Source organism: Astatotilapia calliptera, chromosome 15 (genome assembly GCF_900246225.1).
Source record: "Astatotilapia calliptera chromosome 15, fAstCal1.2, whole genome shotgun sequence".
NCBI lineage: Eukaryota > Metazoa > Chordata > Actinopteri > Cichliformes > Cichlidae > Astatotilapia > Astatotilapia calliptera.
Window position 1 is genome coordinate 35073438 of NC_039316.1, and position 60948 is coordinate 35134385.

Here is a 60948-nt window from a genome sequence, read left to right on the forward strand (position 1 = left end):
TTTCATTTGTTTTCACAGAGTTGTTCATCCACATTGAAATGGCCGAAAATGCTTACGTTCCAGTATTGCACAAGACGATTCGACCTGCCTCATTTCTGTCTGCCATTTATTTACTTTCCGGCTCTTTGAAACGTCGTGGCAAAATGTCAAGGACAAAAAAACGCGTTTTTTAAATGGACTGACAATGAGGTGGAGTTGTTGCTGCGAGTAACACAAAAGTGCAAAGCTGCAAAAGCAAGTGAGCGTTAAAGAATTTGAAGAAAAGCTATCTGGAGCATGTACAGGCTGATATTAATCTTTAATAGGACTGTCAAAATCGAGCGCAAACAAAACAACTGACCTCTGTTTTCAACCTGCTCCACTCTCAGCATCCTTTTTCGTCACACCGCGAAGGACTGAGACAGGTAACTGAAAAGACAGGAAAAAGTAATGAAGAACAACTTTTACGAAATCTGCACGCCACAGTGTAGATCATGACATATATGAGTGTGAAACCATTAGATTAGAGCTTAAAGCGCATGAATATTGCTATACAATTGCTATTTCATTACGTGGTTGTGGATACAGCCATCTTACAGACCTTCATCAGCATTTCTTTTAAATCAGCCAAACGTTGTAGCTCTGGAATCAACCTTTGACATGCCAGATGGTGCACAGGAAGTGACGTTCATGTTTCTGAACATCAGCAGTGTTTTTTGTTTGAAAATGACAGAAGAAAATGGGAAGTTCTGTAGGACCAAAGCTCTGGAGTGCTATAGCCACCTATAGAATGGCATCAACAGAGTCCAAGGAAAATACATTACAGCACAGGCCACAATATTTGACTGGCAGGTGAACTCTGGTAAGTGCTGAGCCGGACTGCTACAGCAATGAATTGTTCACACCAAAGGTGCTGCCAGAACGTCAGAAATAATGATCTTGGGGTTTATCGCTTGAACTTTAAACCAGCTGAGCATAAAGAGATTGCCAAAAGGAAGTGTATTTCTAACAGGATTTTGAATCATCACTGCTACCATAACCATGCGCTCATGAAAGCAGAGTTTAACTCCACAGTTTAGGTTTACACACATATGGTAGCATTTAAGCTCATACCAGTCGGGGTAGCCTCTTGTGGCTAGAACTTGTGGTAGTCACACCAGTTTCACTGAAGTCATAATGCCAAGTATGGTTAGTGTCACTGCGAATGATTTGAACCTAACGGAGCCATCTCTTTGCAGAACGAGCGCTGAAGCCATCTGGTAAGCTGTATGGTTATGTGCTGGATGATGGTGAAGTCGGATTAGTCTAATATAATTGTCTGAGTAACAGTTTCCAAAGATGTTGAGCGCAGTTTGATGAGCTTTTTCCTGCTGTCGATATTCCTGTCTAAAGGCTGTGGTTCACCGAGGAGGGTGGGCCCCGAGAGTTCGATTTCTTTGCGACAGGCACTGAGTCAAGTGAAGTGATGCAGACTGGTGTATTCATCCAAGAGTGCGGTGGCTAACTACGTGATGATTTGCAGAGGCACACTAACATTTCCTTTCCTAATAGTCCCTTCTCAAATAAGACATTTATAGACTTTCTTTTCCAATAAGTTTTAAACCATTTTCAAAATAAAAATACCCATCCGCAGTGTTTCTAAAGACCCATAAAGTGGTAGAAAAGACCATCCACTCCCACATTTCATATGGAGTAGAAAAGTGATGGCCATACACTGTGATGTGAAAGATTTCACCAGTGTAAGAATCTGTGTAAATACAAGTTGAAAAGGCATCTAAAACAGAGAAACATCCGTAGCTTTTGTGGTTCTCACAGAAATAAAACTTTTTTTATTTGCTCCAATCAACGTCAAAAGATAAAAGTTTGTTGAACCTCTATATACACAAATCAAGTTAACCTGCACAGAGCCATTTCTAGTAAACACAGCTTTGCTTTTGTGGGTCACATGCACATATAAAGTTTGGGAATCACAACCATAAACTGCAGAAAAACAATGATATCACACATATGTGATATCACACAAACATGAGGGGCTTTTGTGAAGACCTGACGGTGTTTTACAAACTTTTCACCATGATGGTGAAATGTTTCACCCCAAAAAATCCAAAGTTGTGCAAGAAGTGTGGATGAGCCTTGATGACCGCAATTAAAACCGTCTGGGATGGCAAATTTTTTACAAGCTGGTTCCACACTTTTCAGTGCTGGTGTTTCTGAAATGTGGCCTGATATCAGTGAGTACGTCTAGTACATGCAGTGGCAATTGCTTATTGTTTCAGGAGGTGGTTTGACTAATTGGATGACTACCATTTCTATGTACTATAACCAATGGTGACACCTTAGAAACTCAAAATTGCCTAAAATTAACAAACTACCAGAATGTAGAATGTATCTTATAAACAGATGGTGTCACTCTCATTAAAGACAACCAGATTTACAGTAATCCTTTTTAAAACAGCAGGGGCCCAGAGTCAGGGTGCTTAACTAAAGGCCACATTAACACCAACGGTAAAGACTTCCTGGCAGTGTTGTTAGTTTCAATAAGACACACCTCGCAAATTCTTAAAGAAAAAAGGAATGGAAAGAGCAAAACAGAATTAAAGGTAATTAAACTCAACGGACAACAACACAAATGGCCGCAAGGGAAGTGGCTTGCTTTGAACGTGGAGTTTTGTTTGTACTTGGTTATTATTTTGTTATATACATTGTTTTTCTCTCCGTGAACCTCCTTTCCTCTCTCTCTCTCTGACAGAGGCACACAGTCTAGCTATAGCTTGTTTTTTGCTTTGACTGTTTTTAATCTTTCTACCAAGCTCTTGCTCATACGGACTCACTAGATTTCTCCCAGTAATTATTGTCACGAGGCACCATAGGATGAGTGTTGTTGTAAATAAATGTGAATGAAATCGAGAGTTGTCATGTTTCTTGAATCCGAGGCCCTTGCCTCAAACCTCCAAATGCTCTCAGCTGCTAAACACAAAGTTTGTTTTGATGCCGTGTAGTGTTAATAGTTGACTCATGTGCCAACGTCTCAGCTGCAAAAAATGCTGCAGAGCCCTCGAACTCCCATTCGTTTAATTTTGTTTGTGTGGAAAGTCTTGGTGTCTCAAATTTCCACTTTCACATTCAAAGAACAAATGAGAAAATTTGTTCCAATATTAGATGGGCCCCATCTGAACTCTTTTATCGTCTTCTGCTTTTCATTCACACTTACGCTTGACTAAAAATGAAAAAGTCAGATAATGTGCTTGAGCATTGTTTAAGGATACAGTGCTACTTTCAAGGTCTCTTTTTGTTTTTTATTGTAAAGATATACAAGAATATGGATATAGTTACAAAAGTTACAAATGTTTCTCCACCCAAGAGAAGCACCTTATTTAGAAGATGGAGGAGTCGGTAAAATTCCATTAACTGTTTTGGTTAAGATGGGTGAGATTAATATAATGACTCTTCTTTGGCAAAAACATATTGGAAACAAAAGAGTGGCATCAGTGCACATGGACTTGCCGGCTTGAGCTGATTCGATTTTGGTCGCACCAAATGCAAAAATCAGTAAAACTGTTATATTACCCAGAACTTTCTATGGATTGTCTTCAAACTTCACAACAATGCACGAGGCCTTGGTGGGCATGAACACCTGAGTCAGCTGAGTGTTTTTTATTCACCACCACTATTTGCGCCCAAGGTCAAAGTTGAGCTTGAAAAAAAGATTTAAGAAACTGTATTGAGTAATCTATGAAAGGTCATGGGCATTTTTCCAGGACGACGCCCTATGTCACAATGAAGTTTTGCATAATCACACTACATGAATATATCTTAAAATGTCAAGTTTTTACAGCTTATAGAAGCCAAAGTTTTAGTATGGGAGGTCCTAGGTCAAAGGTCATGGACACACGAATTAGGTAAAAGCTTTTTTTATGTTGACATCAGCATAAAACGCCAAAGCTTTAATGTAGAGGTCTGCATTCCCGCTGCTGTCCCGCGGGAGCCGCGGGACCCGACCAGATTTCTTGCGGCGCGGGAATAAATTTCCAAATAAAATGCGGTAGCGGTCGGTAACTCTGGTGTAATTTGAACGGGAGCGGGCGGTCTGAAAATATAGCGTGCCCGACATTTTTTCGGAACAGCATATCTGTGATTTCCTCATTCTAATTGAGCACTGGTACAGCCAGTGCTCACGCCTGTTACACGCACTGAGCGCATGGATCAGTGCTTTTTGCAGTAGGCCACAATGCTGTATTCGTTTTTATTTATTTTATTTTTGCAACACGTTTTCCATGTTAAAAGATAAATGTTGCATGTTGACAGATAAATGCATCTTGTTTAAGAAAAATAAATACAATCATTGCACAACCTGCAGTTTTATCTGTTATCTCTATTTTTTGGTGGTACCCCATTTAAATGTGAGATTTTGGAAACCAGATCTAAATTTAGCGGGAACGGTCGGGTCGGGTAGAAAATTATTCTAAGCGGGCAGCGGGTGAACAAAGACTGAATATACAGCGGGAGCGGTCGGGTGCGGTACAAAACCTTGCGGGAGCGGGCGGGAGCGGGACTAAAAAAACATTCCCGCGCAGACCTCTACTTTAATGCTCTTGTTTGTAATTTTATAGTTAATATTTCTCTTTGTTTTCAGATGACAAAGTGTAAATAAACTTATTAAAGTCTCATTTCTTTGTCATTCATTTGTTTTATTTTCAAAGCGACCATATGTCCATCATCTCGTGCTTTCATAAATTCAAGTGTACCATCTTTTTCATTTGTTTGTTGCCAATAAATGAATAATTCGGTCATTTCATCTTCCACAGCAAGTTTTTTTCTCTTTTTTCTTTTTTCTCTTTACTAATGCCCTTCAAAATGGGTGTTGATGAAGAATAGTCCAGAAACCCATTATCACTCTTAATTTGACAAAGCCTTTTATTCATTCCTATACTGCAGAAGCCTTTTGGGTGTTTCTCCCAACTCGAGGCACCACTATTGGGTTTCAAGCCCTTTATTTAGTTCAAATCAACATCCACACCCAGAACAAATGGTCTACCTCAGATGACTTTGAAAACAGATTACACAGGATGAGCCTCGGACTCCAACCGTGTCGCCTATAATCTTTGATAACGCTCCAAGTAGCCTCTTCATATCGTACGTAACAGCAGATCAAAAGTTTTCTTTTCATTTAGCTTTTCTTTTTTTCTTCTTTTTTAGCTGTAGGTCTCCTGTCCAGTCATCTTAGCAAATGAAATGAAAATAGAAATATAAAATGTATTAATGTGGTACTATAGGGGGGTTTACAATCGAGATTTTAAGTGAATACAAGACATATGACCTCTAATTTTTAGAAGAGCTAGTAATATCAAATGCATGAGTTAGCTAGTTAATTAGAGGCTCAGGTTTTTTGTTAAGCATTTCTCTCTAGATGCCAGTGCACTTCTTTGGCTTACACACTTTGTGTAGACTTAACTTTATATTAAAAGGCTTGTATTGTGTACTTGTATCTGAACAATGGTGATTGTGCAAAAGTGTGCCGCTCCAAGGGGCTGTCAGTCAGACACAGAGAGAGAAGAGGAGGAACGCGGAGGAGGTGAAGAATCACCCTCAGGGAGGATACAGCGCGGCAGGAGACAACATGGTAAAGGCAGCAGGAACACTCCAAAAACGTGGTCGACTGCCAGGAGAAGTTTAGCGGCTCTCGGCTGACACAGCACTTTACTGTTACGGCCACACAAGCACACAAGCTCTCTCTGGTTGCGGCTTACACGGCTTTGCACTGAAATAGGCTCTTCCAGCCTTGTGCCTGTGCACTGCGCACACACATCAAGATCAGATGCAGTCAGACTTGAGACTATCCTTAAAAAAACCAATATGTGCGCACTTGAACTGTCTAAATAGAGCTTGTCAGGTACTATGCAAACAGCCAGTGTTAGACAGACAACACAAAAACCCTTATATGAATGTGTTGCATTCATTTAAACATCCTCTTCCTTCTTAAGAGTCCATATATTGGATTGCAATTACCTGCCACACAAGTTCAAGCATATATGTATATGGCTCAACTCACTATGATTCTTTTGGTTTGTTTCAAAGTGTCATACCTTATACTAATACCTTGTATGTCATTTCTTCTGAGAGACATAAAAGGTTGAAGCAAAAACAACAGCTTAGATAGCCTAAGTCGACATTCAACAGGCCAACCCCATGAAATGGTTTATGAGTTGCCAGGGTATGGTTGGATGGAAATTGCATGTATAGTATGAATTGTTTGTAGACTGTGATTGATTGATGATCTGGCAACTTTGGTAACAAAACTTTGATTAAGAAAGCAAAGAAAACTTAGGAATGGATAAAGATTACTGAAGAGTTCAAGGAGAAGTAGCAAAAGAAGAAGGGACCAGAAGATAACCTTAAATTACATCATTTCCTTAGGGATTATTAAAGTATTTTGATTCTGATTTTGATTAAAATTGATCAAAAACTGTAGTGTTGGCACATATGCAGGTTATCACAATGATTTATTTTTGTTTTTTCATATATAATGCAGTGAGTGACATCTGGAACACGTGGAGCTAGAAGCTGTCTGCTGATTCTGTGATTAGCATGTTGACCCCAGCAACTCCTGTTAGCATTGTCCTATCACAGCAAGAGCGCTTTGGTCTTTTTCCTGCACTGGATTTCCTCCCACAGTCCAAAAACATGCATGCTAGCTTACCTGGTGATTCAGCAGGTGTGGAGCCAAGTGTGCAGTTTCTTTGTTAGTCTTTTGAAGGACTGTTGACGTGTCCATAGTGTACCCTGCCTTTTGCCCAATGGCAGGTGGGATCACTTCCAGCACCCTTGCCACCCAAAGATAGTTAAGTGATTATGAAAATGAATGGATGGAGTGATTACAGACACTTAACGCACTCAAATTTTGTAGAGTTGTTTTAAGACAACTCTAAAGTAAATACTAGCTTTCCAAGTAATTTATCACCAATCTGACAATGCTGACAAGAGTTTTAAATGAGCCGTCAAAAATACATTCGACGTTTCCTAATACATTTTCCCTGGCTGCCTGAAGATCATATTTTCATTACCTTTTTTCAAATCATAATTGCAACATTAATAGCTTAAGGGTGAAAGCCCCTGCTTCTTAGCAGGAGCTTTCAGAGGATTTGGATGACTACACAGAAATTGTCAGTTTTTAAGCTCTGACTACAAAAGTTCAAAAGAATCACTTTTACCAAAGACCAGCATCGACAACATCAAAACATACAGCACTGTGCAAAAGTCTTAAACCACCTTTGATTTCTTTATGTTAGAAAATAGTTGTAGTGATTTATTGAAATGTGCAAACGTAGATGGAAATACACTATGTAAGGCAAAAACAGTTTGTGCAATTAGCTTGAGATTCACTATTTGGTTTGACTACCTTTATCCTTCTACAAGCTTTAATGCAAGCTCCTGTCAATTCTTTAATCGGTCCTCAGAAATAGTTCCACAGGCTTCTTCTCTCCAGGACATTCAAAGCTCTTCATTGGATGTTGGCTGCTTTTACTTCACTTCTCTCCCTCTCGAGATTTTCCCACACTGCTTTAATAATACTGAGGTCCGGGCACTGGGGAGGCCAATCCATGACGGTGTTTAATTGTATGTTTTTCTATCCAGGTGTGATTTTACTGCACTGGCAGTGGGTTTATGATCACTATGATTCTGAAAAATGAAGTTGCTAATCAAAGACTTTCCAGGTGATATTGCATGGTGGCTCAAAATCTGATGGCATGTTCTGTGTTCATAAGTCTATTAATTTTGACAAACAATGACACTGCACTGTGTTTTAGACATTCACTGTTGTATCTCTCCCGACCTTTGACATGGCTATTGATGATGATTTGCTTTTTCAATTCAGTCCTTGTGTAATTTGGCATACCTCAGCCTGTTTCCCTTAATTAAGAATGGCTTCTTGACATATTTCTACTGAGAGCATTTTTAATGAGGTTGCAGTGAACAATGCATGAATTGACAGAAAGAGCCCAAAGAATCTCTCAGGTTCTGTATCAAGTCTTTGCTGAATTTGTTAATTTGTTACAATTTCTTACAGACATGACTTTCACATGCTGTTCATCTACTGTGCATAGTTTTTTTTTACACCCGCCACTTTTTTCTTTTTTCCTCCACTTGTCGAGTTTCCTCCATTTGTTTTAAGATCACTGTACATTACACACAGTGCTGACATGCACTGAGTTTTTCCCTAGTAGATCTCTGGGAATCACCTCGTTGGTGCCAAAAAAAACAATTTAATACCTGCCAAAATCTGTTATCTGTTCATGTATTTAACTGAAGAAAAGCAAACAAATTATGTGTTTTGGAAGTGGGTGCTAATAACAAAATGCCTAAAAATTTAATTTAAAATTTGTTCTTTGCCAAGTTGTCTAATATGTGCGCACTGGTTTAACCCTCGAGTTAGAAAATTAGATGAATGTTAAGTAGCTTAAAAGACCATTTTTTAAAAAGCCCTTTCTCTGGTAAATAGTTGAGGACTGGACTGAAAATGAGTGAAAAAGCAGCGAATGTCCAAAGAAAAAAAGAGCAAGAGAGTCTGGTTCCTTGGAAACAGAATATAAAGAAATGAGGGGTGGCTCAAGACTTTTTCACAGTACTTCATTAGTTACTTCATATTTATTTTTGATGGAAATTGTCCACAGTGGCAAGTTAGTGTATAGAGGACGAATAGAAGTGTCCTACTAGCCTATAACTTTAGAGTTCACGTAACCAAAGTTGCTGCAGACTAACATCATTCTAAAGTGAACTCAGTCAAAGGTGATATGGTTTTCTTGCCAGTGAGGTAACGTAAGCTAATATTAGCTTGGAGAGACAAAGGAGAAATACTGTCACATAACTGGCTGATTACACGCCAAAGAAACCTGACTTCCACAGTGCTTAGAACTACCATCCGGTGATGTACTGTTTTAGGAAAGTCTACTTCCAGTGCTCCCTGCCAGCTGCTGGTACAGGGACAATAATTTTAGGGAAAGTGTCTCACAAATGTGAGGGCAGCTTCAGGTCATATCAAGAAAAGAGGTCTTGCTTTTACAATCACACATTCAGCATCGACTAAAATGTTTCCCTTCCGCTCCACTAGTATAATACTTATTTGCAGAACCTAATAATGATGATTCAGGGCGACAGGGTGATCTTGTGGTTACAGTGACCCGCACATCATGTAAAGGACAAGGGTTCAATTGCACTAACAGCTGTACATCCTGGCCGAAAGCCCTCTGGTAAGATGGTGAAACTGCTCACTCAGTCACTGAAAGTCACTCTTAATATGACTGCTTGACACATGCTAGCGTGTCCTGAATTAAGTGTGGGCTTTTTAGCATTCTTACAGAAAATCTAAAATGTTGGTCCCTAAAGAAACATTGGGAATCACAGAGCTAAAAGAAATGCTGATAGAATTTATCACAACGCATTTGTTCACTAGTTGTAAATAGCACATCTCATTAGTGAGAATGGTACATTTTATACAATTGCTTACCGGTAGTTAAGAAGTAGGTGAAGGGTGATGTGAAAGAAACTGGGATGGAGGGTGATGATGTCTCGGTGATAGGCCACACAGCTGAAGGTCGCAGTGGAGCATAATGAAACCAGACATGGTCTTGCCTGACATTTAATGTAAATGCTTTCACCTTTGTTTCTGAATAAGATGATGAATCCAATTAAAATCAGTATAATCAAACAATCACTTCTGGCTAGAATTGCAGTGTAGTTTACAATGTACCAAATAATGAAAAGAAAGTCCTGGAGCTACTTTGCAGATGTTAGGATTCATGCTCGAGCCATAAAGTTTTATTTTTACGACGATAAGTAGGATGTCCAAGTGGTCTGGCTGTTCTAATCTCCTGCAAGGCGCATGGTATGTAACTGCGGATGGGTATGTGTCTTGTCTAGTTATTAGTTCTGATAAAATGCGATGTGATAAATAACGTATCTCTAATATTATATCCTGTGTTTGTTGTCATTTACCCCTATGACATCTATAGGCTCCAGCTCCCTGCAACCCTGAACTGAAGAGAATGAATGGGTGAATTGTTATGTGATGTTTCCTGGTCAAAGCGTCTTCTGCTTTAGATGAGGCTCTTTCTAAAGTGTCACAGTGATTCACCCTTCTGTGTTCATTTTAGGTTCTTCTTCATAAGCAAGTTAACAGATATTTTATATACAGCCTGTCATTTTAACAAAATATTCTGTGCCCTCTGGCCAAGAGTTTGTGATCTTTACCTTTTCACCATTAATCCAAATACAGGAGCAACATATGTTGCGAGGGATCGTGTCAGAAATTCTTGTTTTCTTGTATTTTCTTTGTCTCTGTTGCTCAGGAACAATCAGTGTTACAGCAAATATTTAAGCCTCATTTTACCGGTGCTAATTAGCGATAGCTTTGTAGCTAACTACAAGGTAACAGATAGTTATCTGGACACTAGGCCAGCTTCATTAACCTTACAAACATCACGGGTATTTAGTTCTCTGTCTCTGTATATCAAAAGCTAAAGAAGTGCTGCATGTTTTTTGTTTCTTTATTTTTTTTCTTAAAAATAAATACAGTCAGTACAGTCAGTATTTGTCCCCTTTCAGATTTGTTAATTTTCACATATTTGTCACACAAATGTTTCAGGTGTTTCAGTTCATCAAACAAATGTATTTTATTTCGTTTTCAAATAATGAATGAAGAACTAATGTGAAAAAATAATTACCCCCTTGTTTTTTGGAAAGCTGAGTTCCCTTTCACTGACCACACTGGGGGCAATTTGGATAGGTTTTTTTCCTTAATGAATTAAATCATAATTTAAAAACTGCAATTTGTAATGACCCAAGTTATCTCTGTCTAATAATAAAATTTGTTTGATGATCTGAAACACAAGGAGGCAAATACTTTTTTTATTATTGTTTATTTTTTTATAACTTAACATCACTTAAAAAAAAATTTTTTAACTGTCATCATTATAAAGATGTCTGTAAACCCAAGGTATCCTAACAAAATAACTGATTTGCTTGTACCTTTGCTGAGCAATGTCTGTAGAATTTGTTTTTTATTTACATTTTTACATTTCCCATGTTTTATTTCCATGTGCCAATTCATGCAAAACACAACACAAAGAAAATTAAAAGCCAGGAAGAACTTGATCAGCTTAAACTGTTCTCAAATCACAGTAATTTCTTTAAAGCAACAATGTAACAAATCAGGCCGATGTGTAACATTCTGAAAGAATTAAATATAAGACACCATTTTGAGCCTTTAAATTATTTTAAAGCTTTAAAATTGTGTCTTATTTTAAAAATTTAAAAGAATTTTACCATTAAAATGTTTATGAATTGCTAAATGAGAGTGATATAAGAGCAGCATCCCAGGAGATTTTGAAAGACTGTTTGATTGAAGTAATACCTTAAGAAAGGCATGTACGAGCAGATATACTGACTCAGCTATAGCAAAATAAACAGAGATCATATCTGTTTTTACTTCCAAGCGATTTCTGCAAGTCAGAATATGCAGGAACCTAGATTGGCAGATGTTGCGCAACAAGGTAATCATTACTGTACTGATCTTACACATCAAAAGCCAAGCAAAGAGTGGGGAATAGATTTTTTTTAAGATGCAAGATTGATATCTACCTGTTATCATCGCGCCAGCAAAATGCCACATTTTAATTTCAAGGCCTAGGGGTCCTGCAAAGGAGAAAAAAAATTATATATAAAAAGTAATGATAACAAGAGTGGAGTCTGGAAGCAGTTCAAAGGATGCTGGCACTTTTTTAGTGTGTTATTTAAAGCAAACAATAAGTTAGTGTTCATATGCCCACGGAAGAGTTTACGTGAGGCTAAAAGTAACCAACAATAGCCACAGTCAAAAGCTGGTAATTAGTTATAGCATGTTAGCTACTGTTTACATATTTAAACTGTTTGGATAGCAAGTGCCTGTGTTATTAGGAGAGAAAGCCATTGTATGTTTTTGGTACAGTGACGAAAGCTTTGAAGTGGGTAAATGCTGTATTGCCAGTATTTGCTGAAACACACACACATATGACTAAGTACCATTGCACCTTGAACACACAATCATGTATTTATAAGCAACACCAAAACATGGGAACTGCTCATGAAAGAAGAAGCATGATGTATAAGTTGGCCGATAACAAATGTCAACTTTTGGAACTCCACCCACTGATTGATTTGTGCGTTTTGATTATCTGTTTGGTGTTTTATTAACAAATCCTTCAGATTAGCTGGTAATGAAACAAAGATGAATCACGAAAGGAATGAAAAGGAAATGTGGACGGGAAATGTGAGGTGGGCCAACGCCCTTCAGGACTTTATGGTCATTACTAGTCCCTAATTTGATTCTGCCTTACGGAACAATCAGGACCAGGCTTGACTCTAAGGATGGCGGCTAAGGCCTAGCCAAAGCAAAAGGTCGTCTGCATAGCAACAGGGAGACCGTGCAAAAACAAGCTCACCCAGACCCCTCACAGACCAGCTGACACATCGAGAGGAAAGAGATGTAAAAATTATTCTCCAGTTTCTTGAACAGATCAGACAATAAAGGGGTCTATATAAAAATACAGTATGTTAATCTTCTAGCGTTAACAGCTCTAACTTGTTAGAACATGATGGAAACCAAACTAAGCAAAATCATGAGACACAGTGTCTTTGAGAGAGATGGCAAAGAACTGATGCTCACTGTGGCAAAGCCTGAGAGATGTTGCAGATTTCTGCCACAGTAGAGATGGGAGAAACGACACATCAGTGCAACTTCATGACATTTAAAAGAGCTATGAAATATGTTATGCTGACAATGTTTCTCATCAGTACCCTGGCCAGTTTAACAGCTTTTCCATGAAAATGGTTTTGCAGTATACCCTAGCTGCTGGAGGTGCAGGGATTGAGTGTGGGCAAAGCACCATAAACTGCTAAACTCGGGATCCCAGTATCGTGATAAACCTTGGTGTGCTTCACTCCTTCCTACCGTAAAAGCCTGGTTAGGGTGTCACACCCAGCCAGACAAAGACGGTGCTCTGCCCCTTCTCAAGCAATTATAGTACCTCCATTCAGACAAACCTTTTTTTTTTATCGTATATTATACTACTGGTGTTTTTGACCGTGCTTGCAAAAGTATCTTTAACCAAAGATAGCTTGTATATGGCAGAGTTCAGATTCCTTTTACTTTTTCATAAATACCTCATACAGCATAAAGTTTGATCATCTTTAAGATATTTTCAGACCTGATATGATTGCACTTGAGGGCAATTACACTGATTTGATTTAACAGAAAATTGTGGTCAGAAGTTTGTCTACACTCAACATGGGCATGAGTGTATCACCATAATTTGGGGCTTTTAATGGTTTCTTTTGAACTGTTCTTTTTCCAGGGTGAAGTGATTGTATGGCCATCTAGTAATGACTTTAAAAAGCAAGAACTGTGTGCACAAGTTTGACACAAAGTCAAAAGTATATACACAGACTCACATTTATACACATACTCCCACTAATATTTGATTAAATCCCCCTTAGCAAGTTGCACCTCAACCTTGTAATAGCAATCGACAAGCTTCTAGCATAATTCTATTGTCGTTCATCTGTAGCGAGTGTAAGCTGTTCCACCGCTGTGTCCCTCAGCTGTTGTCCATGTTCTGGAGGCGGCCGTGAAATTTGCAAAGCAACTGATATGAATCAATGAGAATGTAAAGCTCACTTCTGACTAATGGAAGCAATGCTGGGGTGAGTTGTTGAGGATATCCTGAACTTTGTTGTCGGTAAGGGCTGCTGTTTCTGTCACTGTTAGCTGCTGTTAGCCTCTGTTAGCTGCTGATTTTGCTGTTGTTAGCTGGCTTTAGTGCAACTTTCTTTGAAGAGAATCTAACATTTAATAAACATTTGATAAACTCTCACATGATATGAGAATGTGATCAACCTGTTTATCATGGGGAAAGTAATGCGTTTTTTTAGGACACTCAAGCCCAATGTTCCCTCTAATTTTTCATGTGTCTGAGCGAACGCACAAACTCCCTGAGCGGTCCCTTGGACCACTGTGAGCAACAGCAGACATGTGCACTGTCGTCACGCCAGCATCGAATCCATCCAAGTTACACGGGTTTATTAAAATAAGCAAATTACAGCATTTACATTTATGTTAGACCACCTTTAATTAACTGCTTTAGCCCACTTACAATGAAAATTAAAAACAAAAATCCTGTTCATGACCTGTGTAGTATGTTAGCACTATTGGAAGTAAAAAATAACTTGAACTCCAATTTTGAAAACACAACTTTCTTTTTTTTTGTTATGAAGCTCTGACTTGTATTATGATATGAGTCTGTGGTCTGGGAGAGAGTCCTGTAACTCTCTGTCTGCAAAATACAGTAATGACCAATGTTGGACATTTAATTATATAGTTACTTCTTCAAAAAAGTAACTGAGTTATGCAAACAACAAAATTTTTTGCAGCTGTTTACCTAAAAATGCAGCCAAGGTGTTTGTTTGTTTTAAATAAACATTTGAAACTATTTACAGAACAATCAGGTGTTCTCCATGAAATTTGATGCCACACAAATTATTTGTGCCACTCCAAAAAATAATTTCTGTCCACTATGAGATAAAGGAGAACAACAGCCTGATACCTGCAGGCCTGACAACACAAGATGTATCACTCCTGTAACACCTGTAACATTCAGCAGTCGCCTCATTGTTCTGACACACACAACAAAACTATTGACTACACTACACACTAACTACACAAGATTTGCGCTAAATGTCGCAAATCTCTCACATCTCAAAACACCGCCGTCACTCCTAAAACTTCCTCCACCCTAAACAACTAAATGCCATGTTGCCATATCATTTTTTGATTGGTCCGCATGGTAAATTTTTCAACCAATAGGAAAGGGTGGGGTTTTTTTTGGTTTTGGTTTTGCTCACAGGCGGAGAGTGAGCGTTTTCCTTATAAAACGCCGTTTTTACCGTTTCTTCAGGAAGAAAACCAAACATTGCATATATTGTTATCATAACTCTGGTTTTACGTGGCCTATCAACAAAATTGAAAAAACTGGCATAAAGTCCACACTTTTTCCGTCAATTGTTCCGTCTGTCCTGCTCACATCTCCAATGGTTGTACACATTGCCATTGACGTGGCTTCACTCCACAGCCGCTTTGCTAGCTAAAACACCGGTGTTGGCACATAAGGACGCTGTCATAGCCTGTCAGCGTCGTTGATTATCTGTGCGCAGAGACCGTGCCAGCAGTGCGCAATTGCGCACGCGTGCAGCTTAGAGGGAACATTGCTCAAGCCTAACATTAGCTGGCATAACGTTAGCTTGTAACCAGCTGTTGCTGTTGTTTAGCTCATTCATTGTCAGCTGTCTGAAAACAAGAAGGCCACATGTCTAATCTGCTGAAAATAAGCAAGTGGGACAATATTTGGAATATATATAAGCATTTCTATCCACATTTTCATATAACAGAGCCCTGACCTCTGTTCAGGAGATACTTTGCCTGTAAAAATTCGTTTAACTACTGTTGAATTGAGAAAGAAACTTTATAAATTAACAATATGAATTCAGTGACCTTCAAATGCCTTTGCTTCTGGATCAGCTATTAATTTACCTCAAGGCAGAATTAAATACCAAAACCTCAGTTTAGTAAAGTCGACCGTGTTGTTTTTCGGTCACTGAAATAAGTCATTTTTTTTCTGGTGCTATGCAACATTAAATATGTTGTAACTTTACTTGCAAGTGCTTTGATTCTACTTATTGATTTTGGGGATTTAATTATAATTCTTGGGATTTTTAACATATATAGTGCTTATGGCTAATCTGGATATGGAAAAACTGATGATTCAGTTCCAGTCAGACATAATGTTCAAAACTGTTCAAAAGGGTCTCCAAAGGTCACGGCGCAACTCACTCATGGCCAGTATAGTACGTGACCAGGGGTTGAGAGAAGATTGTTTAACACTGTTTGACGGCAGTCTGAGTATGCCTTTAATGTGGCAGGTCAGACACCCTTTCCCAGCTCTTGGGTTACTGTCTTCCTATCCGCTCTCATTTTAGGCTCAGCTATAGAGTACTGGATGAAAAAGATCTTTATTGAATTAGCTTCTGACTGTAAAGTTAACTGCCGTCAGACTAGGAACTTTTCTCAGGTCTTTGGCCAACAGCTTTCTCTTGATGGATAAGGATCGCAGACCTCACTGCCTTCTCTTTTCAGCAGTATACACTCATTCAAGGGTCGGTCATGTAATTAAATAAAATATACAAGATCAAACAAGATTATATCTAGCAGGTCATACATATGCACTTTAAATGAACAGTGAGGCAAAGCAAGTTTATAAGCCAGATCCAGACTCCTAAACACACTGAATGTGTTGCGTTCACCAAGGCATTCACACTTACTCTTCCAAAGAACACAGAAGTCACTCTAGATGCAAATCAGACACATACTGTAAATATAAAGAGCCTGTATTTTGATCTACATTATATTTCTCATTATAGACTTGTGTGGCCTCTGCGCACGTCTATCTAACTTGACGTCAGAGATCACCAACTGAATAGACGACACATGAAAGGTAGGAGCAAAGGTTATTTTGAAAACCCCACTGCCAGACTGGCTTTGGTTTGTCTGACTTGGGCTGGACCTCACATGGTCACCACGTCACTTGTCAAATGTTTCATCTGGTTTGAAATTGGTCTGGTGTGCAAGTGGCTATAACAGCTCCAAGCTGCAGTTAGACTTGTAAATGCAGGTTTCAGTGAAAAGCAAAGCCATAATGGCACCTCATTTCCAGTCAGCCAGAACATTCTCTCACTTTTCCAGCTGAGTTTTTCACTGGAATCTGGCAATCTAGGTTAACATGGAAAGAAGTTCAGTGGTATGATCGATGAAAAGCAAAAACAAGCTCTTTGGCTTTTGACATATTTGTACAGAGAACATATATCTGAGAACTGAGGACTTACAAGAAATATGTAATTTTTTACAGCATATAACAAGGAAAATCCATACTGATAAATCTCTGCGAAACCCATGAAATCCAGCTGTATCAGGGGCTACCGCAAGGTAATCTATGCTAATGCCCATTTTATCTGCAGGTCTTAAGTAAATGCTTTTCACTCAGTTTGTGGATACTGATCAGCACACCCAAGTTATACATCAGCAATCCACATACTTGATCCCTTCAGCTTTTTTAAGATTCCATCATACACAAGTGTTGTTCTCTGCAGTAGCAGCCACAAAGCTTAGGTTATTGTTTAAGGATATGTATGCCAAAATGGCCACCGATAGGTAATTAAACCAGCTGCCAGATTCTGGACCATTAAAGCAAAAACCGGCTGAAATTAGTGAAAACACTGTCTGAGCTTCTTACGTCAAACTAGGATTGACGTAAGACTTTCAGTATTTAATTTTTTAATAAATACTGTAAAAGAGCAAATTACTAGTTTTCGAAGTTCATTTTGCAAATTGAAATAATTACAGCGTCGTTTTGGGCCAAGTTTACGCAGAAGCCTTTAACATCTCAGCAAATGCATTATTAATAATAGGACTGGCACAATAATCAAATATAAATGCTAATCTTTTCTGTAGATTTCCCTTTAGACACTAATGAGGTTATTCTACTGTTGCCCTAGCATTTTTAAAACAGAGGACAAAATGGTTTGTGAAAGCTTTTATGGAGTCTGATAGGCTTTTATACTCATTTTCTTATTTTATTCAACCTTTATTTATATAGGATTTATTTTTCCCATTGACACCTGTTCATTGACCTATGGCTTTGAAAATGGCCATTAAGTAATTTCTGCACATACATCTGGACATTATGGATGAGAATTAGGGCCGCTGAAAAAAAAGTACTTTGGAGGTATGACATTTCTGTTCAGGATTCTGGGAGCAAAAGTTTGAATTCTGACTTTAATAAAGTAAGACTTCAAACTTTATTCTTACATTAGTTTATGAGCATACCTGTCATTCTATTATCCTGTGAAATCACTGGGAAATTGTGCAGTTTGAGTCTTTTTTTTCCTTTTTTTTTTTTTTGCCTGTCCCATTTGGTTCTTTCGCCGTCAGAATTGTTGTCTGAAGACCAACAAGGATACCCAATGGATTTACTTTGCCAAATGGATCATCGTGGCATTGCCGTATTGGTCCATTTGATTGACCTTTGTTTTTATTATTTATTTTATTTTATTTTCAGATGATACAGACGGGACAGACATGAGTGAGGGATAGGAAAGGGAGAAAGAAAGAGGAAGGAAAAGAAAAACAGAAGGGGAGAGGGACAGTGAGAAAGGGGGGGAGAAAGAAAGAAAAAAATCTCCTGGATCACCTGTTGAGAGAAGAAGAATAGAAAACAAGCAAAAAAAACCAAAGCAACATACTAGACACAACACCATTGCATTAATCTAGCTAAGTGTAAACAGCAGTAAATACTAAATATTCAATGTTGTTGTGCAGCACGCAGGACAGACAGCGCACAATGTGCTTTGAAGTAGCAGCCAAGAAAGGTGTAATTTAAGTCTACGAGCAGTGAACACCCGTGTGCATACCTGTGTGGATCAGCGCGCTTGTATTCAAATGGTTTCCACATGTAATGGTCTGCAAGAGGATGTAGCGAGCCATAGCCCCGTCCCCCAGGGCATGAAGCAGGCATGGAGGAGATCCAGGCCCCAGACATCCAGAGGCCTCAGAGTGCGAGAGCCCAAGGAGGACCACCGGAGGGGCATCCGTGCCACCCTCATGGGAAGGGCTGAGGATCCCCAGATGAGGCGTCACCCAATAGCCACCAAGCAGAAGCTAGAGGGGGCTGCACCGGCGTGCCCACCGGCTCTGCCGGCAACCAGCTGTGCCAGAGTGAACCGAGCCGCAGGCCCAGAGGCCGGAGGCCCGAGGGCCCCCCGCACCCCGGAGGAGGCCTGACCGAGCAACAGGCGCCAGGCCCCGCCAGGTAGCCACCGGGAGTGAGCTGGTACATACCTGAGTGCCCAGCCCCGGACACCAAGAACCACCAATGCACCGACCCCTGAGGGCATCAGTCACTGGCAGGGAGTGTGGTGAGGTGGAGTCTAAGACCCGACCTGACATATAGACACAGACAAACAGGCACACACAGACACAAACATGCGTTCCCACCCTCATGCACACATATACAAACACTCAGCACTCACCCAACGTAAGGATTGACATAAATGGACATGTACACACAATCACACTCCCCAAACATACTCTATACCCCGGGTCCAGGTACCCTCACCCCCAGAGGGGGAAACAGAACCCAGACCCAAGAGATGTTACCCTTCCCCCCGGGGTGGAGGCAAGCAGACCGTCCCAGGCTCCGCAGCAGCAGGGAGGCCAATCAGACAGCCAACATCTCCTCCCAGCCCCCCGCCCTGATGGCTAGCAGAGAACGGGGGTGTGTGAAGACCCCATACCTCCCTCCTCCCGCTCATGTGTAGTGTTGCTGTGTGTTGTTCTAAAGTGCATTTAAAACAAGGGAGAGCATGGTGCTGCTGCCAGAGAGCAGCAGGTGTTAGCACGGCCCTTCCCGAGAACCCTCAATGTCTACATGGATTTAAAATTGAGAGGTGGGCACCGGCGCCAGAGGTCGGTTTGAGAACACAGACCGTCCACTGGACGCCGTTAACGTGCCCACCCTCAAGGCCCTATATATATGTGTGTGTTATGAGAGTGTAAGTAATGTGGATGTCTAAGTTGTGAGATAAAATTGAGGCACAGGTGGCCAGAAGGGGACAGAGGGGGGGGAATGTCTCCCCTGCACCCTGGTGACACACCCGCACCCCAAGGCCCTACCTGTGTGGGTGAGTGTGGTGGAGCGGGAAGAGGGAGGTAGCCGGGGATGGGGAGGAAAAGGAGGAAGGGGAGGATGCCCCTCCCTAGGGCCAGCTCCCCCGCTGACCCCAGTAGACACCCCCGTCCTCTGGTACCCACCAAGGCAAGGGAGCCCAGGTCCATCCAGACCGGGGCCTACGGTAGCACTGCCAAGCCCCACAAGACCCAGGGCAGCCCACCCTACCCCACCGCAGAGGAAACTGTACCCACCCCAACATTCAATCATCTCCCAGAGTTTGAGAGTCTTTGACAAATCATTTAAAGTGGTAAAAAACATCCTCTAGATGTCGTAAAATGTTTTTCCAAGCCTTTGAATTTCCTTTGTGGTTATCCCGAAACACATTCCTTGTTGTTTTTCAAGTAGAGTAAAGTAGTGATCTCACGTGAAGCTTCTGCAGATGTGGATTTTTAATTTAGCTGATGTTCGGTGACATCACCCCAGGGATGTGTTATGGCCTTTTAGAATAATTTATATATTTATTTTGTTGTTTGTTTTTTAGTTGTACGTGAGTTCAACATTTTTTTGGTCCTTTTTTTGTCATCAAGTGAGCAGTGTTGAACAATCAGTCCAAAGTTTATATTACTGATGGATATTTTAAAGATTCCCTTTCTTTAATTCCACTAAAATCATCAAGGTAGGTAGCACACAGATGGACCCAACACATTAGTGCACAAAAACAAATAATGGCTTGTAAATTGGATTTTTGTTAACAAAGCACTGGATTTTGTGGTTGATGTTTCACCTGGACATTTTATTTTGAAAGTTTAGACAATCAGTATTCTGGGATGTTTCCAGAAGTGTGTAGCGCTTACTAATGGTGTAAGCAGCAGTTATCTTGCTTATGCAACATAATGATGCTAATGTGTGTACGCTGCTTGCACCCTTTCGTTTGTATTAAGCTGCAGCCCTTCAGTAAGGTGGCCTCTCTTTGTCCTGTGACAGCTTCGATAGGTTCCAGCCCCACCTGTGACCCTGATAAGCAGTTCTGAAAATGAATGGATGGTGTGGTGCAGCTGAGCACTGCAGCAACATGTTCCGTTGGGTTAAGAAAAAAAAAACGGCTGTTAAAAACCACATTCCTCATGACTCACTATAAGTTTTAAAAGCAATCACTAATAAATGAGATATTGGGGAAATATTGGTCTCGAATAAAAAAAATTCATTAGGGAAACAGTGTTTTTGTGCAGTGGCATTTGTCTGGCAATAGGCAAGTCCATTTACAGTCAAGCAAAAAAATTGTAACGTCGAGCCAAGATTATATATCTGTTTTAAAATGCCCTGTTTCCATGTGGTTTTGTCGCAGCTTGTGCAACCCAAACCCCAAACACGTATTTTTCCACATGGTTTGAAAAAGTGACACACCAGAGCTTTGAAATAACATGTCCGCCACCAAGTATGTGTGGTAATGCTGTGAACACTGGAATAAATGCTTCTCCAACAGCCTGTATATTATTCACTTTTATGGTTTTAATGGTAATAGTAACCTTGGCGATGGCATTAATAATAATAAGGGGATTATAAAACGTGAATAATTAATGAATTATGATTGTAGCCACTTATAACACGATGTCATGAGCATTTACATCTTTCCACGCTGAAATCATTGGCTCAGTATCTGGCCATGTTAGCAATTTGTGCATGTCCATTTACAGACTTTTCAACGGCTAAACACAAACCCAGTAAATTAAAACCCAGACAGCATCTTTTGTGGTCCAGAAAACAAAAATCTGGGTAAGAATAGCTTTTGACCTAAGAGCATTTTCATATGTTCTGTCTTCTTGCCTCCAGATTGGAATGTTTTTCTGACTGAGGCAATATGCCATGAGAGCAAAAAATTACACACAGTATTTTTGGCACACAACATAAATATACAAATAGTAGGCCAAATGGCTGGCAGCGTCATTCTGTTACAAGAACTGCACTATTTCTGCATTTAAACCTTCACAAGGAACTTGACCTGTGTCTCTTAGGAATGCTTGGAATTGAGCGAAAATCTAAATTATAATGCCACGGTGGCTCCCCTGTGATATCACGATATGCTAAATCTGAATCTGAAGTGACTGAAATTTTTTTCCCCTATTAGTCACCTCAATGTCTGCTCAAAACACATCAGTATATTTTGGTTATGGAATTGCAATAAAGTAAAAGCACAAGTGCATGCTTTGGAATAGGCAATAAAACTCTATTGTTCATATGACTGTATTCCACTTGTGGTTTCTTTATGCCTTGTGTTTGGCTTCATGCATGAACAGCAGTACACAATATGATGGAGGGCTTCCACCATTCTCAGGAAAACTCATCTCACATGCTGTGACACCTGCATTAGCTTACAAAAAGTTTGTCTTTGGTTGGGACATATAATGTGCATGTTGATGTGACTGCTAAGGGTGCATTTTTACATTTTTATTTAGGTTATAAGTTTTCCACAAAAATATCAGGACTAAAAAAATATTCCATGCAGCAAATTCACCTGATCCAGCCGGAAATATAAGTTTTATCAAACAAAAGAGTTTCAAGTGTAAGTACAGAGTGGCTCTGTCTGCTGGACCCAAACTGGAAGTTGGTTCCAAAGCACAGAGGTCTAACAGCTGATGTCACCACCTTCCACTGCACTTTTCAAAAGTAAAGCCCTTTTACTCAGATTCTCTACTGGGATAGTGTCGTTACCTTCTATAAGGTCTTCAGGCTATGATGATTTGGGTGCCGTGTCATCTGCTGGTGGAGGTGGCGGTTGGTCTGACCGTTAATCAGCTGTCATCTAGGAGTACTTCATGCTGACAAGCTTTAATGGAGATGCTGACTTCCTTTCCCTGCAGAATTCATCACCTGCCCACAGTGCCAATACTACCAAATGCTTGGCTGATCATGCTACTACTATGACTGACCAGCCAGCCAATCCATGCGACCCGAACCCCACAGACTGTCAAGAAGAAGACAATAAACACCTGACCCAAAAATACAGACGAACTAAAGGCTAAGAAAGCAACCTGATCACCTGCATGCCACGCCGCATGATGGAGTATTTTGCATATTAGTATATAAATTATAAATTGAGTATATAAATTAACACACTTTTGATCATTACAGATGGGCATTTTTACTCTAATGATTTGAGAAACTGGATTTCTGATTTGATGAGCTATAGGCTATAGTCACTTTACACTTTACTTGTACTAAAGTACAAAAATTTACTTTTTTCACAGTATTAAGATATTCATGATGATGCACTAGTGAGTTTGCTCCACAGTAAAACAAGTGTTAACATTTTTGAAATTAGTACCTACCCCTATAATATCAAAAACATCGAGACAGGAGACCCTACCTCCTCTAAAACTAGTTCATTCCAAAACATGTGTGTTTACACAGTCATCATACGCATTTTGTGTACATTAGTCAAGTAGCCCTGTGTTGCCAATAAAGGCAAGCGTGTTTGTTGGCACATGCAAAAGGCTTCAGAGCACTTGTGTAAAAAGCATTAAAATTCCACACGCAATAAAACCTTTATTTATAGGACCATAACAGCCTTGTAGTTTGTCTTACATAAACCCAGAGGAGGAATCAAGACACTCAACCCTCCCATAGACACTCAGTGCAACGGCTACTGCAACACATGGTCTCTCCATACGTTTGCATAGCTTCCTGGTGCAAGTAAGTTAGGCTGCTTCATTTTCATTCAGCCACATCAAAGCTTAAAAAATTACTGAAAATTGAGCAGATAAGAGTTTGTGGGAAAGGCAGGGAGAAAAAGGGGGAAGTACAAAAGGACATAGAAAAATAGGTGCTCTCAGTAACCCATGTGATGTCATTGGGAAAAGTGTGTAACATTGTTAAACTGTACAAAAAAAGGCAAACTTGTGACACAACACTTGCGACATGAAGAAAGAATGTGTCATACACTTGTTAAAATTCAAAATAAAGGGATTAGCAATCAGTGAAAAATGTTTTGCAAAACCCAAAGATGTCATCATGGACACAAGGTCAGCAGAGTTCAGCTGCACCATATTGCTGTTGTAAAAGCGGATTAGTAAAATAGCTTTCCATGCAATTGAACATCTTTACTGCAGTTACCTTGGAGTGTGAGTGGCCTTTTTAGCAGCAGTAGCTGCTAAAAACATATTTTACATCACATATGCAATGTGATGTGATGCACCTGTGTTGATTATTTTCAGCTTAAATTATTTTTTGCACTAAAGAGTAACATGTTTCAATATAAATGCCATCAACACTGTGAAAAAAAACAAAAACAAAAAAAACCAGCAATAAAAGTTCAGATGTAACAGTATGACTCATGTCAGACAAGTACATCCTGTTGATGATTTAAAAAGCCTTCTTTATTTCAACATTTTTTTATATGAAAGGAACAACCTTCAACTATTTTAGTTAGTTTTTGGACTACATGAGTACAAATGTTGTGATGACAAATTTCATCTACATTTTTTTCTGTTACTCTCACTAACTTATTCTATTCAACATGGACCAGCAGTAAAACAACTTTTGGGCAGGGTGCAAGGGGTGACCTGTGATGACACGGGTTTTCCTGATACAGCAGGATCTGGCAGTGGCCTCCAGGGGTGGTGTTAATAACCCTCTACACAGCCTTCCTGTTCTCAGGTGTGGCCCCTGCCTACCAAACACCCAGGCAGTAGGTGGGTGCCCAGAAACCTGAAGGTGGAGAAAGATTCCAACCGTTCTCCGTTTATAATAAGAGGGGAGTGGACCGATGTGTGCCTCCTGAAGTCCATCATGGGCTCTTTTGTTTTAAGGATGTTCAGCTTCAGGTTATTTTTTGAGTCACAGGTGTGCAGGGCATTCAGTGGGCTGAGAACACAGGCCTGTGGGGATCCAGTGCTGGAGAGAGGTAGGGCCAAGTTGGGCTGATTGAGGCAAAATTAAGAGCTATTTATCATCACCACAGCTTACCTTACTCCGGCAGATTTTATTACTGTCATTTCAGAAAGTAAATATAATGTCAAAACTAAGAACACCCTGTAATTTTAATAACTTGTAGAACCACCTTCAGCAACAATAACTTAAGGAACAGAAGTTTTCTGTATGTCTTTATCAGCCTTTTATGTTTTTGTGGAAGTGTTTTTGTGTCACTCTTCTTTACAACATTACATTAGTTCATTTAGGTTTTTTTGGGATTCATTTATGCACAGGTCTCTTAAGGTCTCGCCGCAGCATCTCAATCAGGTTGAGATCTGGATTTTGACTATGGCAAAGTCCAAACCTCAACCTGATTCCTTTCTTTTTGAGCCATTCTGTTGTAGATTTGCTGCTGTGCTTGGGATCATTGTCCTGTTCCAAACCCCAATTTGGCCCAAGCCTTAGCTGTCAAACAGATGGCATCACTTTTGATTAGAACACTTTGGTATACAGAAGAGCTCGACTCTAATGACTCCAAGGTGCCCAACTCCCACAGTTGGGCACCCCTTCACCACCATGCTTGACAGTTGGTATAAGGTTTTTGTGTTGATATGCTGTGAGCTGCCAAGTGTGATGCTATGCATTATGGTCAGACATCTGCACTTTGGTCTCATCTGTCCAAAAGACATTGTTCCTGAAGTCTTGTGGTTTGTTCAGATGCAACTTTGCAAACCTAAGCTGTGCTGGCATGTGCCTTTTAGAGAGAAGAAGTTTTCTCCCATCAGCTCTTCCAAACTTGTCTCTACTCTTTTTCTAATTGTACTATCGTCTACACAGTCCGATATTTAGCCCTTGTTTTTTAATTTTTATTTATTTTAATTTTTTGCACTGCTCCGACTTCAGAGTCCAATAAAAACTTTCATTATATTTTTCTTTTTATAGCTTTATATAGCCAAAACAAGTCCATTACTTTCATTTCAAGCAATTAAGAGAACTTCTGCATGTAGTGACAGTGATGAGTCTAGTAAGTTTGTTAGACTGAAGGAAAATGTGACATTGTAATGTTTGTGTCCTGTCTTTGAAGAGAAGCAAAGTCTGGATGCATGTTGCTCTGTTATTACATCATATATCACAGGCCAGTCATCTTGTTCATCTGTTCAGTTTATCAACATCTCTGTTTTATGAGTTTATAGGGCAAAACCATATACTTTATATGCTTTATCAGAGTAATGTTGTCTAATTATACACACAGTATTTTATTTAGCCTTCAAAGTCATAATCTTTAACACACACCATAAGTGATTATTATTATTAACGATCATTTTTTATGGTGTGCAACCAAAAAGAAAGCAGAGTATTGGTTGAAACATGGACACCTAACGATGACACTGCAGCTGGCTGCCATCCAAACATCGTTTTTGCTGCACGATTCAATGCAAATCCAACACACGTTCTGATTGACATTTTTTGGCAGGTATGCCAGCACTGCTACAATAAATATGACATATGTTCTGCAAAAAAATGCAGGTATACACTTTCCATATGCCAAATCTGCTCTAAAAAGCCTTTATAGGACTTTCAAATGCTGGCGATCTGCTGATTAATGACTTAGTTTTACAGTATAGTATTGATCCAGTAACATGTGACTTTGAGGGGTATTCGCTTTTCGGCATAGCAAATACTGCCACTCTGTGTTCCAAAACAGATGGTGCTGCCTGAGATTTCTGCTCCACTATGTGGGGCCTCGACTGCTCCAGAAACACTCCACACTGCAAAAAGTATCTTTTTTTTTTTTTACAAGGGTTTTTGTATTGTCTCAAAATGTGCGCATATTCTTTAAATTGGTCAATTATTCTCAGTGAGGTGACTTTTTAATTTAAACTTCCCTTGACAACATGCCGTTTAAGTGTTTTAGTGATTGATTGCAACTTATTTTAAAACATTTTTAGATCATCATTGTTCTAACTGCATATCACCAATTAATAGTGACAGTTCTATGTATATCTTAAAGCAGGTCACACGGCATATGTAACCAACCGTGGGTGAGCTTACGAGTGTTAGGCAACTATACATCAATGTCAGGCTGTTTGCAGTATCAAAAACGCTTCTTTAAAGTTGAACTTTCTTGGTTTACACTGTTTGAAACATGTGTGGTCAAACTTTAAGATTTAACAAGAAACTACTCTCTCAACCCTGGAAGTGAAGCAACTCATGCATGTGTCACACTTCTACAGAAGGGTTACTCTCTTACAGAGTTCCTTTTTAAAAAATCCTGAGCATCAGAAACTTTTCTTGGACACTTCCAAGGTGTTTCCACCAAGGTGTTTCCACCATATTCCCAGCCCCTATAGCCATCTCCTTTATTCAGTTCTGGCAAACCAGTCATTACTGGTTGACATAAAACAGGTGCAGCAGTGCTGGACACTAAATTAAAAACTCTGGTTTTCTGCCAAAAGTAGACAAACCTGGTGCAAATTGCTTAAATACAACTACATTCATTTATATGTTAAAAAAAAGAATCCCCAGCTGCAGATTAAAGCTAAATTTGTTACACACTTTAGTGCTACAGTAGTTTTTTCCGGTAAGACTTACTTGTAACACTTTAAAAATGAAAAAGCATTCATTTATAGATATGATGTATAGAAGTATATAGCTTGAGAGTGCTCTTTGTTGATTGGCATTCTCTAAACCAGTAAGAGGGGTTGAAAGGCTGCGAGCCATAAAGGCTTTTTCTTACACTAGATTTTATACCGACACCCATTCAACTGTTCTTCTCTGGACTTGTGGTAAAGTAACATAGTCTGTATGAAAACCCATCGTCACTCATTGGTTGGAGTCAGCAGCTAATGCCAATTTTTAAGCCTAAAGTAAGTATAAACATATTGACTTCTGTATAGTTTCACTCATTTGTGCAGAGTCACCCTCCTCCTGGTTTATAGAAGTATCGCTGGTTAAATATCCTGCATATTGACGGCACTCTGCAGACTCACAGGCTAAAATTTAAGAAAGCAGCAGCTTTTCTTAGTGACATACCAACTTTGATTCAAGAATAACAGTATAAATTATTTCTGGACACTGGTGTGGTAATCATTGCTTAGGGTTCATGTCTGTGCCTCCTTTCTGAGTTGGGGGTGACTGTCTGAACAGTCCCACACATCCAGTGTGTGTTGGAGTAGCCACAGTAGTTCTGAGATTCTTCTCTGTAAGTGGACTACCTGATCTAAAGACAGAAAACAAACTGTAAGATACCGCCATGAAACACAAAACCATCTAATTAAAAGGTTTATGGGGAATTGCCATTTACATCCAGACACATGACATGACTTATAATGAGTGTCTCTGTTTTTTTATGAATCAGCATGAACCGTCTGAGGTTTTTTCGGTGTGAATCCCCCTTAGCTGATGTCATGCTCTGATGTGAATAACGTCGAGCAAATGACTTAATGGGGTTGTTTAATAATTCCATCTCTGTATGTTTGCATTCCTCTGTATAATAATAATAATAATAATAATAATAATAATAATAAGTTTTACCCTTTAAAAAAATAAATGAAAAACACGGGGCTTGAGTGGCGCAGTAACACATCAAATTATTTCTGGTAAAATTCCGCTTTGTGCCTTCCAAAAAAGTGATTAGATGAAGAAAATCACATTTGAATTTCTGGAAGGTATCTAAAAAATGACCTAATTCCTTTAATTCCAGCAGCAGACTCTGAATTTTCGCTTAAAGAAAACAGGATATGTCATCCACGCGCAGCATATTGTATGTCTTTTTAAGATGTTCCGCAGCACAGACGGTTGGCATCCTAGAATTCATTTCACTGCCAAAGTCGCTCTTCAGCTCTTGACGCGCAGCCTTTGAAACCACCTTTGGTTTCAGCTGTTGCATCTCAGCCAGAGGTCTAAAAGCTTAAAGTCTGTGCCTTTTGATAGCTTATAGCCTATATCATTTTCTCTAACACAGCGATGACCGGAGCTTGTGTCATTTGCATTTAATTAATCCCTGGCATGACGTGCTTAGAGGCAGGTACAAAAAACAGTGAATAGGCGAGGAAGGAGAACCATTACGCAGGTTTTCATGACATCACCATGGGCTGGCTATAAAGCGGCGAGGATTAATACACAGAGTTAGAGAAGCACTTGAGGAGCTTTGGAGTAAAAAACGGACTCTCCTTGTGTTTAGAAGCTGATTGGCTGAAGCTAACGTCCTTCGATCTGAACTGCAGCGCAGAGGAATCCCCGAACAACTGCTAGACTTGTCAAAATGAACTTGTCATACTTTGTAGCGTGTGGACTTATGGTCACCTTACTTTCAGTGAGGATGGGGGCAAAACCTTTAACTCAAGCGCAGCAGAAGGTAAGAAAAAGTCACTTGTATTGTTATTACTGACCAGGAGAACCTTTTGATTGGTTTGGACTGAAGCTGCTGGAAGCTGAATACTGAAGAAGCAGCAGCAGCTGTTCTGTGGCACAGGTCCTCCAGGACAGTAGCTTTGCGCATCATATTTCACAATTTGGTTCTTGTTAAGCTGTTGGGGAAAATCTCTCTTTTTCCACACTCAGAGTGTAACACCCCTGTCCACTTGCACTTTATTTACAAACAGACGGCATGTTCAGTGACATGCAACCAAAACAGCCGGTGAAAGTTTGTTTCCGAGCATCCCTGTGATATTTTTAGACTTTAAATCGCCCATATGCGATTTTTTAAATGAAACCATATATGGGGAAAACATTAAAATTCTTAGTTTACAATAACTCTGAAAAGCTATTATACTGACTATCAACATCATTTTTGGAATTTTATGTATTTATTACTTGTACTCAAAATAAGATTTACCAAACCAAAACAAAATTGTGCGTAAAATCGCAATTACGCATAGAATTGAATAAAGCTGACCCTTTAAAACAATACTCGTTTGAAATAATGTTGTAATTATTTTCTAAGCTCAGTAAAATTTGGAGTGTTGGAGGTCTTCGTTACAGTCTACTTTACGAACAGATAAGTAAGCTACAGGCACCTGTTTTAAGTTTGTTTATTTTTTGTCTTCACTTTGAGAGCGAGGTGTCAGAGTCGGTAACTTAATAAAACAGAAGTACTGCACTCTTCTTCAGGGGTTTCCTTCGAGGTTTGAACCTCATGACTGGAGCCTCTCGTGGATCTTTTCCAAAGTTGTTTTTGGTTAGATGATACAAGTTAATGGGTTCTTGAGTGCCGTGCTGTGAGAAAAATGCCAACGCGTCCCCCCGGCCATTACGTTTGTGAAAGCGTTAGAATATATGCCAAGCTGAGGTTTACCTCAAACATTTAGCATATAATGACTACTCTGTTGAAACGGGCACAAACCATAGATTTCACTTTCATCAAAAGCATTTGTCTTTGCACAATTTATTTGCCTGAGGGAGAGATTGTTTATTTATTTTCTTATCTTTCAGTCTCTTAGAAGTTTGCTGGGCGAGGAGCTGACGGAGTTTCTGGAGTCGGAGGAGAGAGAGAGACGGCTCGACGCTGTGCGCACTCGGATACGGTTACTGCGCGATTTACGGGTGGACACCCGGGCCAGAGGCGTGTGGGCTCGTCTCCTCAACGATCAACCCCAAAACAGGAAACACAAATCGGGAAGCAAGAAGGCTGGCTCCTCGTCACGGAGTGGCTGCTTCGGACACAAGATGGACAGGATAGGCACCATCAGCGGCATGGGATGCTAGGGTTGGAGCAGCGCTGCAATGAATGGTGAGTGGTCGCTCATATCAGTCCCACTTTAACATTATGCAACATTAACTGTAGCGGCAAACAGTGACATGTAAACAGAGCCCAAAAGCAACAGGGTGAAATGAAATGAAAGAATGAATGCTGAAAGATAAAAGGGAGACAAATTACAATCAGGGATTTTAAAAAAGAATGGCCTAGTTAATTAAATGGACATAATAATCAATTTTTTAATATTGTATTTATTATAATTTCCTGTTGGTATTCCTCACAGTTAAATGATGATTTTACAGGATTATCTGTCATATACATAAGACACATGTATTTATGCAGCATTGCATGGTTCAGCTATGGAAAATATTGTGGTTCACTACTGCCTTTGACTTAGAAATATTCAATCTAGGGAAATAATCAAGCCTAAACCTTCTAGCATTAGAATCAGAATCCGAATCAGAAAGGGTTTTATTGCCAAATGTTGAGCGAGTTTACAACATTAGGAAATTGCTGCGGTGCTTCAGTGCAAACATACTGTTATAAATACTGTTATAAATTAAGCTTAAATAGACATGAAAATAAAAATGAGAATAAGAATTAAAAGTGCTAAGTAGATAGATATTACCTCCTAGAACAGGATAGTCTTAGTCATCAGTTTAAGTGGATAGCCCGCTTAAGCTGATGTATGGGAAAGAAACCAGTGAGCATTTAGGAAGTCCACTCTTGTATCTGTGCACATCATTATGAATGATCCCATCTGCTTCTATAACACAAGAACAATATATCACATTTAAGAAAAAGGGCAGGGAGATATCGAGGACGGAAGTGGGGTTGCAGAGACACATTCACACACATATTTGGTTGTCAAGATGTTTCTTGGAAACACATTTGTTTCACTAAGTGTTTTTAACATAAACTGAAAAGGGGGCTGTGTGGGTTAATTAAGTACTGGGGAATCTAAGTGACACACGATTAGTCCTGAGGCTTCACACCTTTTTTCGATTTTATGGTAAACTCTGACATCCCTATGGGGGAGTGTTAGTGACTAACAATGGGTGAGTGTGTTTTTCATTGGTTAACACCATACGGGTGAGTTAATCTAAAGTAAAGTGGTTAGATGAGAAGTGAGTTAATGAGTAAAGAACCAACAAGTAAATTTGGAGATTCCCTGACTGATACATGTATTACGTTAACAAAAGATCGAATAAATGAACATGTGTTTATGAGGCTGACCTTGAAAGACTCTGTCTAACCTTTTGCTTTTGTTTTCCTCTCTTTTTCTAGATCTCTGGACGACGTGTTTGTTTGGATGACAAAAGTTGAGTTTGTTCTTACCAGAAGGGGAAAATAAAGAAAAACTCATCATGATTGTTCTATGGTACGAAAGTCACCATGACCAGCATAAACAAAGACTTGGATGACAATACTACAAAATCCTAATATAGACATATATATACAATAAATATGCAGGTATATATACATATATACAGTACATATATGTATAACATACAACATGGTCAACAGATACAAACACAGATGGGTAGTACAACATGGCGGACAATGGTGTAAAAAAAACTACATACCGCAAAGCTGTATATTGTTGCTGCTGCTGCTGTACATTCATGTACTTCATCGTTCCCTGCATAAATGTATTTATGTTTAAAATCTATTTATATGTTTATAAAAAAAAGAGATATTTATAAATATGGATTTTTATTTATGTAACATTTTGGAAATGGATGCAAACTGTAGGTCAGTTCTGTTTGTTGCCTTTTTTCCCCATTTGTCTCAAATAGTTGTAAATGTTTTCGAAAACGATAAAACAGACATTCCATGTGCACTTACATCTTTGATCTGTGTGTCTTTGTGTGTTCCGTGAAACTAGTCAATTCTAGTTTGTGAGCATTTTCTGCCTGGCTTCTGGAGGTTTTGTCAGAAGAGAAACAAAGACTGCCCTGCTGTTAGATGGAGCGCCATTCATTTTTATTCAGTTCAATTCAGTTTCATTTCTATGGCACCAATTCACATAAAACAGTGACCTCGAAGCGGTTTATGTTGTAAAGACCCTACAATATTAGAAAGAAAAGAAAAACCAAGCAATCATTTGACCCCCTTTGAGCAAGCTCTTGTTGATGGTGGGAAGAAAAAACTCCCTTTTAATAGGAAGAAACCTTCACAACCAGGCTCATGAGGGGCAGCCATCTGCTGTAGCCGGTTGGGTTGGTGTTACAAAAGGCACACTTTGGTACAGAGAGCCAAAGTTTAACATTTACTAAAGATTTTATCCTGCTTGGATATTGAAAAAATGTTTCAAACATTAGCAAATATCTGAAACTCTGTGTTATCAGATAACATATTTATATGAAACAATAAAGATTTGTTGGGTGCTGCATCTATACTCCTGCATTCAACCTGGCATGATTGTACCCACACCGTCGAAAGCTCTTGCACAAATTTGCTGCACAAATAGAAGAAAACACTGAAAACTTAAATTTTGACTTAGAGCGATCTTTAGAATTCAGGCAATAACGCTGTAATCCCCAAATAACCCATCATGTTGACCACTAATTAAAAAGATGATAGGAAGCCACATGTTCCTCTAATTCTTCCACACATTACATCCGGTTACCAGTTGGTAAATTTAAATATTATTTAAAATCACCTTATAATTATCCATCCATCCATTCTCTTATGCTTCTCCAATTCATCATAGGGAGGAAGGAACAGGATACATCCTGCACAGACAGCCAAACTGTTGCAGGAATAACATACTTTAACATTATATAAAGATGATATATAAGCAAAATGGCTTTTTTATCTCGTAGTTTCCAAACTAAAAGGCTTAAAACAAGACAACAAGCATATAGAGAAAAGCCCATATATGTGCGATATTAAAAAGGAAAACAAACACACCCAGATTATAATAATGAAGCATAAAAAAGACAACAAATTGTGCTCAGTTGTGAAACCGTAAAAAGGTCCATTGCTCAAAGGTTTCATGGTGTAATTACACTAAAGGGGGTGAGAGCCACAAAAATACAGAGAGAACACTTTACAAGCTAATGAATACAGTGAAGTCAATGTAAAAGTCTTTTCAAAGATTTCCTTTCCAATACCGTGAAACATGATATTTATGGTGTGATTGTTGTGAATGTGTGCATCTGACTTTGAGGTTGCTACTGATTTGCAAACTGGAGAGATGCACAGCTGACAGAAGCAAACTGAGAGTACTCGTTTACTGTGAAAACACATTTACAATCATAAATTAGATGTGTTTGTCTCTTTTTTGTGAACCTATATTATTGACTGTAGGAAGGTCATACTCATAGTAATAGAACTTTAAACACACACACATACAAAACAGGCCTTGAGGTGGCCGGTGCTATAGAACTAAAGCCGAATTAAAGTCAATAATTAATTCACTGAAAAGAAAAGAACGTAATATCCAGTACTTGTTCAGAACAGCCTGCCTACCTAGCTGTTACACTACACACTAAGTGTAAACGCTACTCTGGAAAACACAAAGGCAACATGCCCACCTCATGTACCTGGTGTTCAAGAAACATGAGTCACATAAGTCTAAAAAAAAATAAAGGATAAAATAATAAAATGAAAGTAGTGTTTGGGGATCGTTATAACACCTTTTGCACCCACCAACAACAAAATAGAACATACACTGAACAACAGCAAGAAATATATCCACACTGCTGTGTTAAATCCAGTGTGTTCAGTGGCAGAGCTTCCAGTTAATAAAAGCTTTCATCAAAGGCCAGCATATAGCCGTACACGGTCACATTGCCATGTGAATTTGTTTACTAGTTTCAATGTTGTTATATTTGATCTTTAACCATTCTAAAATACAGCCACTGAATTAGACACACGTGTTCAGCTGCACGATTAAGCAATTAATTTAATGGTCCAATGACATGACAACAACTCAGTGCATTCAAGCATGTAGATATGTTAAAGATGTTCTGCTGAAATTCAAAGTGAGCATCAGAATGAGGAAGAAAGGGGGTTTAAGTGACTTTGAATGAGACATGGCTGCCGGTGCCAGACAGGTCTGAGTATTTCAGACACTGTTGATCTGCTGGGGTTATCCCACAACACCATTTCTAGGGTTTAAAGAGAAGTTTCTAAAAACAAAAACAAAAAAACAAACATCCAGTGAGCAGCTCTCTAGATGAAAATGTCTTCTTGATGACAAGGGTCAAAGCAGAATTGGAGACTGTTTTGAGCTGACAGGAAGGCAAGAGTACCTCCAATAAACATTTGTTACAACTAGGGTATGCAGAAGAGTATGCACAACATGTTGAACTTTGAAGAAGATGTGCTGCAGCAGCAGAAGACCGCAAAAGCTGCCACTCTTGTCAGCTAAGAACAGGAAACTGAGGCTATAGTTCACACGGGCTCAACAAAAATGGACGACAGCAGACTGAAAAAATGTAAACTGGTCTGATCGGTCATCATTTGGATGTGAGGATCAAAATCTGGCATGCAAGCATGCATCCATCCTGCTTTGTATCAGTGATTCAGCTTGCTGCAATGGTGAGAGGGATATTTTCTTGGAACACTTTGGGCCCCTTGTGTCCACCTGTGTATTGTTGCTGACCATGTGCATTCCTTTATGACCATCTTCTGAAGGTTGCTTCCAAGAGGATAACGAGTCACAAAGCTCAGATCACCCAAATCTGTTTTTCTCAACATGAGTTCATCGTATTGAGATAGTCTGTGCATTCACCAAATCTCAGCCCAGTAGAACACATTTGGGATGTGATGGATTGGAAAATTCACATCATGGATGTGATGCTGACAAGCTGCAACAACTGTGTGACGCTATCATGTGTGACGCTTTTAGTACCATATCACCCCATTAGGGCTCTTTGCTCTCAGACTGCTGGTTTACTTGTTGTTCCTAGAGTATTTAAAAGTAGAATGGGAGGCAGAGCCTTCAGCTTTCAGGCCCTTCTTCAGCTTCCAATTTGGATTTGGAAGACAGACACTATCTCTGCTTTTAAGATTAGGCTTCAAACTTTCTTTTTGATAAAGCATATCAGGTGGATCAGGTGACCCTGAATCCTCCCTTAGTTATGCTGCAATAGGTGTAGGCTGCCGGGGGATTCCCATGATGCACTGTTTCTTTTTCAGTCACCTTTTTCACTCACTGTGTTTAAACACATCTTTCTATTCAATTATTATTAATCTCTGGCTCTTTTCTACATCATGTCTTTGTCCTGTCTTCATCCATTTACCTTCAACCGGTCGCAGCAGATTGCACCCCTCCTTGAGCCTGGTTCTACTGGAGGTTTCTTCCTGATAAAAGGGAGTTTTTCCTTCCCACTGTTGCCAAAGCACTTGCTCATAAGGGGTCATATGATTGTTGCTGAAAGACAGCAGTGAATAATTGAACAAGAGACAGAGTGACAGGAGGGTTTTTGCAAAGAGGCACACCTATTCATTCTGCAAATTCAGCATAGACACTGCTGTGTAGTTGTATGTACCTTTGTTATTTCAATGTGGCAATTTCAGTAGCTCTTTTTCTTTTGTAGTTGTTGTTGTTGTTTTTTGTGGGGGTTTTTTTACACAAAACAGTTTTTTCAGTTATACTGATATGCTTTAAAACCACCAACAGTGGGACGACTGTAATAATTATACACAGTCAACTACAGTTGTGATCACAAGTCCAGAATGTCACAGCAAGACTAAGAAAAGGGGCAAAAGTTGGACAGAATGCAACATTTTGTACAGGTAGAAAGGTAGAACAATGGCTACTCTGTGAGCTTTCTGACTACAAAAGATATTGAAGTTCAAGAGAATGGTTAGATTATCATTATTATCATTATTATTACAAAGAAGAAGGGACCAATAAAGTTACATTATCTTTCTCAAATCAAAGGTAGTTGTAATTCACTGAGACTAGTCCGTAAGACCGAGTGATGTTAAATGCAATGCTGCCTCTGTGTGGTGTTGAGGGTTAATTACTCAAATGTGCTCTTCATGTTGCCCTGGGAATCAGCTGGTTGGCTCCAGGATTCAATTGTGCAACAGAAAAACAATGTATGAATATTTATATTTAAAATTATCTACAATGTAAAAGTAACTTAATGGCAATTAAAAAGAGGTTCCTTCACTGAGGGAAAAAAAAGCCTAAATATTATTATTATCATTTTAAATGCACGCATCTACCAAAAAGGCAACAAATATCTATTGCTTACATCCTTCCTGTGTGTAGTCATCCTTGCAAAGGCAAACTCCGAGCATGGAAAAACCTTATGTAGAGGTTTTTTTTTTTAAGTTTTATTTTAATGTATACAGTTACATGAAAAACATGTACTAAAACTGGACTGAACTACTATGTATACCCCACTTTGAAGTATTTAGATTATACTATACTATACTAGTTGGGAACTATCGCTGTTTAATAGTGTAGCGTGTACCTCGTGGTGGACTACACGTGGTTGATCGTTTGGCAACCGTGCCGAACCACGTGGCCATGTAAACAGCTGCATGGGATATGTGACAATAAGCTGTATATGGTTTCTGTAGCGTTAAGTCCGGGAAATTGCAGAAAATAGTTTTCTTTAATATTTTAACTGTAAACATCTATAACTATACGTATATTAAAAACTAAACCATGATAATAATAATAATGATATAATAGCAATGTAATTAATACATGTTCATATTAAATACAGACTGTCATAACATTGACTTTAAAGGTTAAACACGGTAGATTTGACAGTGCTGCCTCGTGTTTTTGTCATGTATTTAGTGATATAGTGAGACGAGAATAGTTATACAACATTTCCTTAGAGTAGTAAAATTCAATGTTTCCTGTATGTGGGGTGAGGCGCGGGCACGACGCAAATACATTAGCTTGTGATTGGTAGAGATAGTCATGTGGGCGGGTCGGCGAGAGCGCGCGAAGAAGGGGAGTACCGAGCGCGTCTTCGTCGTCTCTGTCTTTCCTGTCCAATGTCCCATCGAGTAGGCAGGTCCACGTGCATACATTAGCTATTCTTTTTTAAATTCATCTTCAGACGTCCAGCTTCTCGTGTTTTATTGAAACACACAACAGCACAATGGTGAAGTTAGCAAAGGTAAGATTACGTCATTCTATTTTAAAAAATAGTGCGTGCGTTTGTAATAGAAAGAAGGCTTGTGTTTACGCACGAGGCCTTTAAGCAGAAGTTGGTGCGTTTGTTTAAAAAAAAGGGGGTGAATTCGCGGAAAAAGAAAATGTCCGCTCAGGTAAAGCAGCGATTGTCGCCTTTTTTCTTTTTTTTTTTTTAAATGAATCAACATGGTGGTGGTGTTGCCGCATTTACTACGCCTTTTTCGTTTGCGATCAGCCATGTTTGTGCCTCGCTTTTGGCTCTCTGGCCTGCTAAGCTAAACCGCTGCTTAGTGTGGATTTCGTGCGCGCTCTCGATTTAAGTATGGCGTATAGAAAGACTAAAACAAAATCAATTTATGGCCAGCCTGCCAACCTGTACCAACATTTGTTAGAAAACTGTTGTAAAAACCGAAAATTTGAGCACGCGGCTAGCTTAACCACTAGCATTAGCGCATTCATACCCGGACTTGATTCTAATTTACTTCATTTTGTGGAAATATTGGTAGTTCTCGGTGTGAAGTTTAAATTGCCCCACTTAAAAACTTTGTCACGTAACGGACTTTCTAGATAACTGTTCGGCATATATTTTTATATATATATATATATAAATATAATTTTTTTAATGCTTGTCAGCAAATGGTAAAATTACCCAGCATGCTAGCTGACCGACCTCTAGAGCTCCACGTGGGTTCTGTGCCTGCTCTGAGTGACACACGAGGCAAGCAACCAAAACCGAGAAACCCCATCGGCGCGCACAGTTATCATTTGAGTGGCTTATTTTAAACTCACGTAACCGTTTGCCGTTGATGATTTAATTATTGAACAAGCGGCACGGCTCTCCTGTTTTATATTTTAACCGTGGAATTCCACGTGGCCTAAAGCCCCCTCATGTTTGCGGACATGCTGCAGCGGGTGCCATGATTGTTAGACCCTCTTCTTTACCGGAATCTATGCTTGGCTACTTGTAGGGCTCCATTATTGTTGGGTTTTAAAAACATTGGTAATAACAATTTTTGCATTCCGGGATTTCTTTTGAAGGCAGCAAATAAGCAAGCAGCTCAGAAGAAAAAAGCCCCTCCACCCCCTAAAGAAGTTGAGGAGGAATCCAGCGAAGAGGACAGCAGTGATGAGGAAGAAGAGGTACAAAGACGTTGTCTCAAGTATTTTATGGCTAAAATGTGGTATTAAGTGTTTTTTATTATTATTATAATTTTTTTTTAAAAACTGCAGGCTCCTCCACCTAAAGCGGTGAAGAAAGCCACACCAGCCAAAGGCACCAAAGTTGGAAATGGCACTCCTGCCAAAAAAGCAGAAAGTGAAGATGATGATTCTGGTAAGTAATAAAGGTCCAAAATGAAACTACTTGAATGATACTCATATCTCACGTATCTCACATAACCAGTATGTAGGTGAAATTTAGTCTGGACTTTAATATATAGAGATTGACCTACTTTGTTTGTTTTGATGTTTAAGGATCATCCAGATGTTAGAAAGTGAGTCCCTCTAACGTTATTAAATGCATCAGGCATCGCTCAGTTAAGAAAAACGTTGTTTTTGACATTTAGTTACAACAGTGAAACAGATGGTCTTTAGAAAGAAAACCTTCAGTTATGAAAACTGCTGTTTCCACTCAACTGGTGAATGTGTCGTGTTGTCTAAATTCATAATATACATTCTTGATCTAAACAAGATAAAATCTTAAAATGAGCATAATATTGTCTAAGACGATTTTGCTATTTATTATATATAGACGAATCAGAGGAGGAGGAGGCCCCCCCACCAAAGAAGACACCTGCAAAAGCAACTCCGGCTAAAAAAGCACCAGCCAAGGCAGCTGCTGCAAAAGCAGAGGAGTCAGATGATGATGATGAGGAGGAGGATGGTATGGCTTTTGGTATTGTGTGACTGATAGTAATTACCGTTGTACTGTGTTTTTAATAAAACTGTCAATGGCTTCATTTTAATCTGATCCAAGTATTTGTGCTAACAGTCTGGTGATGTAATGCATCACAAAACATCCTCCATTTCTTGGCATGCATGTGGTTGTTTAGTACTCATGTGTGTAATGTACGGAGGAAAAACAAAGACAGCGCTATGTCTTCGGTACCGGTGTGTATTTTGCTGTCTGCCGGTCCTATCCTCAATCGCTGTTACAACCTAATGCCCTTTTTTGAACTCTAAAGAGGTTTTGTTGAAAATTTCTGCAATGAAATGAACAAACTCGTTTTTTTTTTCTTGTCTAGATGAATCTGAAGAAGAGGCCCCACCACCCAAGAAGGCAGCTAAGCCTGCAGCAAAGCCCCCAGTAAAGGCTCAGCCTGCAAAGGAGTCCTCTGATGATGATGATGATGACGAGTCAGAAGAGGAAGCCCCTCCCCCCAAGAAGGCTACTCCAGCAAAGCCTGCAGCCAAGGCTGCAAAGGCTCAGCCTGCTAAAGAAGAGTCATCTGAAGAAGACGATGATGAAGACGATGATGATGATGATGGTAAGACTGATCCTCACATTTTTTTGTTTTTAACAGGAGCCATTGAAATAGTTAACATTGTATGATGATCAACAAGGGACTTAATACTGATCACGTATGATGTCACCTTTTGAACTATCTGACACACAGTAATACTCGTTTTCAATGCACTTGAATTCGGCCACAGTTACTGTGAGATTTACGTCTTCGGCTTTGATTCTGCTTTTTAGACTCTGAAGAGGAAATGGACACTACTCCTGCTCCAGCAGCCACCAAGGCAAAGAAAGCAGGCATGGTTAAAGCCAAGGAAGAGTCTGAAGATGATGAGGAGGATGACGAAGATGATGACGATGAGGAGGACGACGATGAGGAGGAAGAAGAAAGTAAGTTTGGGAGTTTAAAAAAATAAATAAATAAAAATTAAGTGAAAGTGTTATTCTCCCAGTTCTTATAAAGTCACTCAAAAGTGATCACCACCCTATAATAAAGATGTGTGTGTGTGTGCTGTAAGATGGCTTATGTACTGTACTTTGTTGATGATGTGTACAATGAAGACTCACTGCCCCACTCACTTTCTCTTTTTGTCGTCATTCTCCTTTCTGACTAGAACCCACAGCTGCGAAGAGGAAGGCTGAGAGCAAAAAGGACACTCCACCTGCCAAGAAAGCAAAGTCAGAAGGACAGGGTAAGAATAAATATATTCTGCCTGTTTTAATAAGCTTTCTTTACGTTTATCAACAAGAGGCTTAATGCTAATCCCAAAATGTCAACATAAATATCAATAATGCATTTTTACACCAAAAGTAATTGAAGTGTTTTCCCTGTTTGCCAGTGTTTTCTCTGTTTGTTGGAAACTTGAACTCAAGCAAAGATTTTGATGAGATCAAAGCTTCACTGAGGAAATTCTTCTCCAAGAACGGCCTTGAGATCACAGACGTCCGGTTAGGAGGAAACAAGTAAGAATTACATTTAAAACAAATCATAGTTAATCCCTTCTGGTTGGCTTATTCTTGCCTATCAAAATGCACTCGTTGGGTATAAGTGATTGATTTTGAGTGTATCACAAATATCAGATGTGTTTGACTGGTTCTGTTTGTATCACCATGTAGTTGAGATTAACATCTGAAGACAGTTTGGCCATAGCCGGTTGATAGAAACAAGTTAATGGTTTACTTGGCTTGTTAATATTTAACAGTTAACAAGTTAAATTTATGGTAAAATATTAAAGTATCCTGTCATTGTAACTGGCATGACAGCGCCCTTGTTTTATTTGTAAAGTTAAAAAAAGAAGCTGGTCTGTGACACTTAAATTCATTGAAGGTGGCATGTCTGATGTTGCTTGCATTTTTAACTCTACAGGAAATTTGGCTATGTGGACTTTGCATCTGAGGAGGACCTGCAGAAGGGCCTGGAGCTCAATGGTAAAAAGGTCATGGGCCAGGAAGTGAAACTGGAAAAGGCCCGCAGCAAAGAAGGCTCGCAAGACACCAAAAAAGGTAATGGATGTCATGAATTGAAACATTTCTTTGTGGATGGAAAATAATTTTGTTCCTGTACTCGCTGACACTGACATATGGCCCACAGAGAAGGACGCACGGACACTGTTTGTGAAGAACCTTCCCTTCTCCGCAACGGCTGATGACCTGAAAGAGATCTTTAAAGACGCAGTAGAAATCCGGGTGCCTCCTGGCCAGAATACTTCAAACAAAGGGTAAGAACAAGCTAGGTTGTAAATTTTTTCAGCATAGTAAACAGTTGAAGTTATGGGCAGTAGTTGTAGAACATGAACTGCTGATTAAGTTTCATCATTATCACTCAGTTCCTTTTTTTTAAGAGTATGTTCCATGTTTTTGTTTTGTTTTTTACAGTATTGCTTACGTAGAGTTCAAAACTGAGGCTGATGCAGAGAGAACGATGGAGGAGACCCAGGGCTCTGAAGTACAGGGGAGATCCATCATCATTGACTACACTGGAGAGAAGAGCCACATGGGAGCCAGAGCATCAGGTAAGCTTGAGATATTTTGTAGAACTGTGAGACAAGCTACTTGTAACAAGCAGTTCCAATAATTTCAATTATTAGAATGCATAAGTATCTATACTCTTAATGAAAGTGTCTGTGTTTGTATGGCCAATGCCAGTTCTGCAAATGTACTGATCTATAGTGAACATAACATAAGACAGCTGAAGAATGTTTCATCTTTTCTTTTTGTAGCATCTGAAGCGGCCAGCAAGACCCTGGTCGTGAACAATCTCTCCTTCAACGCAACAGAGGAAGTGCTGCAGTCCACATTTGAGAAAGCTGTTTCTATTAGGATTCCACAGAGAGATGGCAGACCCAAAGGGTGAGTGTCTGTGTGGCCACGGGTAACCCCAACGAGGGCTTTCAATCTTTCAAATGTAGTCATGGTGTGTAAAACACCTGCGCCTTCTCTTGAGCTCCTGTAAATCTTCCTCGTGATAGTACTTGGAGTCGCACGAGAAGTAGAGCCAGTGCACAGTTAGAACAGGCCTGCCCACCTACATGGGTGTTGCCTATGTCTGCTGTGCAACAATTACAGTAAACTTTCTAAAATGACAAAATGAAAACATTTTAACCCTAATAGCCCTCAGCGAGACATTCAGATGAAGCATTTCAAAACAGATGTTGACTCTTTTTCTATCGTTGTTCTTCTCTCCTTAGTTTTGCTTTTCTGGAGTTTGAGAGCACAGATGATGCTAAAGATGCTCTAGAAAATTTCAACAACACAGAAATTGAAGGCCGATCAATTCGACTGGAGTACAGCCAGAGCAGAGATTGGAACAGGGGAAACTCAGGTAGGTCATGAAACCAATCGGTTGTCTTTTTAGTTGAGACTCTTCCAGCTGTGATGAAATCTTTATCTCCTGAAACTCTGTGAAGATTCAAAGATAGTCAAGTCCTGAGCTGATCTTTCCATGAATTTTAATTTGTTTAATTGTTTAGATTTGCCCAGATGGGTATTATTTTGCTTATTTACATGATGCCATCTTCTCTACCAGGTCCAACTAAAACCCTGTTTGTCAAGGGTCTCTCTGAGGACACAACAGAAGAGACCCTCAAGGATGCCTTTGAGGGTGCTGTAGCAGCCAGGATAGTGACAGACAGAGATACAGGGTCATCAAAGGGGTAAGTTTGAACAGGTGCAAACACTCCTTCTCCAGCACTTCTCTTGAGCACCGCTCTGTCTAACAATGACAGTGTACGGTTTCGTATGAGAAGGAGAGCAAAGTCGCAGTTAAACAGGCAGCTGCCTTAGTGGCAGTTGCCCATGTCTGATGTGAAACAGACTCGATGTGGTTTGAATTGGATGACTTTGCTCAGATGAGTTATTTAAAAACCAATACTTCACCCGACAAAGTAAAATAGTTTAATTCATGGCACTGCATTAGAATTACATTTATTTATTAGAATCATTTTCCATTATCTCGTCCCCTAACCTGTCTGGCTCTATAGCTTCGGCTTTGTGGACTTCAGCAATGAGGATGACTGCAAAGCAGCTAAGGAGGCAATGGAGGATGGCGAGATTGACGGCAGCAAGGTGACTCTGGACTACGCCAAGCCCAAGGGTGAAGGTGGCTTCCGTGGAGGCCGAGGTGGCGGCGGCTTCGGCGGTCGAGGTGGCGGCAGAGGAGGCCGTGGTGGCTTTGGCGGTTTTGGTGGTCGTGGTGGCGGTGGAAGAGGACGAGGAGGACCTCGTGGAGGTGGACGCGGACGCGGTGGTTTCGGAGGTAAGGGATTAAACTCCTAAACCTGTGGCTACAATGGTCATCTTTTAACTGACTTGCAGCTTTAAGCTGGTAGATTTTTACATTTGTTGTTCCAAGAGTTAACTGAAACAGAGCGATGTCTAAGTGTGCCTCTTTATCTTTGTTTTGTAAAATAGCTAAACATGCTGCCTTGTAGATTAAGTTGCCCGTCTTTCTTGTTTCAGGTGGAAGAGGTGGCGGTGGCTTTGGAGGCAAACCCCAGGGGAAGAAAATAAAGTTTGATGACTAAAGTCTTAGTCTATTTTACTTTTTGAAAGGACTCTGGTTGCATCAGTTTTCAGAGCTTTTGGACATTCCACAAAGCGTCATTGGTATATATTTAACTGTTAATGGGCATTTTAGCCCTTTATTTAGACCCCTCAGACCTTCCATCCCCCTTCTGTGCCAGAATGGTACTTCTGACCTTTTCAGCTTAATCAAGACGTGAATACTGAATGTCCTAAATGCAAACCTGCACCTCACGCCCCTGAAGCACACTTGCTTTTCTGGAGGAATAAAATGGAATAGATCAGGTTCGCTGTGAAAAATGTTTGGTTTTGTCAGATACATTGTGTAAATTTAAACCGTTTGTATGATTTCGTTTTACCTTTTGTAAAAAGAAATACACTTGTATCCATATGTTTTGTTCTTATTTTGTCACTTAGTTTACTTTAGAAGCTAATTTTTACTGTAATGTGCAAAGCATATTTTGATAAGAGTTGAGTCCTTCCTCATGAGTTGGATGTTGAGAATGACAAATGTTCACATTTTTGCTTGTTTTGTGGGATGCTGTCGATGTCTGAGTTGCAAATGAAAGACCTCTAATCTATGTAACATAAAATATTTGTAGTGCATTGACTAATTTTTATTTTTTTTTTCCCCCATCTGACGATTTTCAGACGATTAAAACCTTGTATGTGGTGATTTTTAAATGACTCTTGCAATAATTTGTCTTCAAAGTCATGTCCTTTAGACAGGGTCCACTTTCACTAGTGCTGATCAGTTTCTCTGTCAATGGGATATGTGCAGACTTAAAGTTGTCTCTAATTAAACCACTACTCAAAAAAAACATCAGTTCCAGCTAAAGTTATCAAACTATTTACCAGTCTTCCTCTAATTTCAAAGGTTTGTGAAAAACTAACATAGTTTGAGAAGGAAATGATCTCGTTGATGTTTCAGTCAGGGTTTACTGACAGAAACAGACCATAGCACAGAAACCGTACTGGTGAAGGTTATAAATATCTTCTGGCCTCTGAAAGTGCACTGTGTACTTGTTCTGTTGCACCTCAGAGCAGTGTTAGATAATATTAATCACAATAGTCTACTACAGAGATCCTGTTAGTATTAAAAGATGCACTCCTGTGGTTGTGGTCACATATCTGATAGACAGTTGTGTATTTAAATTGGGAGTAATCCTATTTAACATAAGTTGGTCACAGTGTTCTGTGCTAGTATCAGTTCTATTGACATTATACATGCTTTTCTTTTATAAGGTAATATTAGAAAACAATGCATATAGTTTGATTGCTGTGCGGATGATACTTTTATAGTTTTATGTATCCATGAAGTGAACTAAAGGCTTATCTGAAAGGCCTGAATCACCAATAAGTTCACAAGAAATTGAGGTTATTGTAATCAGCCCTAGAAATCGTAGAAACAGTTTCTAATTAGAATTACTGAATGCATGCATCATTATAAACAGGCTGTTCTGAAAGTGCTGAAATCCCAAGATGAGAAAGAGATCCTATTTCTTCAATGTTGGTTTCTTTTTATTGGCCCCTCATAATATGGAAATATCATAATCAAGCAATTCAGGCTCAGACTGCTGGTTTACTTGTGGGCCTCCTTGTGGAAGAATCTCCAAGTTTGTATTCAGGAAACAAACCTTTCTGCTTTAAAGATTAGTACATCAATGCAGATGGCTGTCCGTCCCCAAGCCTGCTTCTACTCCAGGTTTCCTCCTATTACAAGGAATTTTTCCTTCCCACCATTGCAAATTGCTCGCTCATAGAGGCTTGCTCCATTATTGGTATTCTCTCCAAAACCTTAATGCGAATTGACGCTATTCACAATTTGTTACATTATTTTGGATGTTTGTGATCTGTAGGCCAGCAGTTTTTTTTTATTTCTTGTTTAACTATGAAATTTCATAAACCTAAAACCTCTGGAATGTATGTATGGTGTTCATATTGAATATACAGAATAAGAAAGATCTGAATAGAAAAATGGGGTTTGTTGTGAGAGGATCTGGAGGACTGCGGAGCTAAGAGCCCTGACATCATGGCGTCAGGACAATAATCTGCCTCTTAACATCAGCAAGAACAAGGATCCAGGACCTCTACTGACAGCGCTGTAGGAGGAAGGCCCCACAGATCCTCTCTTATCCCACCCACCACAGCCATACACCTCTCACACTCCTTCCATCAGGTAGGAGGTGCAGGAGCATCCAGACTCGCAGCAGCAGATTCAGGGACAGTTTCTACCCACAATCTATCAGTTCTACTGAACTACTGAAATATTAGACAGTTGGTGCAATCACTGCACACACTGTACATGTAAATACATTACCTCTGCACTACAGCCACCACAGTATTTTTAGTAATTTGTATTTATATATTTCTTTATGTTACGTATGTGTAATCAGTTTTTTTTTTTGTTTTTGTTTTTTTTAAGGGGCTTTGACCTAAGAATTTCATTGCTGGTAGTGACGTGCCATTGTTACCTGTATATAACTAATTAAACTTGGACTTGATTTGATTGAGCTTTATCCCAAGAAACTATAGCCTACGCATGATGACACAGTGTCACTAGATTATCCTCTCAGCTCTTAAAAGTCATTCAGGCTCCAAAGCAAAGTTTGCTAATCGTCATGAAAGTTAAGCGTTAAAGATTTCATCTCATAAAAGCAGATTTGTTTAAACAGGATTTCTTTCTTTAATAATACAACACAACAGAGCATACAAACTGAACACACTGGGGCCAAGTTACTTAATAAATGTTTGTCTCCTAATGACCTGCGAGTATGAACTCTGCTGCTTTAAGCACGGAGCAAGGGAATTAAAACGTGGATACCTGTCCCTCAGGATACAAAAACTCTTATTGTTATCTTTACACACTTGATACCTGTGAAAAATGTATCGAAAGACTTGAACTGTGACATTCTTTCAAATTAAATCAAATACACCTGTGGCTGTGGCAACCTCCCTTCTGAATCAGGGAGCAGCCAAAGGTAGCTCTAAAAGTCAATAAAATGCTTGTTGGGAACACCATCCATCCATCCATCCATCATCCGCTTTGTCCGGGGCCGGGTCGCGGGGGCAGCAGCCTAAGCAAAGAGGCCCAGACCTCCCTCTCCCCAGCCACCTCCTCCAGCCACCCAAGGCGTTCCCAGGCCAGCCGAGAGATATAATCTCTCCAGCGTGTCCTGGGTCTGCCCCGGGGCCTCCTCCCGGTGGGACATGCCTGGAACACCTCACCCAGGAGGCGCCCAGGGGGCATCCTTGTCAGATGCCCGAACCACCTCAGCCGGCTCCTTTCGATGTGGAGCAGCAGCTGCTCTACTCTGAGCCCCTCCCGGATGGCCGAACTTCTCACCCTATCTCTAAGGGAGAGGCCAGCCACCCTTCGGAGGAAGCTCATTTCTGCTGCTTGTATCCGCGATCTCGTTCTTTCGGTCACTACCCACAGCTCGTGGCCATAGGTGAGGGTAGGGACGTAGATCGACCGGTAAATTGAGAGCTTCGCTTTTACACTCAGCTCCCTCTTCACCACGACGGACCGGTGCAGCGTCCGCATTACTGCAGCTGCAGCCCCAATCCGTCTGTCGATCTCCGGCTCCCTTCTCCCATCACTCGCGAACAAGACCCCGAGATACTTGAACTCCTCCACTTGGGGCAGGAACTCATCCCCGACCGGGAGTGGGCACTCCACCCTTTTCCGGCTGAGAACCATGGCCTCAGATTTGGAGGTGCTGATCCTCATTCCCGCTGCTTCACACTCGGCTGCGAACCGTTCCAGTGCGAGCTGGAGGCCCTCACCCGATGGAGCCAACAGAACCACATCATCTGCAAAAATCAGAGATGAGATTCTGAGGCCACCAAAGCGAAAGCCCTCCGCCACTTGGCTGCGCCTAGAAATCCTGTCCATAAAAATTATGAACAGAACCGGAGACAAAGGGCAGCCCTGGCGGAGCCCATCACCCACCGGGAACGAGTCCGACTTATTGCCGGCAATGCGAACCAAGCTCTTGCAACGGTTGTATAGGGATCGAATGGCCCGTAGCAATGGGCCAGACACCCCATATTCCCGCAACACCTCCCACAGGACACCCCGAGGGACACGGTCGAATGCCTTCTCCAAGTCCACAAAACACATGTAGACTGGTTGGGCAAACTCCCATGCACCCTCAAGTATCCTGGAGAGGATAAAGAGCTTTGTTGGGAACACTTGCGGTTTATTTTACCACATACAAAGTGGACAACAAGCACTATGGGAATAGCAGGCTCTGATATTAAAATAAAACACCATAAAAAGATTCCAAAGATTAGACAAGAAGGGGATTATTTTGTCTGAGGATCACGAGTGCTTTGAATACATGTTGAGATACTGCTGTACTAAATAAGTCAACCACATGGTGCCGCTAGAGGGCAAGCCGACTGAAACTGAGGCGCAAATAAGCCTGAGAGATTTGCACTCAGTACGAATCAACTCGTCTTAACACGCTTTACCACAGATGTAATGGATGTCTGATAGAAAGCAGTTCTTTATGCAGATTGCCAAAATCATAAAATACAGCAGCCAGCTTCGAAACTGACCCAGGGGTTAGGCACAAAAAGTGATTGCTTGTATTCAAACAGTGAGACAGTTAGCCTATGTCAAACAAATCTCATGAATGATGTTAAACCACTTTGAGCAAACAACACAAATAGCATTCCTGTCACAAGCCAGAAGCTGCAGTCAGAGTTTAGCAAAGTGACTCCTGTGTATGCTTTATTTATCTAAAAGGCAAAAGGTGTGAGTGACATTAAAAATGTATTTTTGTTAAGGGCAGAAGAGGTTCTAACACATATAATATAATCGTTCTATTTTCTCTCTCCCCATCATCTTGTGTATCTTCAATGATCAATTATCACATAAAGGCAAAAATGCTAAAAAAAAAAAAGTCATCTTAAGAAGCAAAAAAGTTATGTAATCCAGGCAAGTAGGTGACAAAAACTATCAGCAAACAGCACTTCTATAAAGGACGGGCTGTTACTGTAACTCTGATCTCTGATTGTTCACATGTAAGAGGACTCGGTGCGACCTGACTCGGAGTTCCTGTGGCAGGCGTGTCTTTTGTCAGTGACACCAGCAGACAGGAGACAGCGCCATGCTGCCATCAGATGGCTCTCCCAGCTGAACAGGGATCTTTGTTCCTGTAGGTTCCTGGGCAGGAGGCACTGATGATGGCACCACTGAATACCTCCATTGAGAGGTTTGTTGTACCACCCCCAACCCCTCCCTGCCTTCAACACTGACAGAGGTCACGCTAGCGTTTCTCTGTGGCCTTGTGACGGTCGTCTGCAGTGACTGCCGTGCTTTCTTTTCTGTTTCAGGACTCTGTTGAAAGCTTATGTGGACAGACAAGAAGACACATAAATAAACACTGAGTGTTATCTCATCTGATAATCAGCTAATCTAAATAATCTCACTCTAGTTCTCTTCACTTATGTACAGCACTTACGTACAGCACAGATAATGATTGTAAAGATTGTTGGGGTTTTTGTATGCCACTTTATCCATCCAAAACACATATTTTTGAAAGAAAAGGTGCAAGCTTTATTAACTTTATTGTTTTTGTATAGTGTTTTTTGTCTTAACCCTAGAACACTATCGCTGGGTGATTTACACCCGAGAAAATACATTTACATGATTTCTCCCTCCTGCAGCTGTTTGCGTGTCGAGGAGCCTGTGCCTTCACCAGGGAAGTCTCAAATGTCCCAGGAATGGGTGGACCAAAGACCAGCTTTCCAGAGTCATTATTTTGTTTTAGGAGTTCTATTTTTCATTTTGTTAGACATGGCACAGTTAAAAGTAAAAGAAGACCCCTCTAATTTGTCATGTGTTGTCATATTTTGATATATTTGATTACTTTTCATTGGTTATATTATATCGGGTAAAAATCACCCGGCATTAGTGATCGTGTTACTATTTATAGCAATAGTGTTCTAGGGTTAATGTCTATAGTAGTTATCTCAAATATTAGGCCCAGGGACCAGAATCGGCCAGGCAAAGGCTTCAATCTGGCCCACCGGAAGGCTTTGGGAAATGTGAAGGAGTGAATAGAATTTGAACTTTAAATTACATTTTCATAAGTTGGACAGCTTTTTCTATTGACAAACACCTCCCCAACTGCCATTCATACTACACCAAAAAGTTAAGAAATACAGGAGGATTACAAGCCAAATCCTAGCCTACCCCAATCCTAACCCAGTATCAATAGTGTTCCACAGTACTACCCTACAAACATCTATGACTTTTTCACTACAATAGTATCATTTTTACATTTCCTGGATGCTTGTAATACTGAAAAAAAATGTGCTTGGTTTTTCATTTGTGGGTATTACGATGACTCTGTAAAGTTTTACTGCTGCTTTTACACACTGGGATCACCTCCGGTGTCATGTCTTACAGGAAAAATGTAAAAAGTCTCTGTAACAGGGTTTATAGGGCACTACTGTGGAACAATAATAGTGACACTGACTGATCAGCACCATGATATCTGTATCTGCTCTCATGCCTGAGTGCAAACAGTTTCTGTGTGTGCCAAGGATACATCAGTTTACATATCTGACTCACTGGTATGCTGGATAGCAGTTTCAATTAATAAACACTGGGATACTGTTACATAGCAGTGTGATTTTCTGCCTTGGGCCAGTGACAAACAAATATGCAGTTTATTTCCAACTTCTCAGCCTGTAGACGGCTCTTAATCTAAGTCTATGCAAAGACATTCCCATCTTTTGTTATGTCAGTGCTGCTGCTGTAAAGGTCTTTGAAGAAAATAGAGGGTTGGTGTGAAGGTTTGCATCCCTGTCCACCTCACCCATTGGCCACGCTGACATCAAAAGCTTCCTCCAATTAGTGTTAGCAAATATTCGGCTCCCGGTCTACAGGCTGGTTGGGAAACTGGCTGTGGACTGACCATACAGCACTAGTTTCCCACACAGTGATAACAGTCACCGTGGTGAGAAATTCACTTTAGATTAAAGTAAATGTCGGCCAGTAGTTGATAAGCCTGTGTTTTCTTTTCTTGTCACTTTGGTTGGGAAAATCTCGGAATGTGTGTTGGAAGTTCAGCAGAGCGTACTGGGTTTCATGAATGTTTACTTCCTTTAGCGTTCCTCTCAGTGTAGAGGTTACAAAGGTAGTGAAGTAAGAATTGGTTGCTCTGCTGTGGCTGTTTTACTTGCTTGGGTGCTTGGGTTTGGGACGGCTTAACAGCTGAAAAATAGGAACACAATTAAGGCAGAGGAGATACCTTTGACTCTCACCATTTCCATTGTACATTGCAGTACAGTCACTATTTACTGACCTCTGTGTAAACTAGTTGTCACTCCCTGTTCGCTATATGCAGTGTGGAAAATTAAAACTCAGCTATTGCTCAGTCCTATTGTCAGCTCATACTCAATAAAACACACCGATAGAGCAAATTCACAATGGGGAGATTTCGGTTCCGATCCTTTGTGGGTTTGACTTCCGATCACTCTGTTTAACAAAGGGGAAAGAGATAAAACTTAAGCTATGGTTTTTGTGCCGGTAAGTGTGTCCTGGTGAAATACAATACAGAGAAGGCAAATTCCATTTCTGCATGGCTTCTGTTGTCCTGAAAGAGATTGTGGAAAACAAGGGGGTATTTGTTTCCTTTTGCGATGCCCTCGTTATCTTTTTGTGAGATAGCTTCACTGCGGTGTGACACGTGACAGAAAAAGTGGGAAATGCCACAAGTAGCCAGCGCATTTCTGAAGACAAATACAAAAGAGGAAAAAGGGGCACAAAGTTCAGTGAAAACCTGAAGTGTTTGTAGTTTTTTGAGATCCTTTCCACCTTCTGTCAAAGATAGATCCTTTGGGGGTTGCATCAGGAAAAGCATCCTGCGTAGGAATCTGCCAAATCAGATAGGCAGGGTGTTACCTGCAGTGGCACACCCGTGTCATCAAGGGAGCAGCTAAAAGTCGTTTTTTAACAGGCTATAATCCAACCTGCTGGATTATACAGCACACATATTACGCTAGTGGAAATGGATTGGGATTCATGTAGGTTTTTTTAGTCTAACTTACTACTTCAAGAGCTTTGAGCTTTGGCACAGAATACTATATATTTTATGCATTTTTTAAGCACTTTATCTTTCACACATTTATTAATTTTTATTGAGCATATCTTTGGATCGGCCCTTAATCCCAACTCCCCTCCCAAGCGAGAATTCTCTACTGTAGGCACATTGAACGTCTATCTGTTAAAGTATACCACAATTCCTTGGTTTTTACTTCCACGTAGTTTCTTTGGGAAGATCAATCCACTGTTGTTGGATTTATCTTATTTTCAGACATTTGATGTAGATAAAGTCAAACACAGTGTCAATTGTCATGATATTTATTTACAGATGGCATTCTCTGTACATGACGATTTTTACGTATATTTACATTATGCAGACACAACCACCACCAACCACAATCGGTCATTTACATTCCTTTATCGTCCGTTGCCTTAAGTTAAAAGTAAAAGGCAAGCCCCCCCTTTTCTCGGGAGACGATTAAATTAACATGTCATAATGGTCGTACCAGCAAGAATTTAAGTTCACAGTGTCATTGTAAACCCCTCAACCAAATTCACGTCAAGTATATCAGCACATTCAAATCAAAAGAAAACATGTATGTAACAAGTCGTTTTCCCCCCCAGATAGTTAGCATATATGTAAAAGAACTCCAGATCAAGTCAGCGAGTGTAGGGAATTCAACAGTACAGACAGTATCAATCTTACTTTAGGAGCAGGTACTGCATAGGAAGGAATTGACATGATATAGTGACCAAACGTGATCAAAGACAAAAGAGTTTTTGTCCAAATCATTGAGGTAGAGAGAGTTGTTTGTTTCTCTGCATGACATCCTTGTCCACATGAATGCAATGTGCAACACTTTGAAGACTGCTAGCATAACTGCAGGCTGTACCCTGGCTGCTAGGGCGTCCCACTAATACTAGCTGCCTCTATATTTTTGATATTCACCCAAGAAAACATGATTTCCCACGATTAATCCAAAATAAGACATAATATATAAAATAAAAGGCATTTGGGATTTTGTTCACCACCACAATTAATTGTTTTCACATTAGTGGGTTCAGTGTGATTTGGTGATGTTGTGATTCATGACACAGAACCCAAGACTTGGGTTCTGTGTCGGGACAATTCTAGATCATGTCGGAAGGATAAAGAGGAATAAGTCTCTGTCATTATTTTTTTTTTAAAAAGACACAAGAGAATAAAATACCCACCAACTTAATGACAACTTAATCAACTTAGTATGCCCATTGATTTAGCAGCACAGTTTGGTTTTCTCTGAATCTGTGTGCCGACGGGGGTTGGTCCTTAAAAATGCCAACGTAAGCACACAATTCTAATTGAACTTAAAAAAATAATAAAAAATAAAATAAGCTCTGTATAATTTACTTTTGATAATCCTCTTCAAGAAATTGCACAACTGCTCACAAACAGAAAATTCAAATATTGTCCTGGTTTCACTCCACATACAGCTTCTGATAAACTATACCAGGAAGTTTGGCTCCTGCCTTACAGTGCGATGCACTTCCTCATAGCAGTCACCGAGGCAAGGCTGAGCTCGCTCGGTGCCGCTGTTCACCCGGTGTTCTCGCCAAGCTATAGGAGCTCCACCTTTTGTGAACAGACTAGTTCGCTGTTGACCAGATTCCACATGTGCTGGAGGTCCGACGGGAGCAGCTTGTGCACCACAATCATGTTCTTAAAAAAACAAGGTTCTCGGTTCAACTTGCTGTTCTTATTTTTCACCAAGCCAAACGTCTTAAAGGCGTTGTGTTTGACAGGCGTGACCTGAAGTACCTCCAGGCACATGCCCAAGAAGACATCGTCGATGGGGTAAAGCTCCAGCGTGTCTGCGGCCCAGTGAAGCCTACTCACGAGACTTCCATCCATTAGAAAACCGCCTCCACCTGCGTATGGAGGGTAGTGCGTCTTGTTATACAAAGCCTGGGGGATGTGATATTTGTTGTCCTTTTTACGAATAGGCTTCGCTTTGAAAATCACATCCCCAACAAACAGGTTCTTTCTGTGTCTGCTGTTTTCCAGGTATTCAAAAATATTTTTCACGCTGACAAAGACGTCATCATCCCCCTTGAAGACATATTGCACGTTGTAGCAGTAAGTATGGAACCACTTGAGGAAATGGGTCTCCTTGAGAGTCAGGTTGAAGAAGCTATCTAAGAAGTCCCACTGAAGAATATCGTTGTAAATCTGGTCTTCATACTCCACAAGTTTCTGATGATTTGCCCTTTCTGCCTCATTGGAGGACTTACCAAGAAGAAAGAGGGTCTTTATCCTTTTGCCGTCCACCACCTGCTCTCTGCCCCATGTTTTTCGGATGACCTCCCTGCGGTCATACTGAGTGGCCACTGATTTAATCACCATCAGCAGATACACCTCCCCTGTGCACTTCTCAGGGTGGTTGAGGGTCATGGGGAAATATCTGCAATGCCGATAAAGCAAAAACTGCTTGAAACTGTCCTCGAGGTTCTTGAACCACTCGTGTTTAGAAAAGTTGACATTGGCGCTACAGTTGGAACTCTTTACATCCCAAGTTGTGGGCCTGCCGTCCTCAGGGATTCTGGGCTTCTCTGTGGTGGTTGGAGCTTTTGGCTTTGACTGGTAGCTGCCAGACTTCCAGAAACTTTTTATCTGCAGGTATGAGTCAGCTCCAGATCCTGCTTCCTGAGCAGCATCCAAACGAGCGTGCCTCTCCAGCTCGAAGCTGATGCTCCCTCTCTGGACGGCCAATGCAACCACGGCTAGGAGAAACATGACACTCACCCTCTTGTACACTCTCCAACGATCTCTGCTATTCTTCCTGGGGGAAGATAAAAATCATGGGATTCCAGTTAGACACGGCAACATTATACCTTGTAATAGAGGGAAAGTTGATTATATAAACATTGTTAGTGAAAGGCATATGTGTGCAGTGTATACAAAGATTACCTCCAGGTCTTTATATCAAACAATGAGAGCTTATTTATTTATTTTTGCAGAGATTTGTGTATTGCAAAGTGACAAATGTTCATTTAGGATTAATTATTTAAAGAAAATTTAAGAAAAAAACACATAAGGGCGAAAATCATCAAAACTATAACACAACACCCTCGGAGGGTACCTACATAACAAACATGTTGCTGTATAGACAGAGAAAAGACATACGGATTGTCAGCATACCCACACGTCTCCAGAGATTCATTTGTAGTTTTGTGTATGGCCTAAAATGTAGTTGGGAAAGTCCTATGACACCTGGACAATTTTCACTTGAAACGTCATTTATAGATTACACAACCTATAGAGCCTTCACTATTACCATGTTTCTAGAGAAAAAAAACGCCCACCATAGATATATAACTTTCTATAGAAGAATAGTCATGAAATACGACTTATTTAACCAGCATCTGTGCTGTCTGTGGATTTTAAAAACATGGATTGTACTTCAGATTTTCTTCTATGCCAGGCTATATGGCTCTTTATTGCATTCATGATCAATAAGACACTCCTCTATTCCTGCATGGGCCCCTCTACTTCTGAAGATCACTATCTCCCCCCATCCCCATCCTCAAACAAAGTCCCTCCTGAAGCCACACAGTGGACATACAGCTACAAGTTACAGACAGGTGTATTTGTTCTCAACAACATCAGTAATAATAATAACAATAATAATGTGGTTAAGTCCTTAAAACTCTATAAGAGATCGATTCATTTTGCTTCTCACTAAATATTGTGGTTTTTCTTTGTTTGGTTATTTCAAAAGCTAATTCTCAACGTTCAATTGTTGCTTTCTCCTTGTCTTTTCCTTTTTCTTTCTTTTTTCTTTTTTACTTATCTGACAAGCCTACTTTCTAATAGACTTTAAAGATACAGAAAATCAGTTGAAATAAGTGAAAAAGAGGTTACGGTCAGATCAGACGAAAAAAAAAAAAGAGGATAAACTATCCGTAATTAAATCTTTTAATAAAATACGCCACTTACATTTTTCCTTGTGCGTCAGATTCTTTGTGATGATGTGCCGGCGATGATCGATTAGTTTTGAGTGTTTTTGTTGTTGTTGTTTTTTTTAAAGGTAGAATGACTTTGCTTTATGTAATTTCCGCTTCTTGGAAAAAAGCTAAATATTCCTTTCCATCGAAACAGTCTTAAAGCATCAAGCGTCCCGTTTAAGAGAGAGTTTAAAGGTTTTCAGGGACTGTGGTGCGAATGTGCGCTGTATGGTCTGCGCCTCGGAGAGTGCGCTCAGGCGCAGAGATCCGCCTTTAAAAGCTCAGCCGCCGTTACGTAGCCTAGACTACACACACAACAGTTAATGAATGAACAGAGAGGGATGCATAGTGTCCACGACAGGCCAATTAATCATCAGCCGACTACCCTTAAACCTGCGACAAAGCAAATATTGAACTTCTTGTCATTTTATTTACTTACGTAGACGTATGTCGTCTGTATGAGGCGGATGAAGAGTGGAAAGGTGGCTTGTCCTGATCACATATCTGTGAGGGTATGGAGAGAAGGCAGAGGAGTTTTTCACCAATATTCAACAAAATTGTGGATTCCTGAGGAATGGAGAAGAAGCCTGTGGGCGACTTTCAAGAGCAAGGATCATGTACAGAGCTGTAGTCGACTACAGGGGGATGAAACTTATGATCCATGCCATCACGTTATGGGAAAGGGTTGCTAAAGCTAGGATAAGAAGAGAGGTGATCATCAGTGAGGAGCAATATGGCTATAAGCTGAGAAAGAGGTCCACAGATGCAATGTTGGCTTTGAGAATGTGGATGTAGAAGCATAAATAAGTCAAGAGGAGCTGCATGGTGTCTTTGTGGCGCTATGGAAAGCATGTGATAGGGAAATGTGGTATCTGGAGAAAGTCTGGAGAGGTAGATGTATGCACTGGAGAGAAGAGGAATGACATGGCGACAGAGAGATAGCAGCAAGACTAAAAGAGAGGGTAGCAATGCTATGATGAATGCTTTTGAGGAATCGTGTGAGGGTTTATATTGTCCCTTTCCTGATCACTCACAACTCACAACAGTAGAAACGAGTACATCAGAGGGACAGCTCAGGTTGAGAGGCTTGGAGACAAAATTAGGCTGGCGGTTGGACATGGATATGTTGAATATGGAGCTGTCAGGCAGGAAGAAAAGAGGAAGACCACAGAGACAGTTATGGAGGAGGAAGGAAGACCCATATCTTTTGTAACAAGAAAGATTTATCCAACTAAACTGTATATATAGTTTGGATTATTTATCTAAAGAAACATAAAGTGGTAGCTCGCGCTTTGCTCTCCTCTGCATTTTCATATTCCACTTGTTTGTACCTCATGCCCTATAAAGACCGCGGCGTGCTATAGCAACATAAGCCCTCTATACAGAATAGTAACCATTAACTTTGTCAGATAAATGCAGTAGATTGAAGTCAAGTACAATACATAAGTCCCATGAAATGTCACACAGCTGAAAGAAGAAAGAATTCCTTTGTTTTTTTAAGGCAGGTATTTGAATATAATTGTTGGAACCAGTGTTTTTGTTAACATCCGGTGTAAGTCCTGTAGAAATGTTTGCAAATAAGAATCAATCAGCGATATTACATTACAGGAAGTCTTCCTCATTTCTCCTCATTTTTACAGTCTTTTGAACAGCCAGAGAACTCAGTTGTTAAGGTCCAACCTCCACTTGCGTTAATCTAATGAAACTCCCAAGATATCAGTTATCAGACTATTATTAAGTAAATCTGACACTAAGCCCCATTAGTTTAGGTTCAGTGTGGTTTTTTTTACTGATATTCTTGTTCTTTTCTATGGCTGTAGCCACTACAGAAGAAAAAAGCAAGTGATACACTCTGTCCTCAGTATTTTTGCATTGTGATGTGGCCGAAAGCAGCTGGTTATCCCAAATTATTTATTCTAAACTGTGAATTACTGTTAATAATTGATTAGATATCCCACACGTTTGAACTTTTACCTTTTAAGTAAGCGTTTCTTTACTTGCCGTATGATTAAATCTGATTTACTCTCCAAAAAAAACAACCCTCTCACTTCTTAGTGTACATCTCTTTTCTGTGGGATAGTGTGGATGGGATTTTTTTGTATAAGCAGAAAAGGCTTTTTTTTAAGCATTCCCACTTTAAAATCGATTATTTCAGGTGTATACAGTGGGGCAAAAAAGTATTTAGTCAGCCACCGATGTGCAAGTTCCCCCACTTAAAATGATGACAGAGGTCAGTAATTTGCACCAGAGGTACACTTCAACTGTGAGAGACAGAATGTGAAAAAAAAATCCATGAATCCACATGGTAGGATTTGTAAAGAATTTATTCGTAAATCAGGGTGGACAATAAGTATTTGGTCACCTCAAACAAGGAAAATCTCTGGCTCTCACAGACCTGTAACGTCTTCTGTACGAAGCTTTTCTGTCCCCCACTCGTTACCTGTATGAATGGCACCTGTTTGAACTCATCATCTGTATAAAAGACACCTGTCCACAGCCTCAAACAGTCAGACTCCAAACGCCGCCATGGCCAAGACCAAAGAGCTTTCGAAGGACACCAGGAAAAGTATTGTAGACCTGCACCAGACTGGGAAGAGTGAATCTACAATAGGCAAGCAGCTTGGTGTGAAAAAATCAACTGTGGGAGCAATCATCAGAAAATGGAAGACATACAAGACCACTGATAATCTCCCTCGATCTGGGGCTCCACGCAAGATCTCATCCCGTGGGGTCAAAATGATCATGAGAACGGTGAGCAAAGATCCCAGAACCACACGGGGGGACCTGGTGAATGACCTGCAGAGAGCTGGGACCAAAGTAACAAAGGTCACCATCAGTAACACACTACAACGGCAGGGAATCAAATCCCGCAGTGCCAGACGTGTTCCGCTGCTGAAGCCAGTGCATGTCCAGGCCCGTCTGAAGTTTGCCAGAGAGCACATGGATGATACAGCAGAGGATTGGGAGAATGTCATGTGGTCAGATAAAACCAAAGTAGAACTTTTTGGTATAAACTCAACTCGTCGTGTTTGGAGGAAGAAGAATACTGAGTTGCATCCCAAGAACACCATACCTACTGTGAAGCATGGGGGTGGAAACATCATGCTATGGGGCTGTTTTTCTGCCAAGGGGACAGGACGACTGATCCGTGTTAAGGACAGAATGAATGGGGCCATGTATCGTGAGATTTTGAGCCAAAACCTCCTTCCATCAGTGAGAACTTTGAAGATGAAACGAGGCTGGGTCTTCCAACATGACAATGATCCAAAACACACCGCCCGGTCAACAAAGGAGTGGCTCCGTAAGAAGCATTTGAAAGTCCTGGAGTGGCCTAGCCAGTCTCCAGACCTCAACCCCATAGAAAATCTGTGGCGGGAGTTGAAAGTCCGCGTTGCTCGGCGACAGCCCCAAAACATCACTGCTCTCGAGAAGATCTGCATGGAGGAATGGGCCAAAATACCAGCTACTGTGTGTGCAAACCTGGTAAAGACCTATAGTAAACGTTTGACCTCTGTTATTGCCAACAAAGGTTATGTTACAAAGTATTGAGTTGTATTTTTGTTATTGACCAAATACTTATTTTCCACCCTGATTTACGAATAAATTCTTTACAAATCCTACCATGTGAATTCATGGATTTTTTTTTTCACATTCTGTCTCTCACAGTTGAAGTGTACCTCTGGTGCAAATTACTGACCTCTGTCATCATTTTAGGTGGGGGAACTTGCACAATCGGTGGCTGACTAAATACTTTTTTGCCCCACTGTATAAATCTTTGGCCTGTCACATTATTCTCTAGGAAGGGCAAAATAAATAACAGAGCAACAATGATTTGCTAAAGTATTGTAATATTGCTTTATGGTTGTCCACTGATGTCAGAGGAGGTGCTGGGGTCAATGAGGCAATGCAGAGCAAACTACACAGTTTTTTTTAATCAGGTCTGTGGCCATTGACAGCCATTGTATGACAAAGAATTCCTTTTTCTTTTGACATCGCATACAAGGGATGCCTTTGATCCATTCTCAAGGAAGGTTTGTTTTTTGGATAAAAGCATAACTTTAATGTGAGTCACAAATTTTACTTACTCTGAAACAAAGGGAAAAATCCCAAATCAATCATTACAATGGGTGAACGCAATATCACGATGGTGAGGGCATGTACGATACTGGGGTTTGTGCAATATAATTGATGTGTTTCCGTTATTGTTATCTATACTGTCCTCTGTGTCCACTCTCTTTGTCATTGTTTGTTCTAGTATAATGTGATCACTGTTTTTGTCCTTGTCACGTGACCTGTAAATAGTGTCTCTGTATGTTTTTACTAACTTGTGTTTAACATCAACCTGCCAGAGGGTCTGCAGATGGAAATTAGCCCAAGGCTATAATCTGGCATATTTACATTTGTTAAAATGTTCATTAATATGTATTGCCCCTCTTTCTAAAAAAAAAAAAAAATAAATGTTTAATCAATAGATTAAATTAAATTAAATTAAATAGTGGCTGAAACTCTTGCTTGCAGAGCTGCCTTAACCAAAGCTGCTCTTAACCCTCGCTGTGGCAAACCGTGTGTTTCCGCCTCCTCGTTTTCTGGAGAAAGAACAACAAAATGTCTGTCTGCGCTTCAAAACAGGAATTTTTTAATACGAGCACAGCTGCGATCCAAAACCTCTCCTTCCTCTGCTTTTCTCCCCATTTCCTGAATCCAACCAGTCATCCTTCTCGGGGCCATGTGCATCCTGTTGCCTGCTGGCTGTTTTTTTTTTCCGTTTTGATTTTTTTTTCAGCCCCCCCCCCCCTATCTTATGTGGATTTAGTCTGTAGCAGTTCTGCAGACGAGTGAGTTGGATATGGACATCACAGTACCTGATCTTTTCCCCTGGCCACTTCGCTGACAACATAAGGACTGTCA

General features: G+C 40.2%; 3 protein-coding genes and 2 non-coding genes across 5 annotated transcripts; 4 read left to right on the forward strand and 1 right to left on the reverse strand.

Annotated features, from left to right (window-relative positions):
* Nucleotides 1-28841: 28841 nt before the first annotated feature.
* On the forward strand, nucleotides 28842-31887 carry nppc (natriuretic peptide C). The gene is made up of 3 exons (XM_026142992.1): nucleotides 28842-29052; nucleotides 30129-30426; nucleotides 31681-31887. Exons 1-2 carry the CDS (start codon nucleotides 28960-28962, stop codon nucleotides 30399-30401), a joined length of 366 nt encoding a protein of 121 aa, XP_025998777.1. The 5' UTR covers nucleotides 28842-28959; the 3' UTR covers nucleotides 30402-30426; nucleotides 31681-31887.
* A 5424-nt stretch (nucleotides 31888-37311) lies between these two features.
* ncl (nucleolin) lies at nucleotides 37312-44675 on the forward strand. Its single transcript, XM_026142417.1, has 16 exons — nucleotides 37312-37496; nucleotides 38552-38653; nucleotides 38744-38846; nucleotides 39264-39395; nucleotides 39757-39999; nucleotides 40209-40361; nucleotides 40586-40663; nucleotides 40811-40934; nucleotides 41338-41474; nucleotides 41563-41689; nucleotides 41847-41983; nucleotides 42191-42320; nucleotides 42659-42792; nucleotides 42997-43123; nucleotides 43451-43725; nucleotides 43929-44675. Exons 1-16 carry the CDS (start codon nucleotides 37479-37481, stop codon nucleotides 43991-43993), a joined length of 2085 nt encoding a protein of 694 aa, XP_025998202.1. The 5' UTR covers nucleotides 37312-37478; the 3' UTR covers nucleotides 43994-44675.
* Nucleotides 39532-39671, forward strand: LOC113007207 (small nucleolar RNA SNORA57). The gene has a single exon (XR_003269885.1). It is a non-coding gene; the product is annotated as a small nucleolar RNA SNORA57 (small nucleolar RNA).
* On the forward strand, nucleotides 43159-43285 carry LOC113007204 (small nucleolar RNA SNORA75). Its single transcript, XR_003269883.1, has one exon. It is a non-coding gene; the product is annotated as a small nucleolar RNA SNORA75 (small nucleolar RNA).
* A 7717-nt stretch (nucleotides 44676-52392) lies between the features above and the next one.
* Nucleotides 52393-56175, reverse strand: b3gnt7 (UDP-GlcNAc:betaGal beta-1,3-N-acetylglucosaminyltransferase 7). The gene is made up of 2 exons (XM_026142531.1): nucleotides 56033-56175; nucleotides 52393-54875 (listed from the first exon to the last, which is right to left on the reverse strand). Coding segments are annotated over exons 1-2 (1224 nt in total). The 5' UTR covers nucleotides 56035-56175; the 3' UTR covers nucleotides 52393-53653.
* Between the last annotated feature and the right edge of the window lie 4773 nt (nucleotides 56176-60948).

Bases quoted from the DNA above. Each gene is read 5' to 3' on its own strand.
- nppc (XM_026142992.1), top strand. From the start codon at position 28,960: ATGAACTTGTCATACTTTGTAGCGTGTGGACTTATGGTCACCTTACTT. The intron at 29,053-30,128 runs GTAAGAAAAAGT...CTTATCTTTCAG, and splicing joins TAACTCAAGCGCAGCAGAAG to TCTCTTAGAAGTTTGCTGGG.
- ncl (XM_026142417.1), top strand. The intron at 41,475-41,562 runs GTAATGGATGTC...TATGGCCCACAG, and splicing joins CTCGCAAGACACCAAAAAAG to AGAAGGACGCACGGACACTG. The intron at 42,321-42,658 runs GTGAGTGTCTGT...TTCTCTCCTTAG, and splicing joins AGAGATGGCAGACCCAAAGG to TTTTGCTTTTCTGGAGTTTG.